A 72,089-nucleotide genomic window follows, 5' to 3' on the forward strand; every position below is an offset into this window, starting at 1 on the left:
ATATTTGGGAGCCTGTGATTAACATTTGGAGGGCGATGATTCATGCTCAACTTTTCATTTGAAGCCCTCTGACTTCTACTTCCATCAGTTGTTTCAAAGTTTAGGTAGGAGCAGCTCCGTAGGCGCTCTGAGAATCAGCTTTCATCTCTATCACGGTGTTGACAGAAGGACCCCTTGGATCTCGGGGAATTGCCTGGCACACCAGGTGGGGTAGCAGAGCACGCTCTGCACAGTGAGCACTGGACCCTCCATTCGCCAGCGCCCGGCAGACGTGGAGGATGCGTTGGCACCCTCTTCTCCCTGGTGTTTGGGTTTCTTCTGCTGCTTGCGTATTTTCCGTGTAGCTCCACTGCCAAGTCTCACACCTACAGGGTCAATCCTTCACTGTATGTAGTTTAAGTAAAATTCCACATCTACTGCCAAACTGATGCCTACACCAAGGGATTTCCAACCATTTGGAAAAGAAGCTTAGGGGAGAGAAGTATCCTTTGGTGCTGTATCACTCACAGATTCCTCATGCAGACTCCTGGAGACTCCTTGGCTTGCTAATGACCAGTGCAGGCCTTCTTAACCGGCTGTCACGAGCTTTTCACTATAGGACCCTCAGTACTGACTGCACTTTTGGTGAAAAGGAAGCAGAAGTCTCCATAACCAGAGCATTTTTTTTCTCTAGCGTTGCTAGATTTTTCTGTAGGGACAATTTCCTGCTGTCAGTGCTGTGCCTTATTAGGAAAATGAGAGCAAATGAAAACAGCCGGGCAGTCACCGTCAATTCACTGCCCTGCCTTCCCCACAGTCCCTGGAAAGGAATTAGGGGGGACCTGTGAATCCAGTACCCAGGCAAAGCTAGGCAAAGCTGCCTCGGAAGGAAAGAGAAGCTTTCCACTCTGTCGCCGTTGGACACTCAGAGCGCTTAGGGAACGATGCCGGTCAGGAAGCTCAGTCTTGGGTTTCTGTCCGCACTTACGCACGTTCAGGGCTGTGTTTGTGGAACTGACCTATTGCTAGTGGTTTTTGTTTTTCAAAGAATTACATACCCTGCTCCATTGAATGACAGAGAATCGTATAGGAATCTTATTTGTAAAAAGTAATAATGATTAGAAAGTCCCCTCAGGGATCCCAGAGCTTCTTCATGATTTGATCGACTTCTAGGAAAAATTGCTGAGATGTATGCAAGCTACTGGATTAAATTAAAAAGAAAAGAAGGAGGGAAGGAAGGAAGGAAGGAAGGAAGGAAGAAAGGAAGAAAGGAAGGAAGGAAGGAAGGAAGGAAGGAAGGGTTGAGGTTGTGGCTCAGTGGTGGAGCGCTTGCCTAGCACATGTGAGGCCCTGGGTTTGATCCTCAGCACCACGTAAAAATAAATAAAATAACGGTATTGTCTCCAACTACAACTTAAAAATAAATATTAAAAAACAGAAAGAAAGAAAAGTGGGAAAGAAAGATGAAAACTGCCTGAGCACCTCCCACCGAGGGCTGTTCTGTGCCCCAGGTACTAGAGATGCGTCAGCTACTCAGAGCTGATACACAGACAGAATGTGAGCAGGCGGGAAATTTGATGGTTAAATTTTGTTTTACTTAGGTATAACAGTCAGAGACCAGCCAGGAAATTTTTGCAAAACTAGAAAAAAAATTTGCAAAACTAGAAGAGCCTAGAATACTACCTTAACTTTTTTTTTTCCATGAAAATAAAAATAGAAGAAAAGAAGCACCCAGTCAAAACTAAAGAAAAATAACCCAACTTGGCTATATGTTTTGAAAATGCTTCACTGATCGACCTCTGGCATCTTGTAGGAGCAAAAGGCTTCTCTGTGCAGTTCTTTCCTCCACTGGACGGTGATGCTGCATGGGAAAGCTTCCTGGCCTAACCTGGTTTCTGTCTGTTTTGAACTAGATGGAAGCACCTGTTTAGCTTAAACATTGGGACTAGTTTTCAAATGCTTATCTGCTTTTGTTTTGTCTTATTTATTTTTAACAGATATATCTTAATATTAGAGGGCTGAATTATTTCGAATATCTAGATCCTGCATTTTGTGTAAATAGTAGAAGCTTGTTGTGAGGACTCTACATCAGTACTCCAGTTACTTTTATCCACAGAATTATGTCTCTTTTGCTGTAAATATTAAATATTTCAGGTGATTTATGATATCATAAGAGCTTTTTAGGTAACTCTCTAAGGATCTGTTTGCTGGTCAAGGAATCTCCCTTGCTAAGGTGATTTTGGAGGACTACCTTCCGCATCAATGAGAGAAAAACAAACAAACAAAATTCTCTAACCAGAGCCATAAAGTCATTCTTTACACTCAGAGGGGATTTCTATCTATAGAATATTTTGTTTGTTTTTGAGACAGCCTCTCTCGCCTCATTGCCCGATTGACCTCAAATGCAAGACCCTCCCAGCTGAACTAATTTGATTTCCAAAGCAGTATCTACAGAAGAAAGAGGAAAAAGAAGAGAACACTTTCCCCAAAAATATTTCTCATTTTCTGTTCAAACAAAAAGCCAAAACTATATTTTTTGACATAAAACTAGATCCAAACTTATCATGTTAGATATCAAATACATTGAGATTTTTGGTTTTGGTTTTGATGAAACACACTTTACATGAATTAATAATGCAGGTACCATTTCAAAAGCAATACTATAAAAATACTAACAGTCAACTTAAAACTAAACTTTCTTAGCAATGTTGAAGATTTCATTGATATTTCTTGATCAAAATTTTTCCTTCTTCCTCCACAAGTTATTATTAACTTGAGAGTTAACTTTTCTCATATTTGATTTTACTTATGTTTTTCCCTGAAAAAGTTAGTGGTTTAATTTTTCCTATTTTCCATTACACATAAGGCCAATATCTTGTTTCTGTTGTGTGGTTTTGTTGTTTTACAGTGTTACTTTTTGAAGATTAATCATTGTGCATGCAGGTGGTTGAGTTGTGTAGAATTTTCTTGGGAGACTTATTTATTCATCATACTCTTGACAGATATTTGGACTGCTAGCCATGTTTTTTCATTTAAAAGATGAAGTTATATATATTTTCTAGGCACTAAGCATCAGCACTTCCAGGATATATGTCTGGGAGTAGAACTCTAGGAAAATACCTGAACTCACCCTACACCCTGTCGGTTACGCCAGAGCGATGGCACTGTGCTCTGCCAGTATAACTCCCACCCAGAAATCAGAGATCACGTCCACCCTTGTGAGATGTCTGGTGGCCTTCACCTCATGGCTCATCTGACCACCTCTCTCATACATGATTGTGGATAATATATTCTGAATATTAATTCCTACTTGATTGCAAGTGTCCTGGCAAAAGTTTGTGGTCTGCTTTAATTCTTCTTAATGGTGTCTTAGGATGCACATTCTTAACTTTAAAGTAGTCAAATTAATTATTTTTAAGGATATGTGCCATCAACTCTATTTAAGATATCGTTTCTACCCCAACAGTCAGTGATTCCAAGGAATGTTGGCAATAAAGTATATAATAGCTATGCTTATTTTTTTGTCTATTTGAACAGGTAGGTTCCTTTTCATTTGCATATGCAATTTTAACCACCCCCCAATAAACAGCCCGCCTCTCCCCTTGAACTTACACCGTTCCTTCTATTGTAAATTGTGGGGAAATGGAAAGGGTATGTTCAAGCTGTCATACACCTGTTCTGAATGCTGTGTTGTGGTGATTAGTATGACTTTAATGTAAGTCCCTTATTATCTGACAGAGTAAGTATTGTGACCATATTTCAGCCTTTTTTCTCTTAGTACATTTTGAATTAGCATGTCAGGTGCCCACCCCCAAATCTTTTGAATTTTGATGTGAGTTGTATTGACTCCATTGATCAATTTGTTCAAAATTAACATCTTCATATTATTTAGTAAAATTTGTAAGTACACATGATAAAACTTTTGGTTTAATTAAAAATTGTAAATTACTGATTGAATTTTTATACTTTTTTTTTTAAATAAAGAAGTCTCAAGAGATCCACGAATTGGGGCAGCCTCCAATTCCACTTCTACAAAGTGGAATGAAAGGGACACTGGGCAAAAGAGAACAGGACTTTGCAGGGTGGGAACAAGCACAGGCATCAACAAAACCCAGCTAGTGAGGATCTTCAGGTTGCTACAGGCTGCTGTGTTTGGTGAAGGCTAGACAGAAAACATCTCCTCTCCTGCTGACTCAGGTACACTGGTATCCTTGCTTTCAGGAAAAACTGGCCTGTCCGAGGCTGAGCTTCACCTCTAGTCCATATTAGTATTACCTGATTTCTGAGAAATTTGATAAAGCATGAACGCTGTTGCTCATCTCTAATTACTCCTTTCCTGGAATCTATTCACCTGTCCACTCAGTTCTAGGAATATTGCTTCCATAATGAAGTATTTCCAAACTCTTCCTAAACTTTCAAAACTTATGTCAAGATAGTAACATATTATTATATTGATAGTAATGTTGTTACTGCCATATTTCTCCAAGTATAAGCGTATCTCCCAGAGCCAGTGAGGAAGTCTAGGTTGATTATCAAACCTGAATCGTTTATCATTTTAAACTTTATCTTAATATTGCTCTCAATTCAACATTGTTTTATTTTTACTGGATAACATTTTTAACAGTGCATGACTTCACTGAATATGCTTTCTGTGCGTTTTTTCCTGTGGGAGGTAATGGGGCTAGTATGAGTGTGCTGGTTACCTCTGCAGATGCACAGGGGTTGGGAAGGAAGGCTTTAGAAGCGTCATCTGTGTCTGACACTGCAGTGTGTTTGTGCTCATCTAAATACAACACCTGCATAAATTGTAATTTTGCCTTTAGGCACTCTTATTTTTTGTTTTCTTAGTGCTAGGAATTAAATCCAGGGCTCTGCTAAGCCTGCACTTTACACTGAGTTACACCCCAGCCTCTTGCGTGCTTATTTTGGGCCTAAAAGCAGCTCACTAAAATGGATATTGTTTGGAAATTTTAGCCTGCTTTCTAGCCACATCAATTTAAAATATGCCCTTTAGTTCTAGGCTTTTATTTCAGATTAAAATACTTAAAATTTGAAAGACTCATTTTTTATTAAACAAGACTTGGGAACATTTCTTTTGAAGCTCTGCATTTTCATTTCTTCATATTGAGCATAAGAAAATTGATGAGAGTTCTCTAATTACCATAGCAACAGTGATTTTTTTTAAATGAATGTTTTAAGGAAAATCTGAACAGGTTTATAACTCCAACACAACTGTTGACAGGTCTTAGTATGACCTTCTAAATTTTTATTTGGAGATGTAACATGCATTTTTAAAGTTGAATATTTTACCTAAGAGAATGTACAAGAATAAATCCATCCCTTCATTGATATGCATGTTCCAGAGCCTGGCAGGGAGGGATCTAAGCACTCTGCACAGAGGACTGGACTGCCCTGAGGGGAGACAGCCAAATGCAGCTGAGGATCTTTGGGCTGTTCTCCAGACAGTTATTACAAAACCAAAGGGGGTAACAATCCTCCAAAGATCACACACTAGCTGTACCTTAAAATTGTGATCTTTAACTGTGTGGTGCTGAAACTATGTCAAATAGCCGATAGCAAGATATGTACCGTGTGCTGCACAGGATGCAAAATAAATTCTCACTGTGTTTTGAGAACAAACTCATTAGCCGGGAAAGGACTGTATCCACACACCCCAAGGACATCTGAGTCCTCACACAGGTTCTGAATGTTGATGTGGAGTGTCATTCACAGGTGGTGGTAGCGGTACATTTTTTCATTAACATAACTATTGAATTTCTATTAGGTGGACTAAGTGCTTTATGAGATCTCTTGGTTTAGGGAAAGCACCTGGGTAAAACTGATTTCAATTATGGCCATAATTGTACTTTTGAATGACATTTTCCCCTTCACAAATATTTTCACTTCTCATTTGAGAAGCATACCCTGGAAAATAAGTAATGATATTATTAGCCCAACTTCACAGGTGGGGAAATTAAAAGGCTCACAGTTTCAATTCCCCAGGACTCTGGACAAGATCTGTGTGATTATTAAGACATGTGCATGCCTGGGATCGATACCTGTGGAAAGAAGGAGAAAGAAAGAAAGCTCTCCAGAGGGAAAGGGTGAGATTCAGGGCAGCCCAAGGAAGCTAAGGTTTGAGGCCCTGGATCTGGCACCACCATCGGGGGTCAGATCAGAAGGGCACGGGCCTACTTCTCCCCATTGTGATTGACACTCTGATCCCATAGGAGGCATGGAGCTGGCATAGCAGTTTTCTGCAGCTGTGGTGATCTCTAAAGAGGGTGACAGTGCAGAACAGTTGTATGATGGCATGTCTAGCCAATTTATTGTTGATGCACTATCTGGAGAGCCTGGTACCACATCTGCCTGCACTCACATAGGTCAACTCTGCAAGTGCCAAGGCAAACCGAATTTCACAACTCTCAAGGCGATTTCTGTGGGACTGCACCTTTATAACTCCATGTTATCATCCCGTGGATTGTTCTATCCTTTCTACCGACTTGCATGACTTCACTTTTTATCCAAAAATTCATCTAGAACTAAGCTTTGAAAGAACAATCATCTATCAAAGGAGCTTATGTCTATGACAAAAGTGGAGAAATATTAGCAAGAGTTATTATTTTTCAGAAGATTCATTTGTTGAGCTAAAGATATGTAAAATAATGTGCAATGTGCATCTCTATTTGGTTAAGAGCACAGGTTAACTTAAGATCATGATATTTTGGGTTTGAAGCATCAACAGGTGTTCAGAGATTAATGAAAAGGGATGTTAAGTTGCCAAAGAACAAACCTGTTAAATATCCCAAACTTCTTTTTCTCCATTTAGTAGGAATTAAATCATGAGTCATACACTTATTCCTGGACCCAGAGTAATAGCACAATATAGAAAGTAACCATTCAAGAGAAATAGAAACACATTTTCTTAGAGTAAATATTAAGCCTCTGATTTCTGCCTCAAGCTCTCAGTTCCTATAGGAAAATAAAATTGGCTATGTTTGTTTAAAAATGCTTCACTCCTTATGATCGCTCTAAAATCAGTTAATTATTAGAATAAAATAAATTATTCAGAGGTACAAAATATGAATTTAAAATGTCTAAAGAAAATTTGTCCTAGAAAGTTGCTTTTCTAGTGAGGAGGTCTGGCTACTCCTCTAAATGAACCTCGCTGTTTTAGTGGCTCACTCAGGTCTACTCAGGTGACACTCACCTGGCCTCTCAGCATCTGCATCTTTGCTGTGACAGTGGCTGTTGGTTACTACCAGAAGGCACCAGTTGCCAAGAACACTGCAGACTGAAGAGCTGGTCAGATCTCAGGGAAGTTCCTAAGATGGGCAGCCACACTCTCTGGACAGGAGTTTTCCAGAGGGGGGCGATGATGTGTTAGCAGACAGCAGTCTCCGTGGAGGAGAACGTTTTTCTCTCCTGACGCTGAGCACACTAGCGGTTGTTGAACAATCAGCCCTGGGTCCTCAGCTCCTCCACAGTGGCCCTGTGCTTTGGCTTTGTACCTTGATGTCCCCTAAATTCAGTTTTCTCCTGTACACTTACCCTGCATCAAAAGTCCATTATGAAGATTAAATATACAATGTCACAAAGACAACGTGAATTGTGCTGTGTGCACAGTAGCCAGGCTGTTCCTAATTCCCACTCTCTTTGTGACCCTTTTCCACCATACATGAGATTCCACACTTACCTGCCTCTTGGAGACAGGCTGGGGGTAAGGAAGATCAAAAGGTGCATTGTGTTTGGAGGTGTAGCACATCCAAGCTTCCTGCCACTGACCACTTATGGTGCTTGTGCATGTGTGTGCGTATTTTGTACCTCAGAAAAGTCATTTCTCATGACTTGCCGTCAAAGGCTAAAAGTAAGATGGCACATACATAGAGTGTCAGAAAGGATGAAGCAGTGTGCCTCGGTTTCCACTTCACAGGATGTCAAGAACTATTCAGGGCACACATTTTCATGCTACATCAACTCATGGTTCTTGACAGTTTCTCAATTTTCATATAAGAAAGAGGGAAATGAAATGTCACTTTGATTAGCAGAATAACAGAGCGTCAAGTTACAGTAGGAACAGAGTCCAGGAGTCCAGATTGTTTGTTCCTTTACTCTTCCAACAAATGTTTTCTGAGCAGTCAGTGTTTACATGCTCGGGACAAAATGTGAAATGAGAGCAGACAAGGCCTCTGCCCTGATGCAACTGAGCTCTGCTGGAAGAGGGGGATGGAGACCAAATCATTAAACAAATGAATCACTTTGTGCTGTAAAGCACAGGGCGATCCTTGGGCTCCTGGAGGAAGGGTCGTTTGGCTAAGGTGCAGAGGAGGAGAAGGTGTCTGCCAGGTCACGAGGTTGAGGTCCAAGCACAGGCATGCTGTGCCCCTGTGCACATGGGAAGAACAGACTACATCCCCTGTTCTGAAGAGAGCCCCCCCCCCGTGGTGGGACAGCGGAGGCTGGGGAGCGAGGAACCCCGCAGCCTCCACACTGCAGATGTGGAGCCCACCCAGACCCTGGACGCAAGCTGAGCGTTTGGTGTTATTCTGTTGTCAAGCAGGGCTGGGGACAGGGGTGGGGAAGGAGCAGCTGGCCAGCCAGGCTCTGGGTAAGGTTCACCATGTACCCAGAAAGGCCTCCTTTGGGGAAAGTAATTAGAAGAAATCACAAACTTATTAGAAGTAAGTCCCGCTGCTGCTGTAAGCCCCTCTGACACACCAGTAGTGCCTTATGGAGTCCTGCACAGGTCTGCAGTCACCACTATTTACGCTGTGGAGATGGCATTTTAGAGCAGATGATCAACGCGAAAGTACCACACCAGGATTATTTTAAAAAGAAGACAGCAAGAATGAGGGAGGGAGAAGAAAGACAGGAAGGCAGGAAAGAAAAAGGAAAAGGAAAAAAAATGGAGTTCCCTCTTCAGAGGAAAACAAAACTTCACACCGGTACCCATTTACAGAAAAGCCATGCGGAGTAACAGAACTTGAATTTAATCCACTTTGACCATCTCAAATAAAAATCCGCCGAGAGGGAGATGGTGCGGTGTGCGTGGTGCTCCTTCTCCCTGGAGGTGAGTGCCTCTGGTCATCTGGGCTCAGAGGTGGCTCTCAGCCTCTAAACAAGGCCCTGTCACAAGTTATAGAGCAGAACTTGGATTCCATTCTCCTTAAACTTGAAGTTTGCTAAAGGAAAGGCCCTCAGGTCAGGGGCCCTGGGCTAACTTTTCAAATCTCCGAAAGAGAGCCAGGAAGTCCTAAGTACACCTAATAGACTGGAAAACTAAGTTCAGAGGTTTGTGTGATGCTGACTAAGTAACCATCCCCTGTAATAGCAGGCTTCGACTTTCTGAATATGGCCTAGTGGAAGACGCATCTTTATCTTGAATCTCAGAAGCAACACTTGGTCAGATTCTGGCCTTTCCCCTAACAGAGCTTCTCCTCCCTCTGGCCCAGACTTCTCTCCTCTGAGTTCTGTGTCTTCCTGTGGAGTGACCCCTGTGGGGACATCCTTACCTCCACCACACAGGTCTCACAGCCAGCAGCTCCAGATGTAAGAATCCGAGGTGAATTTTTGTGAGTTGAATACAGAGGGGGGGAAATTACGAGATGTTAAAGCATGCAGAAAGGTGAAGACGCGCTCATTGGTTCCTGGGTGAACTTCCGGCTGAGTTTGCGGGAAGCGAGACATGGTTTGTATTTCCTTTTGCTGTATTCCAACTCCTTGCATTTTGTCCCCCTTCCTTCTTTCTGTCCCACTCAAGTGTTAGGGTCAGGATGGCGCCTGGCATTTTTCAGGGGGAGTGGTTTGTGAAATAAGGGCAGCGAGCTATTAAGTGTGGAGATTCCTTATTGGTTGACTGCTGTATCTAGTTTATGTTAATTAGATAAGCTGTGTGGAATGTATATATACCCCTCCTGTCCTACAATAAACGGCTCCCACTCCTGCTGTATCAATGTCCACAAGTTGCTCGTCACCCCCCATCCCCACCCCCCCACTCCCCCCACCCCAGTTACTGATTAGTAAAAATGAGCATAATAATCACAGTACTCAGTACAGGGGGATTTTGTGAGGATTCAATAAGATAGTTCATAAGTGAGCATAGCAGTGGGTCTGTATGGAAATAATAAATCTTCTATATTGTTATTTTGAAGTAAGATATCTTATTCTATGCCTCCAACTTAGCAAGGAGTTAAAATGATTTCCTTGCTTAGAATATTATTTTACATGGGGTTTTAACACAACTTCAAGGGAGAAAAACATTGAGCCGGAATTCAAGCAGTTCTCTGGTTTTCTTCAGGCAGATAAAGCATCTCAAGGAAAAAGCCAGATAAATCAGAACAGAAATGACACACTCCAGACCACCTTAAGTAATGTGCGACACCAGTCACACCTGGTAAGACAGCTGACATCAGGCAAGATTCTGTGAAAAATGTGATGTTTATTCATTAATTACCATTGTAATCAGCTGAGTTTGGAGACTTTGATCACATTTTTTTAATCCTTCCCCTGCAAAGAATTAAGGTAGATACATAAATTTATAATTATTGGATAATTTCTGAACCAATGAAGCAATTTATTAACTGCTACTAAAATGCAACCCTGCATACACACACCCAGCTGTGCCCTGGGATACTGCAATAGGCCATTTCCCTGTGAACTCCTACCCTTTGTCATTAGGGAGTAGATTTTTACCTGGGATCCATTAAGTAAGTCTCTCTCCCCGTCTCTACCTAGGAACAGCTTCTCTCACCTTTCCTCTTCTGAAACATGTCAACATCACATCAGGATCCTTGTTGGATTCCTTATTTCTCTATTTCAAGGCTAACCACGCAGTATTTTAAGTGATTTTCGTATAATATTCTAACCTGGAAGGATAGGTCTAATATTTCTTTTATACTGTTGAAGGAACTGAGCTATGGACAGATTGAATGATGACCTGAGGGTCCCAGGTCAAGAGAGGTCAGAGTTAATGGACTTCCACTTGACCATCTTCTCTTCAGCTGGACTGCTCCAAGGTCACCTCCTGCCCGAGGGACGGCTGGCCTCTCTTCCCTCTTTCCTGTGGACTCATCCACACATTCAGACGTGAGTACGGAGCACCTGGTTGGTACCAGGCATGCTTCTCATTTCTGGGACATCATAGTGGGAAACATAAAGAGGATCCATGTTCTTCTGAACTTTGAGACTCTTCCATGGAGACAAAATAGGAAAGTAGATCAAAGAGTCAACAGCATCACTGGAGATGTTTCCAAGTGAAATAACCACAGGTGATGGAGAAGAACCTGGCTGGGGAAGGGAAACATTTTTTTTTTAACTGTACATGAATATTAAGCATATAATTTCTCTTCTGGTGGTTAAGTATTTAGAAGAAAGCAACTGATCCTCTGAGTTAGGAGGCCTGAAGGATGTTCAGGGCAGAGGAAAGAGCAAGCTTGTCAAGTTCAAGTAATGACACAAGGTCACTCCACTCATAGGGTGAAGGAGAGGGAGAGGCGGGAACTGAGTCCGGAGAGACAGTGCGTCCAGTCAGTCGGCCTTTAACACAGAGTGCAGAGGGGGCCTCCTGTTCTACATGGAATTGGAAGCTGTCAGGAAGCTTTAAGAAGAAGACTTGCACGGTTCTTTTCTGTTCCAGTAACTCGGTAGGAACGTGGAAACTACGGAAGAAACAGGATGGCATTAGCGGTTTCTGCAAACACTCTGGGAACTAGCAGCAGCATGAAGAAGAGCAACGTTGGGCGTCTCCGATATCTGATTCGCTTGCAAGGGCAGAGTTAGGGTTTTTTATGTGGGTGGTAAGGAAAGGAGATCTTGTAAATAACTGTTTTTGATAAAGAGGGAACACACACAGGCATACACAAATACCACACCCTTACAAACACACACAAAACTTATGGGCTGAATATTGCTTTTCAGGTCCTTCTTTGGTGAAAAAATAAAAATCTGATTACTCTGGGAAAGTACTGCCAAAGGGAGCCGTGTAGGAGGAGGCGGCCTCCAAGGGAGTCCTCTGAGACTGGCGACGCACCACAACTAATAAATCGATGATCAAATCACTTTGAGAATAATTGTGTTTAAGATTTTTCCAGCTTTATTGCAAGATTTTAATAGCATTTAATATGCTTATTTGCAGTTTTTACCAGCTAACTCTGAAATAAGCACACACATGGGAACAGCAGCTTCAACATATATGTGACAAAGGAATCCTCACAAAATCCCCCTGTACGGTGGTAAGACACATCTTTTTGGAAAGCTTGAAGATCTGGACATAGATACAATTGTGCACTGCAATAATGATTTGATTTTTGAGAGCAAATGCTAAAGGCCTTTTTGTTCTGTCTTAGTAACCAACAAAATACACGAGGTATTTAATGCAGTTGACTTTCTAGAACATTTACTTACATGAATTCTGTCAAAATAAACATCATTTAATCTTGGATTTTTGAGAAATAGTTAAAACAAAGAACATGGAATAATTACCACTCCTTAACGATTTCAATGATATTGTTCAGTATTTGTCCCCTTTTGAATTGATGGAAAGAGCTCATAAGACATTGGTAGAGTGATTTTACAACATGTGACCAAAACAACTGGTCTCCTCTGTATTGCTTAAACCCAATGCCATTCCTTGTACTCAATTTGTGTGGGGGGGGAGGGGCGGGGGTGCATACTAATAATTTTATCTGAAATTTGTTTTTAAGTATAACTCTTGTGACATTGCTCAGACTTATTTGCCAACTACAAAAATGTAAGCATATTACCTCTGAATGTAAATTCACAGCAAGGATGAGACACTGGAAAATGAGATCCATAGAGACACTGAGGAATCAACAGCAGGTAGAGTGCAGGTGGAATTATTTACTTAAACTTAGGAGCCCCCACAACTGAGAGGTGATAATTCAGGAAAGAAGCAAGAGATTATTCTGGGAAGCAGGAAGCTCCCAGTCTACTTTGGAGGGGCTGGTTCTCTACTGCCTGTATGCAGAGGGGTAAAGAAGTGCGTCATCTGTCAACAGCGCGTCATCATTGTGGGGTTCATTTGAGGAACAAGACCACTCTGCCGTGAGAAGACTGTGGACACGGTTATAAGCACCATCTAGAGTCATTCTAAGGCACATCTTAGGAACACTTTTGACCTCAGACTGCATCAATGCGTGTATTGGTAGCAATCTTGAAGGAAATGTGATACTGGACAAAGTCATGTCGTTTGGATGTCTGTGTTAAAATGTAATTTATCTTGGCTATGAAATAAAATAATGGAAACATGAATTATATAATTGACAAATGGAGCATCTTGTTTTCAGAGGTTGCAGGTTCTCAGGCAGTTGTGAGAATGACAGAACATCACAGGTGCTTTCCACTTGGCTTCCTACAAGGCTGACCCCTTGCAAATCTTCTGTTCAATATCACAGCCAGAGGGTGGAGGTTGGTGCTGCTGCAGACAACTTCTCCATCACCAAAAGGATCTCTTACACCTAAAACTGCCTCCTCCTCCTCCTCTCTTCAATTTCCTAGCCATGCACAACCACTCATCTGTTACTTATTATTATTTTTTGTCATATTAAGAATATTATATTATTGGAATCATGCAGCATTCAAACTTCTGGGGTTGGAATTTCTATTTAGAAATTAATTCACTTTCCTTTTTATTGCTGAGTAGTATTCCATGGACTGGATGTAATGCAGTTTGTCAACCATTTTCCTTTTGAGGACAATAGGATTATTTCTAGTTTGAAGCTACCATGAATAAAACTGCTTAATCATTAATGTGTACTGTTTTCTGTGGAACATGCTTCATTTTTCTTGGGAAAAAAAGGTGAAGAGTATGTTTCAGTTGCATGGTAGTTCCTGTTGAACTTATTAGAAATTGTCACCCAGCTTTCCAGAGAGGCCATACCATTTTACATTTCCATCAGCACTGTAGGAATGACCAAGTTTTTCTGTGTCATTGCCAGATTTTGATATTAGCACCGTTTAATTTTTTTTTTAGATGTAGATAGACACAATAGTTTATTTTGTTTATTTACTTTTATGTGGTGCTGAGGATTGAACCCAGGGCCTTATGCATGCCAGCCAAGCGCTCCACGGCTGAGCCCCAGCCAGCCCCAGCACTACTTTTTATTTGAGTTATTGTGGTGTGTAGTTGCATTTCACTGTGGCTATTTTGCATTCCGTGACGGCTGATGATGTTAAGCATCTTATCCTGTGCTGTTTGCTATCTGTGTGTGTTAGGGTTCGCCAGAGAAGCAGAACCAACAGGGTGTCCCTGGATATGGAGCCTGAGCAGTCTCGGGACATGCAGTGGACAACCAGGAAACCCTGTGGCCTCATACAGCCTGGGTCTGAGGGCCTGGGAACCTGCTGATCTGTCCCTCGCCCTCACCCACATGCAGAGTCAGCCTTTCTCTGGCCACTGGACGTCCTGAGCCCAGTCACAGGAACTGGTGGAATCAGGCCCCAGCCTCTGTCTGTTGGGCCTGGTGCGGTTGATGTCTGTTGGGCCTGGTGCGGTTGATGTCTGTTGGTGCTCTTTCCCGTTCTCTCACTGGGTCATATTTTTTACTGTTGCATGTTTGCTTTCCTTTGTTTACATTCTAAACACTATCTCTAGTCCAACAGGGAGTTTGAGGATGATTTCCCCAGCTCAGCTTCTCTTTTCATCCTCTCCATATGGGATCCACAGAGCAAGAGTTTCCATTTTAATGCAGCTCCACTTTATCGATTTTAATTTGTGCAGGATGATTGGGGGGGTGGGGGGTAAAGTTTAAGAACCTGTGGCCTAGCTCTGGATTCTGAAAAGTTTCTTTTGTGTGTTTTTATGAAAATTTTGCAGCTTTAAGTTTATAGTTAACTCTGGGATACAAATTTATGGATTCATCTATTTTCCTTTTTGCCTTGGACATCCCCTTTCCCAGTGCCATTATAAAAAAAAGTCTCGGTCATTCACTCCTCAGTTGCTTTGCACTTTTGTCAAACATCAGTGGGGAACATTTGTACAGATCTTAATGTGGCTTCTCTTTTCTGTTCAAGACAATCTTCCTTTTTAATCCGTTTTCCAATACCACACAGTCTTTATTATCATAACTACAGATTAGGAATTAGGATGAGGTGGAGTAACTCCCTCACTTTATTCTTTTTTTTTGCAGAATTCCTCTGAGCTATTCTGGGACTGTGGATTTTCACATAAATGCTGAAACTCGCTTGTGTGGGAAGAGTATATTCTAAATATTTAATGGGACAGTTAAGAGGTGGCAAGAGGAGAAGAAAAAGGTGTTATTTTTTTTAAAGAGTCTTTGAATTTTTACCCAAAGCAGATTCTACCAAAAAAGATCTTACAGGTAACTTGATAAGATAAACCAAGGTACATCTTGCATAACCTTAGGATTGCATGGATGTTTACAATAAGCAAATTTGATGAGCCCTGTACTAGAAAGTAATAAAGAACCTAATTCATCACAAAGATGTAATAATGGAAGGAATGAAAATACTCTAGGTAAGTATCATTAGCCCTAGATTTGAGGAGATGTTATGTTTTCTGGTAGAGTTACAAAGAAAGAAGATTTTGAGGACCTCGATCATATATGCTATGGACCCCAGCTTGGTTAAACATAGGAGTTAGCCTACAACTTTTCAGATCAATTAAAACAGAGGAGATGAAACCAAACAACTTGTCTCTTGCCAATATTGACCATCAGCCATGGTGTAGGCTTGATTGTGAAACACAGTTGTTAGTCAGCTTTGCCTTACTGTAATAAAAACCTGAGAGAACCAACTTATGAAGAGAAAAGGGTTATTTTGGCTCATGTTTTGGAGTTTTCTGCTATGATTGGTTTGCACATTGGCTTTGGGCCCAGGCTCAGGTAGCACATCACCTTGGAGAAAGTGTGTTGGAGCAAGGATTTGTTCACCTCTTGGCTAGAACATAAAGAGGAGCAGAACAGGAGGTCTGGGATCCCAGTGTCACCTTAGAGGGCATGTCCCCAATGATAGGAGGACCTTCCACTCAGCCCTACATATTAATTTCCACCACCTCCCAATAGGGCCCTGGTGGGGTCCGCGCCTTCAGTAGACACTCTAGATCCAACTGCAGAGCACTCCCCTCTGCCACTGTCAGGGAGGGGGATGCACCTGTTCAGAGAAGGGGCTCTGAAGGTGTCTGAGGTGAACCCAGGAAAGATCACATTACAGCAAAATAAGAGGAAGAAATTGGAATCAGACAGCTGAAATAGAGAGTCAATACTGCAGTCTGGGATGACAGGCCATGGTCCAGCATGCTGTCTGTACCCGAGGCTGGTCCACGGTACAGGAGTAATTGCTGCATAAAGCAATGAGCATGAGAGTAGGAAGAGAGCAGAGCTAAGGAGCGCTCAGGCCCAGGAGGCTGGGAGGAGGACTGCAGTGCCTCTGCGGAGCAGGACCTGGCAAGAGAAGCTGGGTTCACAGCACAGGGAGGTGCTGCCCCTTGAGATGATGTGGTGCTGCCACTCAGAGACTGGCAGACAGGACTGGAAGCTAATTTAGATCCTTGCTTCAAAGTGTAGCTCACAGACCATGGCATTAGAGACCTATTAACATTGAGAAATGCAGAAACTTTGCTTCCTGTCCCCCCGCCCCGACCACTACCAAACCAGGATCTGTTTCTCAATGAGACCTTCAGATGGCACTTCACACATTAAAGATTAAGAAATATGACAAATAACTGAGATAAAAAACCATGTGGGCCAGCAGCTCTGGAGGCTGAGGCAGGAGGATTGCAAGTTCAAAGACAGCCTGAAAACTTATTGAGGCCCCAAGCAATTGAATGAGATCCTGTCTCAAAATTTAAAAAATAATTTAAAAAGGGCTGGGGATGTGGCTCAGTGGTTAAGTCTCTCTGAGTCCAATTTCTGGTATAATAATAATAATAATAAGGAGGAGGAGGAGAAGGAGGAAGAGGAAGAGGGAGAGGAGGAGGATAGTATCAAATTTAAAATTAAAAATCATTTGCAGTAGGGAAACATTCATTATAAATTACCCAGTGATGTGTTCGGGAGCAATGATGCTCACATTTTAACAAAAACTTTAATAAAAAAGTAAAAAATAAAGATTTGTGGAATGAATGAAGGAACATACACAAAGAAGCCTAGTTGTAGACAAGGAGAGAGAACTTAGAGTAGGGGAGCCACAGCTTCCCTTCTGCCCAACATTTCCCGCCCCCAACCCTGACCTCTGTAGTGGGTCTCTGGACAAACCCTCTGCTCCATTTCTCTGGTAGCACACACTGCCAAGTCCCTCTCCTCCCCTGGAGCCCTGATGCCCTGGCAGGGGATGAGCCATTTAGGATCTGTTGCAGGAGGTGTGCCAGGCGTGCTTCCTTGTTCCCTGGCCATTGCTGATTGGAGTGCAGCTCTGCGCGTCTTGAGAGTGACTTCACGGAACAGGTCGCCGCTCTAGACACAGGGACCTGGAGGATGAGCTGCTCTGGGTGATTTCTTCCCCATGATTATGCAGCACGGGTCCACATTAGTTTCCTGTCACCTTGCAAGTTGTTACCTGCTGAAGGAGGAGGAGGGACAGACAGCCCTGGGTAGGGCACACTCGTTTTGTCACAGATGATTTCAGAGATGCCAGCTCATCCGTGCAAGTTATATAACTTCTGACACAAGGGAAAATGGAGCAATATCCTTAAGAGCAGGTGTCAGAGGGAATGTGAGAAAGTGCCAAGAGCCCCTCAGGGCTGCGGACTGTGGCATGGAAGGCTGCTTCTGTGCTGAGGAATGGAGCACGGGAGGTCAGCAGGCCACTTGAGACTGCAATGACAAGCTCTCTGGGCAGGTGGGTGCTGAACGCCGTGGTATGGCAAAGGAGAAGGCTGTGGCCCCACAGGTCCCTTGGTCACCCTAAGTTGCACATCCCCAGCAAGTAAGGACCTCACCACCATCCTGAAGTAGCCCAGTGTGTCTCAACAGCATCCAAATCCCTTAGTATGACACCTTTGAATATGCCAATTTTATCTCTTTAATAGAAGTTGACACGCTACTCCTATTGTCTATGGTGCCACATAGACTCTACACCAAATGAAGGCAGCGAAACCCCTTCACAGACTTCCAGGGGTCTGACATAGTAAAATGAAAATTGTCTTATGAAAAATAAGAGAGCTAATGTACTTTTATAAAATGTTCACATGAGGATCTGGTGTTGTGGCTTAAGGATAGAGCACTTGCTTTGCATGTGTGAGGTAGGGTTTGATTCCCAGCACTGTATATAAGTAAATGAATAAAATAAAGGTCCCTCAACAACTAAATATAATTTGCAAAATGTAAAATTATTTTTGAGCCCTTTTCTACAGTCTGGATTTGGGGATTGCTGTCATAGGGAAATATTTTTAAAAACAAGTTCAATGTTCATATATAAATAGCCGTTCTATTTTTTTTTCCTTTTTTTGTTTTGCTTTTCTAATTTTAATGCATCAAAGTAAAATATTTTGGATCAGCAAAGCCAATGATTACTATAAGCACTTTTATAATACTTATATAACCCAAATCTGCTGAACATTTATTTTTAAATGTATAAATAGGCACAATATCTCACAATATGTATTTTAGAAAAAATACATATTATATTTAAATACATATAATTAAACCTGTGTTAAAAATTCAACCATTTTCAATGACATTCCAGGTTCTAACTGCATCTCGAAACTGAACTGGAAAGGTCAGTAGGTGGCTGTAATTGCATGTCCACGAAGTCCAGGCTCAGGCCCTTCTCTTCCATGAACTCCCCCCTACCCAGTGTCCTCGAACTGATGCTTTCCTATGCTCATCACACAGAGCCTGACCTTCTGCGCACAGTTATCCAGGCTCTAGCACCCTAAGACTATGGAGCGTTTATAACTCATACAAAGAACACCTTGTTACACAGGTTGCTTCCCTAATATGCAACAAGCACTTAAGACAGCAAGTGGTACTCATGCCACTGTATTTGGTGTCATTATCAATGACCATGTAAGAAGTAGCTCCATAACAGAAAAGCCTGTCAGTTTCCCTGAAAGAAATGACACATTCTTCACCTGCATAGGATCAGTTTGACTGGAATCCAGATATGTCCTGAGAGGTCTGGGGCGCAGCTCTGGGGTGCAGCACATGCCTGGTATATGTGAGTTTCAGGGTCCCATTCCCAGCACTGGAAAAAAATTGTTCCTGGAGGTTGAAGATGAATCTTTTTAAATGTTAAAAGCAAAATAACAACAATAAACACTTCTTATAAGTGTCCTAAAACGATCAACACAGGTCACTAAAAGTCTGACAAACTTCACAACATTCCTTTGTGGGGGTGGGGGGAGTTGCCAAGGGTCCAAGTAGATCCACAAATGGAAAAGACTGGACACGGGAGCTGAGTCAGCAAACACTCAGGCTGGAAACTGTCCCCACCTGCTGTTCAGTGGCCATCCTCAAAGACCTGGTGCTTGGGCTCATTCTTCCACATGCACTGAAGCCTCAAAGTCTAAAATGTGAGAAAACGGAATCCCCCTAAAAATGGGAAACAGTTTGAGGCAAGAGCTTCTTTCCATAAATACGTATTTAATACACATGCAAAAATATGTATATTATTCTGTATAAGAAAATGCCCTTCAGTGTAGTTCAAGAGGCCTTTATTGAAGAACAAGTTGATTCTTCTGCAAACACTGGAGTTCACCTCATCTGTATAAGAAACAAATGCAGAATTATCCATGTAGTGTAAAACTTTTTAGCAAAAACAGTTATCTATACTAGATGGAAGGATGTTTTTCCTAGTCAGAGACATCATTAGAGGATATTTTACAGAGCAAAGGAAAATACACAAGTGGGTTTTATATTCATAAGCAAAAAGCTATTCAGCATGGCAAATGTGGATGGAGTTGAAATTCCAGAGTCGAGAAAAATATCAACTCTTTATCAAGTTCCTGGGATGCTATGTAATTACAGCATCAATTTTAGAAAACATAGACTCAGCATGAGGAACGCTTGATGGCATCTCTTAACACACCAACGCATACATTTGTCATTTTTCCTGTTTTGCTCCACTTGGAGTTTTCTTTAACTGAAGGAGGGCCTCTCCTGTTCCGAGGCCTGCAGAGCCAGAACTGGACACGTGATTTGTCCAAGCCCCGGGGACTGTGAGGTCAGAGCTGCTGAAGTTAGGCACAGATGTCGTGGAGCTGCCAAAGCTTGCACCAGGCCTCCTGAAGGTTTATTTATTTTTCCAAATGGAGCCTTGGTGGTGCTATTTCTCAAACAAGAGCGGGTTCCAACACTTGCAGTTTGAAAATCCTAAGCCATTTGATCGCAAATCAGTGCCAATACCTGTGTTGAATACCTACTAAACTAAGCCTCAGAAATGGCCAAGGCCCGGGTACCAGGGCTGAATGCCAAGTGGCGGGGAGGTGGCAGCGGCTGCTGCTTTGGCACGTTGCTGAGAAGGAAGGGTCTGAGCCATGCCCGTGTGCTCTGCCACTCCTTGGCTTCCTACCTCGCTTCACGCAACGCTGTGATGTCTCGCTACATTTTTCTGAAGTCATGGCTCCTGGAGTCCCTGACACTTTAAATAATCGATTGATGTTATCTAGCCAAAGCTACACACGCTGATGTTTCCTTCATGGCCCTGACGAATCTGGAGCGAGTCTATGTGAATTGTGGGCTTGAGGGGTCAGACGGCTGGTTTCCCAGTTTCTCCACCTGCTCACTGAGATCTTGAAGCTAAACCTGAAACTGCTCAGGCTCCATGGTGATATTGGCGCCAGAAGCTCTATGTTCATATTTTGAAGTTCTAGTGTCCATTTCTGGGTTCTGAAAACTACATCTTGCTTTACTTAATACCCAAGCAATTCCTACTTTCAAAACTGTTGATCTGGAGAGTATTTTAGCTCAATCAGTGGCAGCCTGGGACCCAGACTGGGTTGAAGATTTACTGTCCCCTTCCTTTAGACGTTGCTTTGGATTTTTCTTTTGTATCTATTTCTCTACAAATCCCTTAAGATTTTCTATACCAAGTGACCTGAGGAAAGTCTTTGTCATTCAGTGCTTTAATAACTTCTTATCATATTCCTGTTTTATCAGTCTTTTTATAGTTTGAGAGACTGAAATCTATACCAATAAGGCCTCCGTTGGCCAGAGTACAGTAGTTTGCAAAATCATACCCATGGAAGTCCTGTTCAAGTATCTTCATTGTCAAAGCAAACTGCCCAGACCAGCTAAGCCTCCTCTTAAAGAACGGAGGTTGATGAGGTTGTCATTGTAAATCATTCAGAGTAGACGCCATGAAAGCCACTGGATTGGATGACAGAAGGGAGCTGGCTAGTTGGTGGATAGTGGTAGGGTGATGGCGCTGCATTTGCTATTGACCATTGCTGTGTTTCATCCTTCGGATGAATCCACTGGCTGACTTACTCGTGTCCAAAAAGTCAACTTCTGTTCTCTCAAAGAAGCCCATGTTGACGCGAGAGTTCCAGATGTTAAATTCCAACAGAGCCTACTCAGAGCCTGGTGTGGGGGCATCCATTCAGCACAAAGTCCAAATGGGGCTGTGGCGTGGAGAAGAGGCAGTGATGACCACCTGTGCTGGCTGTGCCCATCTCGCGGTGGCTGTGGTGGTGGACCCTAGTCTCTGGGTTCTGACCGAGGAACCTGGAGACACGGCTCGGTTCTGGGTCTGACACTGCCAGCCAGCTGCAAGGGTACTGAGACCATCCTACACCTCGCCCATGTCCAGACCCCGTCCAGCAGAATCTTCAGCCTCAGCACACAAAGCCACAGCCTGGGGGCCTCCTGGTCGTCCTTTGCATCAAAAACTTGAACAGCCCTATCGCCTCACCTTTAGAACTCCTGCCTCCACAATAGTGAGTTTCCATCAGACATAAGTAATACCTTTGTTCTTATTATTGGATGCATATATTGTTTTCCTTCCTGGTGCATAATACATTTCCTATTATCACACAATGTTTTGAGAGAAGTTTTATTGTAATTTCCTGTATATTTATGGTGTGAGACATTTTCTTTGATGTTTCAGTCTTTACAGAAGTGTTTCCAGGCATGAAGCTCATGTCATAGTCACTGTTAACTGTAATTATCACACTGTTCCTTGTGTCTTTACATTCCTCTCCCTGTCCCTTACTATGATTTATTTTAACAAGTGGCTGTAGCACTTCTAATGTAGCTTTATTAGCAAGTAGCATTCACTTTTAATAGTCTCTTTGTCGATACAATTGTTTCCATTTTTAAATAATTACATTATTCATCTGCAAAACAACAGTGAGCTAGGTTTTTTTTGATAATTAAAATTTTACTGGATGGATTGAAAAACACAATAAGCATTTTAATATCTTTTCAGCCCTATTTTTCCAAACAAGGAATTTTCAGACAATACATAAATAATGTTTGCATATATTCCAAAAGCTTCACAAATTTACTGAAAAAAAGTTTTTAATTAATTTGGATACTTGAAGCTGTAGCTTTTGGTGGCCAGTAGCAGTTATGGGCTCTTAGGATTTTTTGTCTGTTTGTTTCTGAACCTCAGGTTTTCTTGTCAGCAAAATAACTACAGTATTCACCAGGAAAAGGTTTTGAAAACATAAAATTAGGTGACATGTAAGTAGTTAGGTAATATGTCAAGTATCTAGCATTTTAGTTCTATAACTAGGAAGCTCCAACTTTTCCTGGAAACTGAGTCCCTATTAAATCCCACCCATGTTCCTCTGTAAGGAAATGTAAAACTACACTATACCATTCATAGAGGAGCACAGTGGAATTTCTTCTTTTGTAAAAATCTTCAACCCTTCTAAATGAGATGCATTTTACTTGGGCTGTTTTACCTTTCCCAATACAAATGGTTTCCATGAACTGCTATTTTCATTTTTCTGGGTCGGCTAATATCTAATCCTTTTAATGGAGAACATTACATATGAAGAGTTCACCTTCATGCAACATCACATAATTTACAATGTCTTTGATGGGTAGGATATATTGTCATCTACAATTACTCTTTAATAATAATAATCACCTGTAATCGTAAGCAACCTACCCTTTACTAAATTTTAGTAAAGGCTAATTAGGTTAGAATTTATCTGATTAAATTGCTCTTAGTAGTTGCAAAATAACAAAAGAAGTAAGAACAACTCAAAATAGCCTAAAGAATAGTTTAACAGCATTAATGAGCACCTACTGCTTGTCCTGCTCCAGGCTATAGAGAGATTAACATGGAAAACAAAATCTCCCTTTTCTTATGAAACTTACATGTTAGTGGTGGGGGTAGAAAATCAGAAATCAGAACTAAACAGTCTCAAGCAATAATAAAGGATTGGAAGGAAAATAAAGCTGGAAAATGGAAGAAAAAAAGAACTGTACTTGGTACCAGTAGGAAGAGGTTGCTGGTTTTCTCTGGAAGCTGAATCCCCCGTCAGGAGAATGGATGGAAGTGAAGGAATAGCAGTGTCTTATACAGCTGTGTTCCAAACAATGAGGGACAAGTGGGAAAAGCTGGAAGACAAACTGTATCACCTGTGCCTGAGAAACAGGGAATGGGGGGAATGGGGAACGGCAGGGGGTTGCAGAATTGGCAGGGCCCCAGGCCATGCAGGGCCCCAGGTCATGCAGAGCCCCAGGTCATGCAGGGCCTGCTCATCCTCAGCGGGGCTTTGGCATTTACCCCAAGTGGTTGGAGGAGCTTTTGAAGGGGGCTGAGCAGAGGAATAGTTAGATGTCACTTTCGTCATCGGCCTGGATGTGCAGGGCAGGGGTGGAGAAAGGGGACTAGTTCAGATCTCATTCCATTATTTCAGAGGAAGATGGTGAGAAACAGGTTCTGAAGGTGTGGAGGGAGGTAGAGCTCGAGCGATCTCCTAACGTGGGGCTGTGCGTGGGAAGACGCTCGGAGGACTCTGAAGAAGCTGCACAGGAGGTCCCCATGCTCCATCAGCATCTCTAGCCAGGTGTCCGCCAGGATTCAAATGTGCTTCCTCAGCTTCCTGGCTCTTTCCTGTTCTCCTCTGTCACTTCCTTCCTCTGTCACACACCTTATCCTTCAGTCCCGAGGTGCCTGGAGAAGCAGCATGTGCCCCATCTGTACATCCTCTGTGCCTGAAGGAGAATCTTCTTCCAACCATCAGCAAATTGAAATTATAAACTTCCCTCTGTTAGATAGAAATGGATTAGACGTGTACTTCTGAGCAGGTGACCAGGGATGCGGCAATGCCATGTGCTAAGAGGTTTTTTGAGCACTCAGCTTTGCTCTAACAGTGGTGTCGATACTCCAAATTTGTCACAAACATTATTTTTTCACATCAACTATCTGTTCGGAAACTTAGGTCCCCTGGATGGCCATAGGTGAACCACTGATCTACTCCATAGCTCTATTTTGAAACTACTCAAGCTGTTGCTTCTGTTGAAAGTACCCCCGGGACTGCCTCCCTCTTGGCGGATTGGCTGGGCTCTTGAGGTGTTCAGCTTCACCCAGAGCCTTTGCTGTGGCTCACCTTTCATTCTCAGCATCCCTCTCTCTTTAGCCTGGACTATCCACATAGAGCCATCCTTTGCGACAAGCACAAGCCCTGACACCCTCATAAATCCTTCTAGGAAGACTTCATCATCTATTCCCCCTGCGTCTTCAACTGCTGGGTCCTGCATGTATCCACATGGCCTCCTTATATCTGTCTGTGCTCTGAATCTCCTAGTTCTCTTCATCTTGGGTTACATCTTAAGCCTTTTCTTCAATTTGATTCCAAGAGCTTATTATGGTTTAGATATGTGCTGTTCCCCAACAGCTCACGTGTGAGAAGAAGCAGGGTAATGATTAGATTATGAGAGGCACAGCCTAATTGGTGAATTAATCCACTGATATAAGTTACAGAGTAGGAACTACAGGCAGGAGGGGTGTGGCTGGAGGAGGTGGGACACTGGGGGGTGTTTTTTGGTTTATATTTTGTCCCTGGCCAGTGGAGCACTCTGCTTCCTGACCATGTCTTTCCCCCACCATGCTCTTCTGCCATGAAGTCTACCTTGCCTACAGCCAGGGCTATGGAGTCAGCCGAGCGTAGACTGAACCTCTGGAACTATGGGCCAAGATAAACCTTTTCTCCTTCACGTTATTTCTGTCAGGTCTCTTGGTCACAGCGATGCAAAGCTAAGGAAAACAGAGCCAAAGCTCCTTTGCACTCATGTACAAAGAGTTCTTTCTGACAACAGGCTTGCTTTCGCTCAGTATTTAACAACTGTCAGGATAACAAGGGATGGTTCCGTTAATAATTCATCTACAGTATTTGATAAATATTAGTCTTAACTTACTGATGAACTACCATTCCAGTCCACTGATTCCTTCTGAAGAAATGTTGCTACTAACAAGCTGAAATGGGAATTTAGATGCTCTGCTGATCACAGAAGAATGCTTCTAACTCTATGCTGAGGTAAAGACATCCTTAGATGTATTGGAGCAAAGGAACTTCAGCTCCGCCCTGTGAAGATCTGATAATCCAGCCTGCTGAAATAGCCTGACCACAGACAGATCAATGGGAAATGGAATGCACTTTACCTACAAGCGTGCACATGGGAACTTCAAGAAGCATCCCTGGGTTATGTGGGGACCAAATCAGCATGGAAGCTCATTGGATAGGAAAATCTGGTTTTGGGGAACTTCCAGTGGCAATCCTGCTGGTAAAATCACCCAGATACATGTGAGTCCTATTCATCTCTGCCAGGTCCCATGCAGCTCTGGAGATGGGGTTACCTGCTGCAGCTAGGCAGCCTCTCAGAGATGGGCGTAGCCTGTCAAGATGCCAATCAACCTGGGGACTGCAAGACATCATGAAGAATGACTCCACCCCTGAAACCTTATCACTGCTTTTGATGTACCCCCTTAAATAAAACCACCAGAGAGATTTTCTACTTGTTCTGTTCTAGCTCCTACCAGGACTGGAAGATCCTATCAGGCACTCCATGCTTCTTAAAACTGGAATTCTGACTTTGTCTTATTTCTTCACTAACTATTTCAGACTTTATTTTCTCAGGTGGCTTATCCCTTCCTGTGCAGGAGAAATTACCCTGGCAAGGCCCTGGCAGCCTGGCGATAGGAGCCACATGAATGAGACTAAAAATAAAGAGCTTGTGGTTAAGCTGAAATAGCATTCTGGACTGCAGAAAGGAACAGTGGCTGGGGATCGGGCAGGGAGGTGGCCACAGGGCACAGCAGGATGAGGAGGGAACACCTGGGGAATCCAGGCTGTCCTGCCCTGAAAATATACTCTCTCAGGCAATAGCCATCTTTGGCAGAATTGATGGTCGCTTGGGCCAAAGCCTGTTTGGTCATGGTATCAGACTCTAGGATTCGGACAGGAAACACGCAAGATATGCCTGGAACATCTTACAGAGCCAGAGAGTAAGAAAGCACCCACACCCATGTTCAGTTCACACATGCCCACATGTGTCCACACACACACACATAGACACCACAGTCAGCCAAAGGGATATAAGAGCCAAGTAAATAGTTCCCAGTGGCCAAGAAACCAAGTGATATTAAATTGTAACCCAGTGCCTAAAACGAACATCAGTGAGTCCTTGTGATACAAATGGCTGGACAGATAGATGAATTCATGAATGAGAAGAGGCGAATATGCTCAGAAGAACTCCAGATAAGTCCTGCAAACATCCTGCCCTCCAGGAATGGAGCAAAGCAACCCAGTCCTCATGGGTGGACTTTCAGAGGGGTCAGGAAGGAACGGAGGTCAGAAAGAGTGTAATTTCAATGGAAACCCTTGAAAATCTTCCTTGGCCATCCCAATTAGGATACGTACCTTTGATAGAATCTGAAGAAAAATAGTACTGTCTCCCCGATCTTCCTCCCCAGAACCCATAAGTACAGTCCAGTCATGAGGGGAAAAACCAGACAAACTCCCACTGTGTGACTTTATTCAATCAGCACTCCTCAAATCTATCAAAAAATCACCCCAAACTAAGACTTTCTGAGAAGTGGTCCTAGCCTTGAGGAATGTAAGGAAGCAGAAAAACCAAATGGATCGCGGTACTCTGGATGGGACCCCAGGGTGTGAGAAGGACATTAGGTCAAAACTAAGGAAGTCTGAATAATCTGTGGAAGTTAATTAATAATCATGTATCAGTATTGTTTCATCAGCTTTAAAAAGTGTCCCATACAAAGATGTTAACAATGAGGGAAGCTGGCCACAGCGTATCAGGAAATTCTCTTTACTCTCTTTGCGAATGCTTTTCATAAATCTAAGACCTGTCTTAAAACAAAAAGCTCATTAAAAATAAGTTAAATCCCTATTTCTCAATAAGACAAAGTAAAACAAAACAAAACACTGTTGTCCCTTAGAATGTGGGGCAGGGACTCTGAGTCCCCTCTCTGTACTGGCAGGACCTGCAGTACATGCCATGGCTGCTGGGGTAGGGGGACTAGCTCATCCCTCCAACCACACTCCTCCTTTAAGAATCCAGAGCAGGACGTCTGGACTGCAATAGGGAGACTGCTTTGGAACACAAGAACATCTGGATGGCCATTTTCTATCCTTTTATATTCTGCCTCTAAAAATGCCTGTCTTTGAAGATTTCAAGCAAAATAACATTGAAATGTTCTGAATAAACACATAGTGTGTTGAACTGAAGGCATACAGTTCTGATGCAGAAAAGCATTTGACAAAAGCATAGCAATCGAGTTATTTATTATTGAGGACTAATCTTTCAGGTTGAAATGCACCTTTACACTTCAGGCCTGTAGATATATCTTTCCTTAGTGAAAGCCTTTGAATGCCCTAAATAATTCAATGTTCAGAAGTCAGCAGCTCAGATTTGAGCTGAAAGTGTTGTTTGTACAGGTGGTTTGCCCACTGGGAGTCTAGATCCTTGCTGCTGTTGTCTTTATCAATTATTCCAAAACTTTGTCTGTTTAGTGTCTGCCAGCTTTTGTAACAACAGAAGTCTCTTTTAAAAATTGCTGACATGACATTTATCAAATTATTCTAAGTTAAATTCTGTTTCCAAATGAAAGAATCAGGAAGGGAGGAAAAATGCTTCAAAGATTAAATGTTGAGTCAGTTATAAGAACTGTCCAGATTTAAACATTTAAAATGTGCCAACTTCATTTATTAGTAACATGCTATTTGCAAATGTCCTCTCTGAAACACTTTGGAACAACATTTTAAAACACTCATCTCCAGGCTTGGAGAATTCTTTTATTTTTTTTTCCCTTGGACTAGAAAATTTTGTTTCTTTTGAATCCTGAATTCAAACCAGCAAAAATCCTTATTTTTTGAAATGTACATTAGTTAATTTTTAAGTATTATTGGAAAATTAAGCCACAAACACACAGAAGAATAGATTGAAGACTAATAATTATGGGAAAATTATTGAATTTTGACTATTTCTTAAGTATAGACTCATAAACTTTGGCTTTATAAATCAAATAGACAAAGAACAAACAAACAAAAATACCCACACAAAGACAGTAGCCAATGCCGAAGATCTTCACTCGCTGGCCTGAGTGCTGGCCTTGGGGGTCTAACTAGCTGAGTGCCTACGTAAGCATGCTTCCTGACATCTCTGCCTTTGTTCATTATCCATGATAATCACCATTATTACCATCTTCAAATACTTTTAAAGTTTTCAGTATTTCATTGTGTTATTTGGATTTCTTCATAATAACAAGTGTAATTTTTTGATGATTAAAAGTATTCTTGGTGTAGAAAAGTAAAAATCTCATTATGTGTCCTGTAGGTTGAAATCCAATGTGTCATTTCATGTAGAAATGCATAGATTTTTTTTTTACAAAACAAAACAAAAATAATGTCATGTTTTATGGTGATTGTGATGCTGTGAATTTTGTTCAACAAATTAAGATAGAAAAATAATAATTGATGCAGCTATTAATTGAGTATTTGGTAGAAAATTAGGAAGAATATTTTGATCCTTTAGGTGCACTATTTTTGTTTTAATATTAAACATGTAATAGAACTAAATATATTTTATCATATTTTATCTTTTGAAATAATTTGTTGATTCACACTATAGTTGGAAAAATAACTTTAAAATTTTGTTTTTAATGTTGTAGTTTGATATTTTTATGTTTTAATTGTTTCAAAAACAAATCCTATTTAAGAAATATTTAGATATTATGAGGATAATGTTAAAACAAAATACCAATCTTAATGCCTAAAAAATTTATAGAAGAAAAATCTCAAATCACAAAAAATAAACACTGATTATTTTTTAATATTAACTATTTTCATTTGGCCAAAACTGTGGTTTTGAAGTGCTTTGAAAATAGTGTCAGGTGAGTATTATAGGTATTCTGCATTTATTATTCCATCTCCATTTCATAAATAGCCTTAGTGAAGGTCATAGAGGGTATGAGATTTACCCAGAAGAGTGTCAAAGTATTGTGAATTTTTATGTTCTGTTATGTTCTATATAGGTTCCCAAGAATAGGGGATTGACACATAATGAATTAATCCAGACAATTAGAACAATCTTTTTAACAAAGGGAAAGAAATCTTCTCTAAGTACACTAGAGTTCCTTAATTGAAAACATCATCGTTTTAAAAGAAGTTGCTGCTGAGCTGATTAGAGGTGAAGAGTCTGGTAAAGACGGCTCCCCAGGAAAGCATACATCCAGGAGAGGTAGAAACAGAGCAGGGGGCATGACCCAGCCTGTACTGGGCATGAGAAGAGCCACAACCCTGTACTGATTAGTCTCTGACACGTATTTAACTCTGGGCACAAGGGTCAGCATTCATCTTCAAGGATAGAAACTTTTCTCAGTTGCTCATGAATCTTTGCCACAAGAACCTGGAAGAGAAGTTGAACAAAGAAAGAAAGAAAAGGTAAGAAAAGAAAAACCCAATAACCTTCGGGGCCTCGAGTGGGATACTTCCTCTGCTAATGGGCCCAAAGACACCTGCCACAGGAGTAGCACACAGGGGAGCCGCACAGGACTTGAATATGGCTGTTTTATGGAAGAGCGTGAAATGTTGTGTGAGTCTCCCACTCACTGACCTCATGATGACACGTCAGAGGATTTTACCAGGTGAAAATGCCCACGTAGTTCCCCTCCTGGAACCTCGGGCCTTTGGATTGACCACTGGTTAGACTGGCAGCTGAGATGGCCTGAAGAGAAGAGTCAAGGAACAGGGTTGCATCTGGATGCAGAAGTAGGGAACCTAGATCGCACCACAGAGGAGGAACTTCCCGGCACCTATCTTTCCTTTTTCCTAAACCATCCTCACCCACAAGCTAAAACAGTGTGGCTTCCCCCCAGGAGTCAGCAGAGAATGTTCTGGCCAGGAGTCTCAAGTGCCTGGTGCCCTCATGGTAAACTAATAAATCAGGACTCTGAGTTTTATAATCAGTCCCTGGAGATTATTAAACAGCTCTAGGCCCCTTAGAAATAGACAACTATCTCTGAGAGTCTGGAAGGGCTGAACACCAGCCCTGGAGCCAGATGACCCAGCAAGACCCTGAGCCTCAGAGAGTCCTTTGCAAGGTAGCCTCGGCAGCCACAGCACACTCCCCCTTTGCCATGGATGCAGCCCAGCCTGATGATTTTTCCAAGGTGAACTCTGCAATGGGTGCTTTGCAGTGATGGCAAATTAAAATAATCCCCTTCATTCTTGCAACCTACTAGAGCTTAAGACATGTCTTCATACACTGAGTTTGTCACGTGGAATGGAGTGATTTTTCAGCATATTCCTTGTTCCATTAACTTGTAGATGAAGAACATAAAGCTCAGAGGGGCGTCACGGGCCCCACATTTCCCCACATGTTTTAGTTTTTACCAACCCCTGGAAGGAAGCTTGGGCAGGACGTGCTTCTGAGTTTGGCACGGCTCTGTTTACTGATGGGGACGCTGCTTACACAGGTGTGTCCAGCTTGTGAAAATTAACCAAGCTGCTCACTGAGGAAATGTGCCTGCTTATGCCTGCTTATGTCGACTTATTATACTTCAAAATAAAGACAGTCTGTAATGCAGATTTGAAAAAGAAAAGTAATGCTTCTGTTATTTTATTTTAAAATAAATAACCATTAATAAGCTCTCCAGTATATTTTCAGATAGAATTGAATCTAAAACCGGGTAACTCCTTTCTTAGAAGTGAGTCCTTTTCAATTGGTACATTACTATACATAATAGTTTTAAAACTATATAAAATTTTTAAATAACAAAATAACAGAATAACGGGGTCTTGGCTATTTAAAATTCATAACAAAGATTAGAAGGAATAAATGTGGTATTGTACTCTGAAAAATTATATTACATATTTGAAGAATCTGTTATGCCTTATGAATAAACTAAGGTCATAAATTAAGTTAAAATTCTCAGGATTCCATCAGACTGGATAGACCGTACCTAGAGGTGATAGATGAATTATTCACAGGAATATTTTCAAGCGTTAGATGACCTTGTAGATTAAGGCTTGTATGTGGGGATTGGTGGGTGTGGGCTGGGATAATTGAGTACATATGTGACTGAGTTTGACTAGCAGGAAAGTACCTAGGGGTGAGCTGGGAAGAGCAACCCACTCACCCTCTCCCATGCTTGGGGCTTCTCACAGTGGAGAACTGTAAATCCTTATTGTTTCCATTCCATTTGTAAATACTAGTATGGAAATGCCCTACCCATAGAGGGGATTTGGGCTCAGATATTGGAAAGCACAAATGTGTCTGCTGGGTATTTTAAATTATCCAATGAAACCAGGTTGTAGACGGAGGAGAAAGTGGGCTTTCCTCAAGAGTTCAGAACTGTTGCTCATAAACACACAGAGGGTCGCTGTGTTGCTCTCAGATACAGGTTTAGAAATACATTTGTACTCTTCTATGTTTAAGAATTGCTCAGTTTTTTCAATGCAGATACTTTTACTTTTTGATATTTCCAAAATTTGAACTGATCTCAGTGATTTTTTCATGTGTTACAAAAGTGTCCTATAAAGAAGTTCCTCCTAAACTCAGTAGTAGGTGCTCTATGTCTGTTCTTCTATAGGAAGATAAGTGGTGAGGAGGAGTCTGATTCAGTCCTTAGCTAGTGGTGGCCCAGGAGGGAGGCACAGGTCACAACCACAGGGGGTCCTGAAGGCAGGGGCTTAGGTTGCCAACAGCCATCTTGAATTGCTCTACTGGATCCCCCCACCTCCTCCACCAAGACGCCTTAGTCTAATCCACTGGTTCTCAAGAGAGGTGATTTTTGTTCCCATTTTTGGGATGCGTGTTAAGGTCAGGAGTCATTTTTGGTGATCACAATGTTGGGGAGCGGTGCTGCTGGTTTCTTGTCTGTAGAGACCAAGGACACTGCTCAACATCTGCAATGGACAGAGGAAAGAACCTCATTCTAAACAAAAAATCATCTGGCCTAAACTGTTCATGGTACTGAGCATGAAAAACTCTGGTGTGGCTTTAGTACCTCCAACCAGGGACAATGTTCCTGGGGAATTATACAGATTTCTTATTGGAAGAAGGGACATACACTTTTGGTAGAAGTTTTTAAGGTGCTATTTCATAACTTGTATTATTCTGAGAAAATTCTTACAATGGGGAACAAAACAACCACTGTCTTTCCCTCTGATTGAGCCTATGGTCCCACTGGAGGAAAGACGAACAGTCAGGCCCCAGCAGGCACCCCAAACTGTTATGAATGGGATACTCGCCAAGGATTGAGTCTGTGTGGTTCAGAATAAAGCAATCAGAGGGCCTTAACAAATGATGTGTAATATTCGACAGTAGGGAGACCTCCGGAAATAAATGGCTCCCCACACTGGTGAAGAGATTCAAAGGCCATGTCACTGTGATCTTGTCCTAGTCCTCATGGCCACAAGATTCCATCCCAGGTCACATGACCGGCCTGCAGAAAGAGGGCAAGAGAAGGACAAAGGCTGACACTTACCTGAGGCCACCTTTCATTAAGTGAGCTTCACTTCCATCAAGGTGCACGCTCACCTGATTGGACAGAAGTCCCATCCACTCAGCTCTGAGGGGAACAAGAAATTCACCTTACTGTTAAAGCAGGTCACCTTGTCATTCTTGACAAAATGGAGATTTCATAAGAAAATAGGAGAGGAAAGTGAATACTGGGTAAGAAATCAAAAGTCCCTGACACAGAGGCTCCAAGAAACCCCTAGCAGCTGTGAGCTGAGTGAGTAAGGAATGGGAGGATTCTCTAAGGAAGTGAGGTCTTGGCTAATAAGGGAAATGAGCAGGAGTTAACAACTGAGTAAGGCAAAAGGAGCCACGCCTGCAGAGAGGAGGCTGAGCTGCCCCAAAGCTAGCTCCTCTTGTAAAGGGGTCAGCCTGTATTACAGAGAGGGGAGGTTATGGATACGGCTGTCTATAGAACCATCCCTAATAAAATGTCTATTTCTTTGGATATGTTCCTTTCTGTGGCATTCATACAAAAGAAATTTTTAAAACATTTTCCATCTCTGCCTTACTTCAGAAGGAAGGATTATCTCCTAATTACAGCCATGAGAGAAAGCACAGACAAACTCCCCCATTAGAGTTTCTAGGAAAGGAAACGAACATGTCCATGATGGTGATTTTGCCTGGCTTGAAAAACCTACCAGAAAGCTTGCTTGACAAATTCTGGAGCCCTCAAGAAAACCAGCCAGAGAGCTCTCTGAGCCTGCCTTGCCTCTGACCGGAGGACCCTGACTCTGATCTAGTTTTCAAACTACAAGGTGTCCGCACAGTCTCAGAGGAGTCTGGCCTCAGTTTTACAAAGGGGACATGAAAGGCACATCTGTTTCCTTCTTTTCCCATCTAGTACCTCCAAGTGATGAAAATGAGACCACACTCTCCTTTTACATTGTGTTAGTATTAAAAGCAGTAAGAATGCCCAAGAGACTCACAGACCCAAACTGGCACTGGGTAGGTATGTCCCTTGGTTCACACTCTCAGGCCCCGCTCTCAGTAGGTACTGCACAGGTCTTTAAAGACTAATTCCCTTAGGTGAGTGTTTGGTCATAGAGTCGTGAAAATTAACAGGACAGTCAAATTTGCCAAATATTTTTCTTTCAGCAGTGCTTTTGCATTTGGATTAACCAGGTGCTAACTGCAGGCAGGTAGGGGTGGCTGGAGAAAGCAGGCCACTGAGGGCAAGCCTGTGTGATTTACATTTTGTCCTTGGTGAGCTGAGATCTCTCTGCTTCCTGATTTCACGTCCTCAGCTGCTTCCCCCTACCACACCCTTCCACCATGACGATCTACCTATCTCAAGCCCAGAGCTATGGAGGTGGCAGACCATGGACTGAACCTCCAAATCCAAACCAAAATGAACTTTTCCTCCTTTTAAGGTTCTTGTCAATTCTCTTGGTCAGAGCATTGAAAAGCTAACTAAAAGAGCCTGAGTATTTGCGTGTCTTTTTTTCTTACATTTCATAGAACAGGTATAGAAATTGGTACACACCAGATTTGAGAGCAAAGCAGTAAGCAGATATAAGAGCAACAAGATAAGCAAATACCTAGAGAGGCCAGGGAGATGCTGAGCGAGTGCACTTGGGAATACAAGATAATCAGCAAGACGTTACCAGTAGACATGTTCCTAAGAAGCTCTTGGGACTTCGGCAATGTGATTTTTAGACAAAAAGCTGAACATGTCCATTGGTTTCTTTAAATCAATAAGTCCGTGAACTTCATCTGTAGAGTAGTAGTCTATTTCAAATGCTCAATTCTGCTGTTATAAGTGTAAAAATGGGGTCAGTGTGGAAATGGATAAATATTTCAGCAAACTACTTTATGGACACTGAAGTTAAATATAACATAGTTTGTATGTGTCACAGAATATTATCTTTCTTTTGATTTTTTGATAACTATTAAAAAATAAAATACTCTTAGCTCACAGCCCATGCAGTATGCTAGATTTGGCCTGCAGGTCTTATCTTGCCAGCTCTGATGTAGCAAAAGAACTGAATGTTGTCCATTCATGCATCCTTCTTGGCTCAGATGAACTCCTTTAAATTTAATTTGCCAAACATTTTTCTTTTAACAGTGCTTTTGCATATTAATATCTCCATGCTTTGCTTCATTATATTTCTCTTTACCCTAAAGCATAAACCAAAACCAAAAGCACACACATACAGATATGTGTACAGCATAAGAAAGACACAAAAAGCAGCTGTATTTATATTTAATAGTAGGTACATTTGCATTTGACAACCCCCTTCTTCCAGGAGAGTGAACTGACTTTTGGGCCTGCATGTTCATAGAGGTTCTGGATGGAGACGGCTCACACCATTTATACACATGTTATACAAAGCAGTGTTTTGAGGTACTACATATCTTGTACCTGAAATCTATGAAAAGAAAATCAGGACTGATTCATAATCAGGTCAACTAAATGACCCCTAATTGAACTTGAATCCATTCTCTGCCTTATTTTCATGGCTGATGAAAGGGGGGCTGTGGGCTTATGTCCCATTTGGTCATAAAATATCCAGTGCAAGCATATCAGAGCCTATACCTGCCAGTCTTTTAAAACCACTGTCAACACCAGAAGAGAAATAGAACTTAGATATTTGAGTTCCTGTAAAATTTGAACTGTTTCTCTAAAATAACAAGAAATACTGAAAAGGAAAAGGAATTTGTTTTAAATGATCAAATTGGAAAAAATGACCAGAAAACCCCTCTGGTCGTTTTCCTAAAATTCTGTGCTCTCCTAAGCTTCATTTATGGGCTGCTTGAGAAAGGAAAGAAAGGATGTAAAAGGCCCTGGAGATATTGTAGCTACATTAGGGAAGTACCAGAACACATGTAAAAGGCTTGTAAAGCTCTTGGCACATCAGCTCTGACATGTAAACTGGACTACAATTGTCTTCATTTCCTCTTGTTTCTGACTCATTCACAGTTCTGTATTCCAATGATAAAAATGCTGACCTGAAGGAAAATTAGAAAATGTGGAAATTCCTTGTGCTTCAAAATCATGATACTGGGTATCTTCCTTGGCAATGCTAAATGTAAAGATTTGTTATGACTTTTGTTACTTTCATCCTTGATTATGATTTTGTATATTCCTGTAGAATCCTTTCTGCAACATGCAGAATGACATGCAATTAAGGTTCAAAAGTGTATCCAATTTTGTAATGGCTAGCAGAAAATGTATTGCTTGACTAAGTTCCCATGAGGATAGGACTAAAATTTATTTTAGGAATATCAATTGCATTTGTAAAACTAGTCTTTACCACTATTAAATAACTTCATTGGAAAAAAAGAAAAAAATCCATGCAAAGTTTTGAGGAAGAAAAAAGAAAAGAAAAGGTACACTTATCAATTCAATAACTTTATAAAGGGTCAAGTGGATTGTAATAAATTAAGAATAAGTAGAAAAAAAATTATCTATGAGTTTTGCTTTTGTAAAATGGAGATGTGATAAGAAATCAAATCAATGCGAACCAGATTATATCATGGGTAATAACTTTGCTATATCCGTTCTGTCCTGTGTTACTTTTCTCCAATGTCACTTGTCTGTGTATTTGAATGTCACTCAAGTAATTTTTTGTACATCAGTTTCTATATATTTCTATTTATTAAAAAAATAAGTTTCTTGCATGAAAATGAAGAAATACTCATTTCCTTGGATAAGATTTATAACTAATTGAAGTATTATACTATACATAAAGTAATTGTCAAATTTATTTTCTTATATGTCACAAAATAAATCAAAAAGTTGCACTTCTCACATCCTTGTAAATTTTCTGTCTTAGGTCATTACAAATATCTTAAATTCCTGGGTGCTATAGCAATTACATTTCAAGAGAAACTTTGAAGAAAGATACCCCAGCCTAAAGCAGTCTATCCTATTTCTACTTCCTAGATTATTTATATTTACTTACACATCGACATTTATATTAATCTGTGTAATACGACCTATATGATAAATATCCTTAGGTATCTGTAGTACATTTAGATATCTATAGAAATCACTTGAAGCTATCATTAACAGAGGGAAAAATTCCTAATAACAATGTGTGATCACTTTTAAGCATTAGATGTTGCAAACAAGTTCTTAACAGTAGTTCTAAAAATCAAAGCAACAGAAAGTTCATGGAGTTCATACACCTGAATGGTTATTCTGTGGTATGGTTAAACTTCAGAGTTATGTTGAAATTTCAAAGTATCACAAACATATTGTAATGAAATAAAGATAAGCTGTATTAAAGGGGAAAAATGTGTTTTATGTTCCAAAAAGAGGTTCCAGAGATGGCTATAGCTTATGGGAAAGATAGAAGCTAAGATCTGAATAGTTGATCTGGTATTGTAAGAATAGGAAAAAGCAACAGTTTCCAATTTGATGCCTTATTTAAATAGGTTAAAATTCAGAATATTGTCAGAATCATGGATGCATCTAGAAAATGTTTCTCAGGTCTTCAGGGATCAAGGTTGCAGCCTGATCTTGGAACAAATACTATTGTCTAAATGGTTTAGTGATTATGGGCAGATTATTAAAAAGAGAAGGTGGTGGGAAACAAATACAGAGAGTGGAGCTGAAGTGAAAAACGATTTGATATTCTGGGAAGAAGGCAGACATTATGGAAAATGAAACATTTTGTAAAGAAAAGTGAATTCCAGAAATAAAGATCAGGGAAAGTTGGACGTACTTGAGAAGAGTGTAAAAATGATCCGAGGGACAAAAGGTTTGCAAAACTATGATTCAGATTTTTTTTTTAATCACTTGAGTGGAATTTAAGGGCTTGGCATTTGGTGTTGCATGGTCCTTCTAAATACGTGATGCTTATTAATTTTTGGTGGTTATTTCAAAGATGTGAGAAGAGGCACCATCTTCTTTCTTGAAATGTTTACATAAACATTCTGTTCATCTAACAAGTCCTGGGAGACTACAGGACCGAGGTAAAACCCTTCCTTTTACTCAGAGTTTGTGATTTCCAGTAATTAATGTCCACTGGAGAATGAGGTGCCTGGCCGTTCAACCAGGCAAATCACTCATCCTCCTGGCACTGGAAACAAGAAGCAAGGACAACAGCCCTGCCTAAGCTGACAAACTAAAAATACTCTTTAATTAGATAATTAGTATAAATACTAGCTAGAGTCTTAAATAAGTTTTAAGATAATATAGTAAGATAAATTTTTAAAAATTTAACCACTGGCATAAATTTCATTTTCATTTAATTCTTTCTTTTAAAAGTACAGGTTTTGGCTTCAGCTTTTGCTTTTGCAATATTAGTCTTTTTTTTTTTTTTTGGCCAAATGCTGAAGTCTTAGAAGGCAGACACTGTGTGTAAATATCTGTAATCCCAGAAACTAATGCAACTAAACTAAGATCACATCTGGTAAGCCTTGGCCACCCTGAAGATGAGCATGGTTGCCATGCCTTTTGCAACTCTTGCAAGTCTGACACCATCTTGGAAGATTTTACCTTGGACAGTCAAAGCCATCCCTTCACCTGCATGCGGGGGCTCACTTGCACTCCCTCTCAGGATGGCTGTCTTTCTCCTCACTGTTTATTCTGGAGAAAGGCTCTCATGAGCTCCAAACAGAGAGTTGGCAGTATTTTTGCCTCTTGGATGCTCTCAGGAACCACCTCCCAGAGTGATTCTGATCTACCTCCATAGGTCTCCAGAACCTGTCTTCAGCCAGGGACTGAACCAGAATGAACATCTGGGACATTCAGTTGTGATACACTGGGTCCTGCTGCTGGGAGAACTATTGGAGAACACAGTGCCGGGAATTTGTTTCACTAAAACAATTTAAAATGATGGATGTTGAAAAGCGCACTTAGGAAACAGCACTGTGGTCTAAAGGAGTGTGAGGTCGTGCTGGGAAGAGTCCTGACTCCTGATGCCCATTATCCTCAGACGACTGACAGATGAGGGGTACCATGTCTATTTATTGGAAAGCTCAATTTTAATTCCTGAAAAATATTTTCTCTCTTAGGATTATTACTATTTCAGGACAAAAATGATAATATCAGGGAGAATGAGAAAAAAACTGCTCACTGTGTTTAATAAGAACTCCATACAAATAAGAATCTGCCTCAAATCCCAATATTTATTCAACTCAAAAACACTTTAGTTAAAGTCAAAATGAAAGCATTAAAGCATTCTAGAGCATTTGGAAATGTGCTCCAGGGCAGGCATATGAGGGCCTTTTAGAATTCTGAGAACAGAACCCAGAAGTTGAGTTTGCTGCTGATATTTCCAGTGATGAAAGGGGATGTTCAAAACAAGTCTTCACATTTTGTCCTCACAAAGTATGTTTTAAAAAGACTTTTTTTTTATGAGTGACTGAGCTTAATTTTGAGAGTTCCAACTGATTAGAATGAATTTGCAGTGACTCTTTCAGGCAATCTCAACTGGTTGAGACATTTTTACAATTCTTTAAAATGCTCCAAATATATTTATTTTAATATTTTGTGCTCCTGTGTTGGTATGAGTTTAAAAGGCGTCTTGAGACAATGTGCTTCAGTAGCTATTTGTTTAACATCCGGAACATCCTCGCCTTCCCACTCTCCGCCTTTGGGCCTGCCTGCCTTCCCTCCTGTGCTAACTGACATCCCTCAATAATCTGACACCCTCTACCGCAGCAACGGCATCCCACCTGCAAACACATGCACCCAGGCACGTGGCCCTGATGTTCCTTTCTCTCACCTTATAAAACTATCCATCAAAAAGAAATCGCAGGACACACCAAAGCCTAAATTCTTCCCCTCAGGAGTTTCTTCAATTTAATATAGGTCAAAGGAATAATTGCAAAAACTTAAAGTCTACAGTTTTACTGCCCCCAACTTCCTCCTGTGGATAGTGCAAATTGGGGAGGTAAAAGGATACACTCTAGGACATCATTCATCTTTTTTCCCCTGTCTTTAAGAATGGCCTGAATTCATGAATTTCAACTTTTAAAGAATACCCATTTTATTTACATCTTACTGTGAATTTTTTTAAAAGCTGAATCTCCAGGCAGCATCCCATTTGGGTCTAAATTCCAAATGAGTCTGTTAGGCATTTAAGGACCGAGGGTCTCATGTGTTCCTGCAGTAACCACAGACTGAGCTTTGCAGCCATTGCCCAGACTTGCTCCCGTTGCAACTGCCAAAATGAACTTTGTCCTAGGAGTCCCACTTCACCACCAGGAACTGACCCATGCAAGATAGCCAGGTCCAATTTAAATATCAGCCAATCAGGACGGAGCATGCTTGCACCCCTCATCTGCATAGCAGAAAGGCTTGGCAAGCAGGGCAGACACTTGGTGTAATACATCCTTCCTTCCCAGAACACTTTTGTACAAAAGGCCAAATCTCCTTTTTTGTTTTTTAAATCCTTTCTTTTAATCTTAAATTATTTTATATTGAATCTTTATGAAGATTGAAATAGTCTTTTTATTAAGATTAAAATAATTTAATTTTAAATTCTTTTGTAGTGAATTTTTACTAAGATTATACTGAATGGGATAAACATTGACATGAATCTAAGTCAAATAACTAAGACTGGCGACAGATTACATCATAAATATATATAGGGCAAAGAGAAATTATTAAAATAATCTCACATGGCATTAAAAAAATTCCACCATATATGCAAAAAGTGCTACCAATTTGGTAGGATTTGGAAATTCCTATTTTTTTTTAACTTTGAAATGTCATAAGAAATTCATTCTACAGTGAATCCCTTACAGTTTTATAAGATTTTCAGGAGAAAGATCAGTCTAAACTAGGTAGGGAGAAATACAACTGGGAAAGTTGTATTTTGCCTTTCACATTCGATCTGCATGTTAGTTTCACAACTTGGCTGTTGCATTTAACTTTCTAGTGGTTTCTGGATGGTTAAGTTGTACCTTGGTTATTGGCTGAGTGGTGTTCTCTAAAATTCATAGGGTAAGGTCTTCAAACCCCGTATCTCAGAATGTGACTGTATTTGGGGATAGGGACTTTAAAGAGGCAGTTAAATTAAAATGAGCCCAGTTAAGTGGGCCCTGATCCACTATGGTCTCCTTATAAGCAAAGGTTAGAATACAGAAAGCGTGCACAGAGGGAAGGGCACAGCTGGACAGTCAGGGAGAAGATTGCCCTTGGCAAGCCACAAGGGGAGGCCTCCAAGAAACCTAAGCCACCTGTGCGTGGATCTCAGCACTCTGTCCTCCAGAACAGTTGGAACATAGATTTCTGTTATTTTAGTCACCCAGACTGTTGTAATTTGTTATGGCAGCCATAGCAAACTCATACTAAGTTTAAAACTTAAAATTTATGCTCTTAATGTTTGTGGCTCTCATTTAAAAGTACAAATCTTTAAATCTTTAATTTCTAGAGACCTAAATAATATCCAATCAATTACTAAGACCAGCTTTAGATGAAAAGATCCTCTAAGGAAAGAATGCAAACCACCTAACCTATAAAGAGTAAAAGATTGAATTACTTAAAACCATGAGCAAAGATCCAGCTTGTGGATGTTTAAGACCATCCGACTTCTCATGTCCCCTTTTCATGAAAAGCCACTGAACATCTGTGCGTAGTGGCATTTGTGTGGTAGCAGTGGGAAGGGATCTGAACAGCCCCTTCATGATGTGGGGGGCTGTGCCTGCCACCATTTCCCAGATCTGGGAAGTCCAGAGAGAGCAGCATTGAGAGAAGAGAGGGCAGGAAGATGGCCTGAGAAAAGGCCGACCACCCAGGGAAGGAGACATGTCTGTTCACAGGGGACTGCCTTGTCTGCTCCTGTCAAACCTGCTGAAGGAGTGTCAGTCGGCTCGGTTGTCTCTTTGACTAGTTTTCCCTAATGCCTTACATGTAGGGGCTTCATAAATAGTTTAGTATAAACAAGTGAGTAACCAACTTGATGGCCACAGTCCACTCTTCTTGAAAGAGTGGATCTGTAAGGAGTAAGAAAAGGAGAAATTTTATGTGAGAAAATATGGCGTTTGGTGAAGCCATATTAATAGTACAGATGCTATATGCCTTTCTCAGTCTCTGGAAATCTGATCTGAAATACTTATTTACATAAACAAAGAGAACTTAATGAGCAAGAGTTTTCCCTAATCTATGATTCTTTATATATTTCCTTTTAAATGCTTTCTGTTACACATTCTTTTCTGATGTTTAATCTGCCCGATTTATTTTCAAATGGTTTATCATTGTTACAAAATATGAACTAAAATCTGAGAAAAATTAGAATAACAGTCAATTCTCTATTTTAAAAAAGAAAGCACTGCTTTCTTACTAGATCAAGAACTTTTCTCTAGAGACCACAAAGCAGGAGACAGTGTTGACTTTAGAATGGTTCCACAGAGATCCGCTTCTTTCCCTTTCACCTTTCCTGTTCTGTGTACATATCATGTATTTTGCTTAAAGCCCTGATCAACGGGGATCACAGTGTGTGTGTGTGTATGTGTGTGTGTGTGTGTGTGTGTGTGTGTGTGAGGAAGCACAACACTGGCTCTCTCTCCTGAGTCTTGGGCTTGCTGGACACCCTTCAGACTTTGCTGTTGCCAGCCTCAAAGCCCATACTGCTCAGGCCACCCCAGAAGTGTTGGTCTAGTGCAGCCTCTGTTCCTAAGTGGAAGTGGCTCTTCTCTCTATTTCCCTGCAAGGAGAAAAGGCTTTCATTTTACTTTTTTCATCATGGCTGAAAAAGAGAACTTTAACACCTTCTCACATCAGGATTGCCTGAGGTCATCTCATCTGATGGACCAACTTAAATCTCATGTATCTTTTCCCATATGACAGTTCAGTCAGGGCAAAGAGCTTTGCCAGGACCATCCATTGCCGTTTCTCTGGGAATGAACAACATAAAACACATTCTTGATACCTGGATAAAAGAATAAATCTTTTAAATAATTTAACCAGAAGAAAGCTAGCAATAAAATGAGTTTCCAGACCTCAATATGGTTTCAGCCTGCAGAATTACGTGCTGAATTCCTATTAGCCTAATGCTTTGAGAGCTTTCTCAGAGTGACAGCTGCCATTTGTGACATGGGATATGGAGACCAGTCACAGAATATTGGCACCTCCACTGCACCCACAGTCATCTTGGGTGAACAACTTCGATTTCGTAATCTTCACTACACTTCAGATATTATATTTGGAGTCTAAAGTACTCAAGGCTCATGATAAGTAGACCGTATTTAAACAAATGTATTTCAGACCATGTGTGTTTAGAATAGCATGATCACTCACATATAATAGTTATTAAAGATTTGCTGATTGAATTAATAGCCTCCAATCTGAGGCTAGGTAATAAATTTATTTGAGAAATTCAATTTGTGAATTTTAAATTAAAATTTTATTTTTTAATTTTATTCTTTCACAGGCCATTATCTGTGTAAAATCATTAAGTTCCCCAGATCCAGGCATTTTCAGTGTTATACATTGTAACTATATTTCAAGTGTCCTCTGAGAGAATTCAGTATTTATTGTCTTCCCTCTTTTTCTTTCATGGATATCATCATGAGTTGCTTTGTCTATTTGGAGTAAGGACATTTCAGACAGCTTCTTTGCTTCTTCTCTCCTTCACTCATTTGATGATGCTTTATTGATCCAATGTAAATTGGATTTATATATCCTCAAGGATACAAGTATCCTTGTGTATGTATGGATGTTTATGTGTTCTATGTGTGTGTGCAAGTACACATGTATGTATATATAATGCTTGTTTGACTGGAAATTTAAACGTAACTAGGGTTAAGTTTTGAGTCAGAGTACTCCATTTGCTGTTCTAAAGTCTAACTTTATGTATTGATTGACCAGGCCCCTAACTCGATACATGGTAAAGTCTGCGAGGGTGCCTTCAGATGAGATCAACATATAAATTGATGGGTTTGAGTAAAGCCCATTGCTCTGTGTGATGTAGTTGCACAATATCCGATCTATTTCTCTCTATTAAGGTCCTAATTCAACATAAGACTGAGCATTCTTGAAGTCAGAGAATTCTCCAGAAGACAGTCTTCAGAAGGGAACTCTAGCTCTGGCCTTTTTTGAGTCCCAGCCTCCACCCTTTAGATTTAGATTCTGCACTTGCCACTGTGTTCCTATTTGTTAGTCCCGCTCAGTCTCCCCCACCTCCAGCCTCACTATATATATATATAATTACAGCTATGTGTGTGTGGTGTGTGCCCATGTGCTCTTGGTTCTGTTTCATTGGAGAACCTTGACTAATACAGTTGGGGTTTGTAAACTAAGTAAAAATGTATGCTGTCTTTCGCTAAAATGATAAATAGATTAAATTCATGTGAAACGATAGTACCTAAGGATGCCATGGCAGCAGGCACCAGAGCCCATCCCAGATGTGCAGATCTCTTTCCCTTCTACATTTAAAAGAGAACCTGATCATTGGCTGAGACTAGTATCACCAAGTACAGAGTCACTCTGTTCTGTCTTCTGCTCCAGATAAGTACATGGGGATGTGATTGAATGCAGGTGTCCTCTGCTATTTCTTTGTCCCTTCCTATGATGTGACACCTGGATGTGACATCTAGAGATGGCATTTGTAGGACTACCTAGAGCTACAGCTGACCTTGGAGATGAAAGAAAGGAAACCTGTCATGGTGGAACAGGAAGGTAGAAGGGGCGTGTGTTTCTGAGGACCTTGTGCATCACGGAGCTGCATCCTTTGCCATTTAACTTGTTACATATGGGAAAACACTCTTCAAATGTCTTTACTCTAGTGCTCTTTTGTATCTATTTGACTCATAGCTGAATCAAACACTGATAAAAATTCATAATCAAAATAATTTAAAATGGTTGATAATTTTAACGAAGAGTCTGGAGGCTACATGTAACACAACAGAGTTTAGAGTTTACTATGACACTAACGAGGAATCTACTCTTTGGACTTCCTCATCCGTGACTCTCCCATTGGGAACAGCACTCTGTTCTCCCCTTAGATGGTAACAAATCTTGCTGTGATGCTATTAAAGATGCCCTGTACCTTCCTGGCTATCACACAGGTATGTGATATCTTTTAGTTCTTTGTGGAAATTGAACTCCTGAATAATGTAAGAAAAAAATGTAGTTTTGATGCAACATGATATGAGCACCTTAAAGAGATTCCCCATTAGGTCTGACTCTTCCGAGCTCTGCTTTCAGGAATTTCTGAGACTACTTTAACTTTATCTTAAATTCTACTGATCTTTCTGGGGCTAGACTGTTTTTCTTTTTCTTAACATTCTTTAAAAAAAATTTTAGTCAGAGTTGGTGTTTACTGAAGATAAAATAAAGGAAGAAAGAAAAGGAGAAAAGAAAACTAATCCCAAACTAGACTAGATACTGTTATAGAATGAGTATTCATTTTCTCAAACCTTAAAAATTTACATGTGAGAGCCTAACACTCAAGGTGACCTTCCTCAGTGATACGGGGGCTGTGAGGTGATTAGGTCATGAGAATGAAGCCTCATGAACATGATGGGATGCTGCCGTGAGAGAAGCCCAAGAGAGCTCCCTTGTCCCCTCCACTGTGAGAACCTGCAAGAAAATGGCCTTGAACCAGGAAGTGGTCCTCACCAGACAGGGACGGCCAGCACCTGGATCTGGGACTTCCCAGCCTCCTAGGAGAGAAAGAAGTCTCCACTGTTCACAAGTCATCCAGCGTAGATGGGTGACTTACAGCATCCTCAGTAGACTAAGATGGAAACTCTGACCTTCAACTATGATCTCACCCGTTACTTTTTAATTTATTATTCTTTCACTCTTACATTTGATGAAAAAAAATCTAATTTTCCTTATAGTTTTCTTAGATTCCAGAATTAGTCTAAGGCTCAAGAGACAATAGCCTCTTTCTTCAATATTCAAAGTCCTTTTATACAATTTCTCAGTTAGGTTACTTAGAAGATTGGAAGAAATATGTAAAACACTGCCTAAGATGCAAAATGTTCCCAAATAAATGCTGGTGACATGCGTCTTCCTACAATGAGAGACTCTCTACTCCCAAGGTACTATTTTCTTCCTGATGCATGAGGAGGTACCCAAACTGACCTCTGGAAATATATTGGGGGTTTTCTTTTAGCACTTCTATGTGCACTACTGGGATCTTGGTAAGAAAAATATAAAATTGTGCTTATTAGTTTGTCATAATTTTTTTTAAAATAAAAAGAATTCATTGACTTTTTAAAATCTTTTTCTATCTTGACAAATAGGGTTGGTATATGAAACAGTGTCCTTGTCAAGAGAGACTTCAAAGTTCTAGAAATACGTTTAAAGTTATCAGTTATTTATTTCCTTCAAATATGATGCTTATTACATATTGCTCTGGAGGAAGGATATAAGAAAAATGTTTGCCCTTGATCTCCCATGAGGAATTTCAATCTCAGAAAAAGGGAAGATACATTTTTTTTAGAAAAGAAAATATTTAATATGAGGTACACATTTATTTATTTATTTATTTATTAGTTGTAGTTGGACACAATACCTTCATTTATTTATTTATTTTTACGTGATACTGAGAATCAAACCCAGGGCCTTGCACGTGCTAGCGCTCTACTGCTGAGCCACAACCCCAGCCTGGGGGTAATATTTTTTAATCTGACTCATTTCTTTATTGAGACTCAATCAGTTGAAAATATTTCTTATTAACTGAGATCCTCCTGAATGTGAAAAAAAAAAGACACGTAAACTTCTCTATCCTCACATCCCACCAAGGTAACCAGTCACGAGGGAAAAGGGTTCTGAATAGAGGCCTCCCCTGGAGCTGAGACACAGACTGGGCAGCAATGGCTGCACACATACCTGTGGTTCAGTGCAGCGGGGGAGTGAAGCTGCCAACCACCTGACCATGTAGGGCTCTGCGCTCAAACGCCTGGGTGGAAAAGTTGTCAAGTCAGAGCTAAGCCCACACAGATAAAAGACATGCATGAAGAGTTCTAGCTAGGTCAAAGACCTCTTCCCACCACTACCATCTGGATTCTGTAGAATTAGGGAGGAGCATTATAATTTCAGGGCATCTTGATAGAATTGTGGCCAAATGCTTGCACAGGGAAAAAAATGCTTAAAATAAAAATTGATGAAAAAATTGAAATACATATATAAATGGAGAGATATCCCACCTTCATGCAATGGGGAAAGAGGCATGTCACTGTACTCAATGTGATCTACAGGTTCCATGCCATTCTTATCACAATTCCAATATCTTCTTCACCTAAATATAAGGACCACCCTAACATTAATATAAAATCACATAAGATCTCAAGAGCCAAAGCCATCTTGGGCAAAAACAACAAAGTTGGAGACATTATGCTGACTGATTTTAAAATATATTACAATGGTATAGTAATCAAAACAGTGTGCTACTGGCATAAAAACAGATATGTTGACCAATGGAACAGGATACAGTACGCAGAATGAAAGCAGCACATCTGTGGCCAATTGATGTTTTATAAAGGTGCCACGAATACAGAATAGTGGAAGGGTCGTCTCAACAGTGGTGTGAGGAAAACTGGCTATCAACCCACAGAATAATGAAAATGTAACCTCGTAGGAGAATCAATTCAAAAAATACTAAAGATTTGAATTTAAGACTTCAAAATATAAATTTACTGAAAGAAGATATGTGGGAGAACCTCTTTGACATTGCTCCAGAAAGTGACTTCAGAGGTAATATAAAACTAAAAAGCTCCTGCATGATAAACAATAAAAGAGCTAAGAGACAACCCAGAGACAGGTGGGGAATATTGGCAAAGTATATATAGAATGAGAGGCTAATATGCAACTTACAGAAGGAACTCAAACTGCCCAATAACAAAAAAACAGTCCCATTTAAAAATGAGCAAAGGCTCTAAATAGAGACTTCTTGAAAGAAAAAATATAACATATGGGCCCCAAAAGATTTGTGGAAAAAAAAAGTTTACCATTTTAGTCAAATTACCTTCTATTAATGTAATCATTAGAGAAAAGCAATCTAAACATGTTGAATCATCACATTATTCCTCTTAGAACACCATCAAACAGCAAGGTAACCAGTGTTGGTGAGAATGTGGAGAAAAGGGCACATGTACAGTGTGGGTAGGAATGTAACTCAGCACAGCCATTTTGGAAAAGAGTATAGAGATTTCTCACAAATCTGAAAATAGAGGTGCTCTATGACCTACCCGGCAATCCCACTTCTGGGCGTGTATCCAGAGGAATTAAATCCAATATGTCAAAAGTCGTCTCCACCTCCAGGTTCATTACAGCATTGTTCACAATAGCCAAGATAAGAGATCAACCTATGTGTCCATTCATGGATAAATGGATTTAAAATATGTGTGCACAGGTACTCTGAAATACTCCTGGCCAAGAAATTCTGTCATTTATCACAACTGGGATGAATCTAGAGGACATTATGCTAAGCAATGTAAGCCAGCAATAGAGTATGTCATGTGACACAGGACAAATATCACATGTGGAATCCAAAACAGTGCAGCAGAATGTAAAATGTCAACCCACAGAAGCAGAGAGTGGAATGGTGGTCACCAGAAGTGGGGTGGGGTTGAGGGGTGATGGGAAGGGGAGGTGCTGGTGAAAGGTTGTGAAGTTCCAGTCAGAATGAACAAGCCAAGGTGACCCACCCCACAGACGGTGCTTCCGGCTCCTGATCCTTGGCCATCTTTGTTCCTGGCAACTCAACTGGGGCCTCGGCCTCTGTTCTCACATGACTTCCCCCGTCTTTCCTTCCTAAAGGTCTGTCTCCTTGTCAGGACACCAGAGTTGAACTTAGGACCCACACTAACCCATCATAAATCAATTACAGTACAGAGTCCTCATTTCCAAAAGGGTCACATTCACCCCCCACTTAGAACAGTCATAATTACAAATGACATGTATCCAGTGCTTCCTGTGGGCGATGTACTACTTTAAGCACTTAACTTATATTGATTCATTTAATCATCAGAATGATTCTAGAAATAAGTAGTAACATTGTCTCCATATCACAGAATAGGAAACTGAGGCAGAGAAAGATTATGAACTTTCAGGGTCACTTACTATGGGTTCAAATCCTAGGAAATAGGCCAAGAAGTTGATGTGTTTAATTACTAAGGTCTACAGCCTCTCAGATAAAATTGGACTCATCCCAAGAGCCAAACTCTAGAGTGTCTCTTTTGCAATGGAACCTGCACTTGATGATAAGGTGAAATAGACAGTGACTAACATCGACTGTCTCAAGATATGTGTATATTTATTTTAGAAAGAGTTTGGGGAGATGGATTGGGTCTGGTGACCGACTGCTTGTGATCTCTGTGTGACCTCAAACAAATTATTTAACTTTTGCTTCAGACTTGCTAATTATTGATGATTAAACAAGTTTATTATTTATAAATTGTTTAAAGTAGTAGCCAACATATATATTAATAGTATGCCATTTATTATCCCTGTTGGCACTGACGATGAATACTGATTTATCTCGTTGACATAGGTGAGCTATTTCAGGATACAGTAAACCTATAAGTAAAAACTAATGTTATTTGAACACATCTTTCACTTCCTGCACTTATACTTGATGATAATTGCTTATTGGCTTCAAAATAGCTGTAAGCACCTTGAATTGAAAGGAAACTCCTTCCTCTTCTGCCCCTGGTGCAGGAGTCCCCATTCCAAATCTGGGAGAGGTAACCCCGGGAGAGTGGGCAGGTGTTGTAGGTGGTGATGAGTGCCCTGGGAATGGGGCTGTGACTGCCACCTCTCCCACCTTCCCGAGCCTCCCTTGTGAGTGTGGGAAGTGCAAATCCACAGCCTGAGTAAGTGAGAAGGCAGCTTTGAAACTGTGAGCACAAGCTGCCTTGACCTGACTCACCCAGAGGTGAGCCCAGCCCCAGCTGCGCACCCACTCATCTCCCTGCCTAAGCTTAGACGTCATGATACCTCTATGCTCTCAGAATCTTCTGGTCTCTTCAGGAAGCAAACTTCTTCCACAGATTTGTCTGTGAAATTGACAAGCAACTCTTGAATTTCATCTAAAATAATTTTTTTTCTGTTCATTTCACCCTTTCCTTTCTAAGTAAAAACAAATAAGAGTAGTATCTTTTATTTATATATGAACAAAAATGTGTTATTTGCCTTTACCATGGTGGTGGCTTTCAGCTACTGGAACTCTTGGCCGTGAGATGGATTTAGGAAAGAGAAGTGAAGTGTGATTAAAACAAAATCTTGCTTAAAAAAGCTTCATTCTTCACATGGCTGTCAATGTGAAAACAAAGATGAATAATTAACCAAGAATAAATAAAAGTAAACCACTGTATGTTACCAGGTGCCCATTAAAGTATAGTCATAAAGTGAAGTTCATTTTCTTCCAGGAATAACATAATGAGAGTATGTGAAAGAAGGTTTATATCAACCATTTTAAAGTCGTATGCGGGCTTTGTGTCTTGTGGTGAACAGAAGTTTGTACAAAAGCAAGTACTCACTTCCATATACCCACGATGGTGAACGTGCGTGAATGGCAGAAATCCCTGGCTTGCTTTCTTTTTCTACTTCAGGCCTTGCTCAGGTCTAAAGTACAGCAGTTTGGGGAGCAAAGTGAGAGAATAAAACCTCTGTTGCTGCCTTAAGTAAGAAAACAGGCCTCCTCCAGTAACTTCTAGTAATGTTATAGTCTTTGCTCAAATATATTATCCTTTGCCTTTGCTTTCAGTTCAAAAACGGTAGCTTGGGGAAAAGAGCAAATTTAGAGTCGAGAAGGAAAAAACTCCCCCGTCTTAATAAATATACCAGGGGCTAGAGGGAGTGAGCCCAGTAAGGGCGGAGTGCCATGGATTCATGGTAAAGGGATTCCCAAGGATACCACAAAGAATTCCATAAGTACATGATTCTTAAGGAAGATGACTCCGCTGCATATTGAAGCATTTAATGCAATTTAATGAAAATAAGCAGATACTACATACTGAAATGCACATATGTGTTACAGATTGGGGCTTTTCATCAGTAACAAAATAACTCCCTTTAGGTTTCCTAGTGCTCGCCCAAACAGGAAGACAGACACATGTGATACTGGTGGAAAAAGATGGCTTTGCTTTTGTGAGATATGTGGTTGGATTAAGCTGATCAAAACAGAGGTTGTCCATTTTGTTTCTACTGGGGCCTTTTTGGTCTCCTGGCAAATTTCATTTACTTTTTACTTTTTTTTTCTTTAATAGAAGAGTATCTTAAGTATATAAACAGCATAATGTATGATGAGCCCATTAGAAAAATTGGACACGTTCTCCATGTAAATGGAATTTATTTGGTTATATAACAAATCAATTATATATTGTTTGACTATTCACCCCACAAAAATAGGTATGTGAGTTGTTTTGCACACATTTTCTAAAACATTCAACTGTCTCTGATGAATAGGTATTTTTAACCCCAGTGGACTGTGATGGGGAAACCAGAGGCAGAAACCTCTTTAGCAGACACTCCAGTACACTTCCAATATGGGTGCCCTGATGACTATTGGTAGGGGGCACTCCACAGGGGCAGCAACACTGGCTAGAAACCATTCCTCCATCTCCAAGCACCTTTTATGCAATGGGCCAGATAACAAAAGTTCCAGGATTTGCAGGATGTGTGTGGGGGTTCACAACCCTCTGTGTCTCCACCACAAAAAGCAGAAAGCAGCCACAGACAGAATGTAGTTGAGTGGACATAACTCAGTTCCAATAAAACTTTACTGAAACTTGATCTGGAGCCCCTGGTCTAGCCATTACTATGTTTTCAAATAAATTAAATAATTTGGTGTGATTTTTTTTCCACAAACCTTAGTGTCCTTTTGGTTTCATATTTATTTCTGATTACATTTCTTTACATTTTAAAAGTTGATGTAATTACTTTTAAGTGCTCTATGTCTTGGACTTTCCCTCAGGTGCTCCTTTGTTGAATGCCCTTAATAAATGCAATTTAGCTGGGCATGGTAGTACACGCCTGTGATCCCAGCAGAGAGGGAGACTGAGGCAGGAGGATCGCAGGTTCAAAGCCAGCCTCAGCAAAAGCAAGGTACTAGGTAATTCAGTGAGACCCTGTCTCCAAATAAAATACAAAATAGGGCTGGGAACGTGGATCAGTGGTCAAGTGCCCTCAGTTCAATCCCTGGTAACTTCACCCCCAAAAGTGAGATTTACCTATCCTATTACACTCAAGAACATTCTAATTGCAGTTAACAAAGATATTTGCAGGACAAAACAAATTTAAAATAGGAGAGAAAATGCAAGATGCAATGGGGAGAGGTAGAGAGAGCACAGGTCTTGGAATCCCTGCCTGTGTTGAGAAGTGGAACGAGGTCTAGAGCAGAGCCTTCCACACTCAGACTTCGTCAGAGCACTCAAGAGATGAAAGCTCACTTGTGTCGCTGTTAAAGCACGGCGAACGTGGTCCCCATCGCAAAAAGAATACTGATGTACCTGTAACTTATTACGCTTTCCAAATGATACCTCCATTGAACACATTGGTTTCTTCTTGCACTTTAATCAAAACTTTTGGCAAAAACAATACACACACACAGTGTGTGTGGGGGTTGTGTGTGTGTGTGTGTGTGTGTGTGTGTGTGTGTGTGTGAGAGAGAGAGAGAGAGAGAGAGAGAGAGAGAGAGAGAGAGAGACCTGATTGCTTAAACATGAGTTACTTTGAGGAGGGCCATCAGGTTGACAGAAGGCACCCCTCTGGGCAGCAGGAAAGCGTTCAGGCGCCAGCTGAGGCCCATCTTGTGTCCTGAGCACTGGGCTCAGAAACCACAGGAGATCAGCGTCTTTGGAAAAGGCCTTGGGAGAAGCCCACGAGAAAATGAATTCATCATTCTGCATGGCATGGAGAGGCTTCGCCAGACAGGGGCCACCCTGCTCACAGCCCACCTGGGAGGCCCCAGACGGCCCCAGGGAGTCGGGCTGGGCCAGAGTGTGACTGACACCAGGCTTTGAGCTCGAAATCCCCAGCCAGGAGCAGGGCAGCCCCAACCCATAATTCAGCGCGACCCTGGGAAACTGGGGGCTGTGGGGGTGGGGTGGGGGATGTGCCAGTCAGTGGGGCCAGTCCTCGCGTGGGCCACAGAAAAGGTAGAGCAGCAGCTGTGGTCGCCAATTCCTTGGAGATTAGAGAAGTCTGGATTGGTAGAGGAAACCCTACAACATTTCCGGGACTGCCTCTGCAGACTGGCCCTCGGAAGGTGTGGTCAGCTGGGCGGGATGGCGGGATCCACCCGGAGGACAAAGGGAAGCAGGTGGGCGCCTCCAGGGAGCTCACCTTGGCACACAGCCAGGCGGCCAGGGGCAGGGCTGCTGCAGGGCACCACGGGAGGGTCCGCCAGCCCCAGCGCATCTGTGCCCAGCCTGGGTGAGGGTGTCCCGTTACTTTTGGGGGGGGCAAGGTTGCATTTATTTGGGGAGGGCCCTTGTTTTATGATGACAATTTCATCAAAACCGCGGTAAAATGCCGACTGAGTCCGAGGTCCAGCCCACACACTGGGCAGCACGCGTCTCCCGTCAGCCTGCCATCGCACTGCCCACCTGGACTTCCCTGGTACCCGCGCCCTGTCCATGGCTCCCCTCCAGCCTCCACCCAGCAGGTTCTGGATCGGAAATAAAACTGCTCTGAGTCCTGGCTCAGACTTAGACTCTCTGGGGACTTGAACATGTTTCTTACCTTCTGTGCACTTCCATTCCCACACCTATAAGATCAGGATAAGAGAACCTGCCTCAAAGAATCTAGTGAGGATAAAATGAGATGATAAATGTCGCGCACTTCAACTGGAGCTCTCCAGACTGACAGATCTCACAGCTGCCAATCAATTCCTTGGACTTGTGGAAAGTGGCAGCATCAAATGACAACCACATGTTGCTTGTTGTCATATTGTCACAGTTCCTTCTTCAAAAAGTACATACATACATACAAGAAATCTCTCCAACCACTAAAACAATAAGGTGGAAATTCTGGACACTGGAATTCTTTAGTTATATCTGCTTTGTTTAATTTAACCTAGACAATGAGGAATCAAGTTTATTTTCTTAAGCTATGACTAGTAAAACATTCACATACTTTCAATTTCACTAACAGCTGTATTTCTTTCAGTATAACATAATACTTCATCATGGTCCTTCTTTTACAAATCAGTTAGAATCCATATGTGCTCAGTCACCCCTAAGTAGTCTCAGGTCTTACCTCAGCTATACATTGCTGTAACAAATACCTGAGACAGATCAGCCTTAAAAAATGAAAGGTTTATCTTGGCTCACACTTTTGCAGCTTCAGCCTATGCCCAGCTGGCACTGCTGCTTTGGTCTGCGGCAGTACATCGTCTCATGGGAGGAGCAGCTACAGGGGGAGCACTCCCATCTGAGAAAGAGAAGGAGGAAGAGACCTGTGCCTCAAAGTCTTCTCCAGGGCACAGCACTGATGACCTCACACCTCTCACTAGAGGTCACCTCTTGAAGACCCCACCACTTCCCAACGTCACCACTACAGAGAACAAGCCTTTAATACGTGGCACTTTGGAGACATGTCACAGTTTGGGGACATGTAGCACAGCAGATTAATTATAGTTACTATAAAGAATCTATAGAAAACTAAAACCCAACCATGGTAAGTTAGGGTGACAGGCTTTACTAAAAGTCTCAGCCACCTTAAAGTAAGCTCTGATAAAATGTTCTGTAAAATCCTTTCTACTTGACCTCTTCAAACTCTCTCTGCGGTTAGCAGCCCCCTTCCTGTCTCCCTGTGTGGCCACTCAAGTCCATTCCAATCGCCAGTTTAAGGAATCGTCTCAGAAAAGAAAACCCTAAAATGAGCCTCCTTCTCAAGTACATCCCTTAGAGAACAACCAAGCCAGCAGCACAGGCTGACGGGCTGCCTGTCCTGCCCAGAGAGGCCTCTCCTCTGGGAAACCGCCTTTGTCAGAAATGGTTTGAATGTCTGTGGGGTGCACTTGACCCCTAGGCCATTTCCCTCCACTTGAGAATTCCTCCCAGGTGAGCCGGCAGCAGGGGGGCTGGCAACCCCAAGGCTCTGTGCCCCTGCCCCTGCCTGCCAGTCTCTGCTAGCACAGAGGCAACAGGACGGAAACAGGAAGAATGATGCTCATAGCGTATTCCTGTCTGAGGTGTCTTTCTCAGTGAAGTTGCTTTGCTGTTTATGTCATCAGAAAATAAATAGTACTGCCATTTATACTTGTTTCTCTTAAAAAGTGCAGGGCTGATTTAGTGTATAGTCATATTTAATGCTGATATGTTATTTTTTGGTATATGTGTGTGTGAGTGTGTGTGTGTGTGTGTGTGTGTGTGTGTGTGTGTGCGTGTGTGTGTTTCTTCCCTTTCTACTTTCTGGAATATGTAGAAGTTGCTTTTTGATGTAGATACAGGGAGAAGATGTTATGATCTTAGGTTTCTTAAGGCTTCGATGCTGTTTTGACACTTTTTTCTACCTAGAAAATATCTACTCTTTTCCAAAAAGGTATTTAATCACCTTTGTGATTCCCTCTATTCCCTGGCAGAGGAATCAATCAATACCTCTTCTGCATTGCTTCTATTCCTCGCATATTTTTCTAACACAAATTTACTTACTCAACCTTAATTCTGTAGTTCCTCTTGCCTAGAAATCTCTCTACCACCTAGAATGGTTTACATTAATGGACTGTGTTAATGCCAACGAGACAGATTACTGATTTGATCTTTCAGAGGTTGATTCTGGTGAGCACTTGCAGTAGGTTTATCACCAGAAGAACATAAATGTGTTTAATACAAATGGGCACAGGTGAGCAACACTCAGGATTGGACTTGCAGAAAACAGAACAAAAACAATACCAGAAACTTCCATGAGCAATTTTTCAAATTAAAGACAAATCAAAGAGATTTGCTATCATGCTGCTAAAAATGACATCTCTCTTTCTTTCCCTATTGGAGTGGAACTGAGTTGTTTACACTGGGCAGCGTAGATGGATTATCATAAAAAATATTGCCTGACTTTTCTCAAAACTGGCTTTGTGTGCCCATGTGCGTGTGTGTGTGCATGAGTGAGTATACAGAACAGAATTAATTCTTGCTCCAGTGACTGCTTTATGGAGAGTGCCCTGAACACAGCTGCCAGCGATTGTGTGTGGGCATGAAAACAGAGCCGTGGCATCTCTCGCGGTAGGTCAGTGTCGCTCCTTCTCTCTGATTGGTGGAATTCAAGCCTTAAATGTACACCTTAATCATTAATTGCTGTTTCTCAGATTTAGTCATATTGGCTGGGTAGGGACAGTTTTTATTAAAACCTCTAAAAGGCCACAAAAATAATTTAAAAATATGGCAATTAACTTTTACCCCAAATAATTTCTGCCCTCTCAGAAATGTAATTCATTTTTCTTGCAAACATTTCAAGAGGAGACTTTTGTCTTCATAACAAATCCCTCAAAAAAAAAAAAAAAACCCTCTAACCTTGTCAAAAACGAAAGGAAAGCTTTCTCAGCTATCAGTATTTCCTTAACGTTCAAAAGATTTTGACATATTTACTTTATTTCCTGAAGTATTAGATGGGAGTTAAAATTTCTCCCAACTAAGAATAGGGATACTATAATTCAGTTATTTTGCTGCTGTCAGATAGTGATTTGGCATTAATATTCACAGCCATGGACTTAAGTTTCTTTTATAATGTTAGTGTCTTGCATTATAGGAGCTAATGAGAATGTGATCCCTTGCTATTTTGCAGTATCTCCTTCAAAATAATAGCACTGAGATAGAGTTAATAACAGCAGAGGAGCAGAGTGTAAAAATTCCCCAACACCTCGTTATACCTGGGAGACAGCAAAGAAGTATTCTGGGAGGTGATAAAACCCCATTTTGATGCAGCAGAGCCTGGGGGTGTGTCCTGACAGGAACAGCACTTAGGAGTCACTCTTCTGGTTTATTGATCTTTATCTCTTGAAGACTCCAATGGTGCTGATTCTGTAGCTTGGTTTGGTTTTGGTGTTGACCAGTGCTTCTTTAACTCACGTGTCTGCACTGAGTATCCTCCCTCCTGAGTGGCCTTCAGTGTCCAGCCCTGATCGTGACTATAGGGTTAAGAAAAAGAAGAGAGAACTTCCATTTTTTTACAGTGCTTTCTTTTATATATACCATATCTCCCAGACAGCGTTTTGTTTACTGAAAACTAGTGGTTTTAGGATAAAATGTAGAAACTTACTGCACCAAAGATTAAATTATATGAGAATGTTAAGTCTGTTCTAAATTCCGGCTTTAAAATCAAGCTGGAGGTGAAAATGCTCCTTCTGGGCATCAAATGTTTGGCAGAGCTTCAGGTGGAACTGGGGGCTGCGGTACTGGAAAGCTACCGAACGCGGAATAACATCACTGAGGATTTGTAGCCCGGTGCCAGTGTGTGCCAAACTTGTCTTTATAAATATTTATGAGTGATCTCTGCCATCTCATTAGAATTTAATTCAAAGACAACAGGTGCAAGCAGCGATGGCCTGGGCTGGGCCAGCTAACTTTGTGATTGTGTTCCAAGTTCTAAGTTTAGAAAGATCTCTAGAGGGCAGTCTCTGAGACCCGTCTGATTTGCTCACATGAGTTTTGAAAATGCTGGCTGGGCACTTGTGTCAGCTTCTGGGGAGTTGTAGTAAACTTTGAAGGAAAGTTTATGCCAATAACCATTCACTTATCCCTGTGAAGCGTAGGGGAGCAGAGGGTCTGTAGGAACATGCGTCAGGGAGAGCTGGCCCAGGAAGACTGTTCAACAGGCATGATGGGCCTTGCAGGGCGGGTAGGAGTTCACCAGCACAGGTGGCGCTGGGGAGGGATGGGAGGGGACAGTCCCGAGAGCTGGACTGGAGGCAGGATGGCACCTTGTTCTTTCTGAAAAAGGAGAGCATTTAAGAATAGAGGGCCATGAGTCAGGCAGGAAGCAGTACAGAATGAGACTAGCAAAATAATCAGAAATAAGCAGTTCCTACCCCATTCTAAGGGATTCTCCTTTCATCAATGAATTGAACAAACATCAGTTGATAGCTTAGTCATACCAGACCTTGCTGTATTTGCTGGGAATGTGGCAGCAATTGAAAGAGGGGGAAAAGCATTCATCTCACACATCTTAGATGCTAGCAGGAGACAGTATAGACACAGAAAGTCAGTAAGTGGTGCAGAGAAAAAAGAGCAGAGGACATACAATAATGAACGAAGGGCTGCTCTGTTACTAAGTACTCAGGGCAAAGGATTTTGGAAGGGGACCTTGACAGGATTAAAGAGTGGAACAAGAGTAGTGCAGATATCTGGGAAAGAGCATTTTGTAAAGAAGGGGGTTTTGGTCTGGGCTCCTCCCTATAATTCAGGGGGCTCATGAACTTAAACTTGAAATAAAATTCAAACATTTCCTTCAATAATTCCTAACCACAATTTAGTATTTCCTTCAATTTTGAATTATCTTTGTAATGGGCAGGAGTCCTACCAGTATCTGTAATTTTGTCATCTAAAGAATTTAGAGATATTTTAATTTTATATAATACTTTGTATTTTATATAATACTGTTTAGACATCTTAAAATGTAGTTATATTCATTACTACTTTGACATTATAGGCATTACTAGATATGCTGCTTGTTATTTTAATGAATTGATAAAGAAGTTACTGTAAAGCAAGTTTTGTCTAAAATATTTATGATACTTTAATATTATTGGCTACATTTGTAGTTCTGTAAGTTTTCTTTTATGCATCTTAGAAACATCATTTTGAGAAGCGGCCACCTATTTTACACAAGTGCAAGATTTCAGGGCAGTCAATGGGGCAGGGCCTACTAGCAGCCTCTAGGTGGAAGGATAGAATGGATGCCCTGGTCAGGGAGTGTATTGAATGTTCTAGAGCCAACTTAGAGGTCAGTGAGGACAAGAGGAAGCCTTGGCTGGGGCAGGGCAGGTAGGAAAAGTGATCTGGGGGTGGTGTTTTAACCATGCGCAATGAGAAGTTATCAAAGGGCTTAAGTTAAGAAGACATATTGAGAACATTCAGGAAGTTTAATGATAAAAATAATTAAGTGCTAATTAATACTCTGAAATTTTTACTGAACGGAGCTAATGGTCTCGCTCCCTGTGAGAGCTTTTAAATACCCTGCTTTCCTCCAAAGCTCTTTGCTTGTTAAACCGAACGTTTCAGGGTCAGAGCCATGCTGTATTTTATCAGTTGGAAATTAAACCATGTGAATTAGAATGCTATCTAGAAACCATCTCCTTCTCTGCTTCCAATTATCCACATGCTGAGCTCTCTAAATAGGCATGGTTTCCCCCAATACATTTTCCTCACTCCTCTTACCTTAATTTCTTTTCCATCTACAATATCGAAGTTTCAGGGATAAGTTCTGAAGTTAAATAGCAGCATTTATTGTCTTGTGTAGGAGGAAAGGAGGAAATGCATCTTCGTCCATCAGAGCTGCAGTGTGCACCCCAGTCTTCCTGGCCCGACGTGGACAGTGGTGTTGGTTAACCCCTCCTCCAGCACCACCACCACCAGCTACTAGCCACCCACGTGTGCCTTCTCATGGATGGTTCTCTGTTGTGACATGAGGAACATGAACACTGATCATTTTCATCTCTATGTACACAAATAGTCCTAGTTCAGCCCTTTGGATTTACTTACCAATTAATTTTTCTCTCTCCAGTCAGAAATATGCTGAGTTGTTTTTTTTCTGTTTTCTTTATCTCATTTTTTAAAAAAATTACTAAATTCTAATGTTCTTTTTGAACCGTGCAATAAAATATTTATTCATTTAGATGTTCCTTAGATTTAAAACTCAAAGGAATTTCTGAATGTCATAGTTTAGATTATTTTCATTCCATACTTTTTTCCTTCTCAATTTACTTGTTTGCTTTATTAGTTTCTTTTTTAGATGTTTTATATTAGACCTGTTTATTGAAAGGTGCTTTAATTTTAAGATGAAGAAATCACTTTAAATACAGAACTTAAAGGAAGTGACTGAGGAAAGGTTTGTTGTTGGCAACTCAGGTCTTTGGATGGGACATCTAGATTCTGTGCATCCTGGGGACACTAACTTGGCCGTAATGGTGACCATGTTTGTTCATTTGCTTGTTGTATAATAAAGAGTCTTAACTATCAGACATTTTGACATATATTTTTGGACACAGAGGTGACCTTGCTTGGCATAATTCTTTGCTTCATGGAATTTACAGTTGAGTGGAAAAAGTAGAACTGAGCACAATTTTGAATGATATGTCCAATCCCAGCTATTTTAAAAACTACAAATCCCAAGAGTATGGAGCAGAAGCATGGAATCTGCATGACAGCTGTAAGAGGATGATGCTTCTCTTGACCCCAAAGAGTGTACTCTGCTAGTCCAGGTGATGAACAGGAGCATTTCTGGCAGATGCTTTGGTATGTACAGCATTGAGACCGGGCAGGGGACAATGTGAAGACACTGAACAGAAGAAGTGAGCAAAGCCAGAGTGTGAGGACACTGTGGGGCCTATTAAGACTTTGAACTAGAATTAGAATGCTATCTAGAAAGGATTTTCTTCTCTGGGGCTAATTAAGTGGTCAGGGGGTGGTGTTTTACACATGCGCAGTGAGAAGTTATCAAAGGGTTTTAAGTTAAGAACCATTTTTCCAAGGGAATCGGGGGAAAATAAAGGATTTACAGCATGAAATTAAAGCATATGACTTGGATTTTATAGAACAAATGATTCAATAGTGTTATGCAAATGAATTTGATACAGAAGAGCAAATGTTGGGTTTGAAATGATTTCAGTGAAACCTAGCAATGAACAAAGGAAGACTTGGACTTACTTGGCCAATAAAAAGGAAGCACAAGCAATGAGCTTTGTGAATGGAGCATGCGTGGGACAAGGAAGAGAAAGGGGTTCAAGGTGAACCTCTGCAATATGGCCGATTTGAGGAAGGCTTCTGCAAATTGCCAAAGTCTCTAATCTAGAGCAAAGAAAGTGTGGTGAGGAGAATAGAATTACAGTAAACTTCCTGCCTTCTCTGTGTGTCACACTGCCTTCTCTTCTCTGCCTCACTTTCAGTCAGAGAAGGACAGAGGGACAAGAATCAAGCAAGGTACAACCAGAGTGTATACAGAAATAAGTAAAATATGCCAAGCATAATTTCCAGATCTCTCTTTTCCCTAGACTTATAAACCCAGACTGAAGGCTTAAAATTCATTAGGAATATGATTTTGAAAAAAAAATGCCCCTCTGATACTTATTTATCATTTCTACATCTCTTTCTTTTATTTTTTAAGATACTCTAAAAGCATTACAGGTTGGCTGAAGAGAGCTGTATGAGACCAGTTCTAAATGCCAATCGACTTGGAATTCACTAGCATTGATGACTGACTGCTCACAGAATAATTTAAAAATACTGCCACAAATGGACATAAAAATCTGGGATAGACACTGGAGGCATTGGTTCACACAGACAAAATATAAATATTAGTAAAATTTGTGGGGTTCAATATGCAGATGCAGATGGTAGCACCATCTCCTCACGTGGCTTAATGTTAAATTACCAGGGAAAATGGTAATGCAGTCTGCTAAATGGTAGATGAGAGGAATAATAATAATAATAATAAATTAATTTCATCACAGCTCCTTTTTCTGCATTTAATATTTGGTTGCTTCCATGGGTATCTGCCCACATAAGCATATCCTCCTACGATTTTTGTGGATCTATAATATCCGGGTGATAACTTACATATAAATTAAAACATACTGCTTTGGTTTCAATTAATTCAAACCGGTAGGTGCCTAAGAAGAACAGCTGGAATCAAGCGCACACCATGGAAGTTTAATAAAGAATGCCTAGAGAGGGAGAAGATGGTGGGTTAGAGGAACGGCATCTTTCCCAGAAGGTTGGAAAGAGGAAGACTGCTCTTCAGCAAGGTGAGCCACTGAGGGACTCCTGCAGCTTCATTCCTGGACAGTAAAAGGAACCACAGCACCAAGAAAATGGGAAACCTTGAACGTGATATGAGAGATAATCCATGAGGGATGCACCAGCTGGACTGCTGAGGGGAGGGACACAGGCAGAGGGCACAGCGAGGTGTGACCTGGGGGAACCTGGGGAATGGAGACAGAGCTGAGCTTAATGACCAGAGGTGGGGTGGGGAAGTTAAAGAGTGAAAAGCAACCCAAATTGCTCAGCCTCTGGGCAGATAAGCCAGAGGGACCTGGGACTCTGGTGGGGAACAATTTATAAGTGCCACAAGGTAGAGAGCAAAGCAGGAGACCAGGAACTCATAAAGGAATTTGCCACTGGGCTTAGTAAGTTATCTATTGTGGGGTCCAGAGTGTGCCTGGACCAGGGCTGAAGCGGGTGCAGAAAGGACTGTGCCCTCAGCATCCAGGCTTGGGATATGAGGAAAGAATTCCCTTTGCTGATGGCACCACAGAAGAGCTACTGAGAAGACACCAATAACCAGTGAGACAGGAGCATCTGCACTCCATGGTGATCTAGGCTGAATCCCATCCACAGGAGTGAAGGTGAGACCTGTGGAAGGCTAGACTCTGAATCCTCAAGGTGGGATTTATGGAGGGACCTAAGACCCAGATGTCCAGCAGAGATCAGCATCTCCCCAGCAGCAGGGGTGTGGATCCAACCTCAGAACCCACTAGTGGAGGTCCGAGGTGACCAAGATGAAAACTCAACTATTGGAACCTCCAATTCAGAACTATGCACCAGCCCTGCTTTGAAGTACATCATTCACAAGTCTATCCCACCCTGTACTGGGAGATGGGAAGCTAAGACTACTGCAATCAGCTTTGGACCCTGGCAACTTGGTGGGAAACACAAACACATTGGACCCAACAGCCCCAGCCCATGACCCCAGGGTTACCGAGACTTCATAAAATAAACACAAAAACTGGCTCAATAGCATAAGCAATGAAAATCCCTCTTGCCAACAGTTTTGATCCCCACAGAGGAAGCAAGCACTTTCTCTTTCATAGTTTTTACTTTCATTCCTTTTTATCTTGTCCCCAATTTAGAAAAAAATCTACTATATTTAAAAGTTAAGTTTAATTTTTGAAATTTATTTCATATTTTGCTTTTTCCCATTCTCTCTCTGGGTGTATAAATATATACAATATATATGATACATAAAATATAATACATAAGTATATATGAATATCATATACATATATATGTATATTTTCAGTTATGGTTTCATTTTAATTGCTTTCTTCACCCATTTATTATTTAGTTTTGTTTTTGACTTTGGTGGAGTAAAATTATGTGAGTTTGAGTTGCTTTGATCTTATATTTGTTTGTTCATATTTGGTTTTTGACTTTATTATTTTTCTTTCTTCACTTTCTTTCACCACTACTTGACAAATTTTCTTGTTCCCATTTCCACTTTTTTATTATTCTATTACTTCTAATTATTTTCTTCTACCCCTTTGTAGTCATCATCTCCTACCTATTTCCTGCTTCTCTTCTGTACGCTTTTTAACTATTTCAAACATTTTCTTGCCTTCCTATTTTCTCTTCACTTAAGAAACTGTAATTCCACTATCTTGTGGGATTATATAGTTTATTTTTGACCTATCCCATTCATGTTGTGATTATTAATTCAGTGGATGATATAGTAGACACTTCCTGGTTTAATGTCTGATCTAATTTACAGGAGTCTATTGTTGGTGCTCCTGTTAAGCACTAACCCTGTCTTTCCTATGTAGGTGGTAATTAGTATTATAGAGGTCAAAGTAAACACTGGACTTTTATTTTAAGGCTGTACATAATTTACTAACAATATTGCTATTTGCTATTTCTGGACCCCCACTCTTCTCTAAGAGGGACTGGAAATAAATGGGACACTTCAAGTTTGTAAAGTAGAGATCCTGCTTCTGAGGAACACTCCCAATTGAGCCAAGTAACAGTGAATCTCACTTCACATATGAACTAGCCCTACCTGAGACTCAATAATACTTCAACACATAGAATAGGAGAGAAAAAACCTCAAACCAAAACCAGAGCCCAAGAAGAAACAACTAGAGAGACCTCAGGACTCACTCCTAGAAATCTACTCATATCGAAAAAGCAGAAAGCGGTTCCTAAAAGAAAAAATAAAAAAGATTGATTTCACTTAAAAGGACATGCATATAAAAGAGGAAAAGGATTATGAATCAACTGATGGATAAATTCAAGACCTGAGAAAACAGACACACAAATCTCCCCCTAAAATTCCCAATCCCCCAACAAATGAATCAACAGACATAGAAATGAATGAAATTCCAAAGAAAGACCATTAATGAGATTATTGATGGACAAATAAAAATTCATCAGAATAAACTAAAATAATTCATGATCACTAAGCCTCTTGAAAGAGAACTTAAAAATATATTGCACAAAGAAAAACTCAAAAATAAACCCCAAAGCTGTCAAATAGATGAAGTATATGAAAAGAGAAACTACCTGAATGAAAATCAAGCCTGAATTAATTATAGCAAACAAACCAAAAATGGCAGGAATTAACAAGCATCTATCTGTAATAACACTAAATGTAAATAGTCTCAATTCCCCAATAAAACACATAGATTGGCAGAATGGATTACAAAACAAGGTTCAACTATAGGTTGTGTGAAAGATATCCACAGGCTAAAAATAAAAGGATAAAAAATTCTATGTAAATTAAGCTTGAAAACAAGCAGGAGTAGCTACCTTCATATCTAACAAAGAAGATTTCAGACAAAAATTAATCAGAAGCGACAAAGAAGGCCACCATGTACTGATATAGGGAACAATCCAACAAGAAGATATAATAATAGTGAGTTTATATACCCTGAATATCACATATGCAATTAAATTAAAAATACTTGATATCAAATGAAAGATAGATCCCAGTACTATAATAGTGGATGATCACCAATAAGGTCCTTCAAACAAAATAAATGACGATAGATATTTCTGACCTACATAATACTATAAATCAAAATGGATTTAATAGACATATACAGAATATTTCCCTGCCAAACACCCGAATTTACTTTCTTCTCAGCAAGCCAGGAATATTTTCCAAAATAGAATGTATTCTAGGTGACAGTCTTAGTATTAGCAGATAAAAACAAACTTAATATAATCTGATGCATGCTGTCACATCATAATGGATAGAAATTAGAAATCAACTGCAAGAAACAGTAATAGAAACCACATAAACACATGGAGACTGAACAAAACACTTTTAAATAAGGAATGGGTCATACAAGACATGAGTGAAGAAGTTAAGAAATTCTTAGAAACAAATGAGAACAGAGATACAACACTTCAAAATCTCTGGGATAGTATGAATTTAGTTCTAAGAAGAAAACATATACCATTGAGTGTCCACATCAAAAACAAAATAGATAACAGATGAATCATCTAATGCTCCACCTCAAACCTTAAAACACTCATTCCAAATTTAGTAGAAGACAAGAAATTAATAAAGATCAGAGTCAAAATTAATGAAATTTAGAATAAAAAATAAATACACAGGATCAATACAACAAAGAGGGTTTTTTGTCTGTAAATAAGATTAATAAAACCTTAATTAAACTAACCAAAAGAAAGAGATAGAAGCCCAAACAAACAAAATTAGATATGGAAAAGGAAATATCACCACAAACACTTCTGAAATACAGAGGAACATCAAAAAATATTTTGAAAACTTAAACTCAAATAACTGGAAAATCTTGGTGACAGTGACAAATTTCTAAACACATATGACCTGCCCAGACTGAACCACCCAAACACAGAAAACCTAAGTAATGAGGTTGAAATAGTAATCAAAAGCCTTCCAACAAAGAAAAGCCCAAGACCAGATGAATTCTCATCTGAATTCTACCAGACCTTTAAAGAGATACTAACATCAGTTTTCCTCTGAGTACTCCATGGCATTGAGAGGGAGGAGACTCCTAAATACATTCTATGGAGCCGGTATACCCTGTGTTTTGGTCAGCCTTTTTGCTGCTATGACCAAAAGATGTGACAATAACAATTAGAGGAGGAAAAGTTCATCCGTGTGCTCATGGATTCAGAGGTCTCAGTTCTTAAATGGCCCACTTCATTCCTTGTTGCTTGAGGTGAGGCTGGACATCAGGGTGGAGGATTGTGATGGAGGGAAGCAGCTCAAGATGTGATAATCAGATGATTAGAAAGTAGAGAGAGACTCCACTTACCAGATAGAAAATATTATACCATGTTAGGGTCTGTAAACAAGTCAGGATGGCACCTGGCATTTTGCCAGAGGGAGTGGTTTGTGAAGTAACAAAAGTGAGCCATTAAGTGTGGAGATTCCTTATTGGTTGACTGCTGTATCTAGTTTATGTTAATTAAGATAAGCTGTGTGGAATGTATATATACCCCTCCTGTCCTACAATAAACGGCTCCCACTCCTGCTGTATCCATGTACACAAGTTGCTCATCACCCCCCGGTTATTTTGCTGCAGCAGGACTGCGGCAATACCAAAGGCCTTTCTTCAGGCACCAACCTCCTCCAGCCACAGCCTACTTGCCTTTGGTTACCTTTTAAGTAATCTCTATCAAGTGATAATGCCCTGAGTGGATTAGAGCTTTGATAACCCAATCATTTCACCTCTAAACCTTTTTGTGTTTTCTCACACCTGAGCTTTTGTGGGACACCTAATACCTAAACAGTAACACCCTGATATTAAAACCAGACAAAGACACATGAAAGGAAAGAAAGACTACAGAACAATAACTTTGATGAATATACATGCCGAAGTTCTTAATAAGCAAACTGCATTTAAAAACTCATAAAGAAGATAATACACCATAATCAAGTGGGTTTCGTCCCAGGTATACCAATATTGAAACAACACATGCAAATTAATATATGTAATTTACCACTTCAATGGAAATAAGGGAGAGAATCATGATCATCTCAATAGGTACAGAAAAGCCTTGATAAAATCCAGCATCCATTCATGTTAAAAATGCTGGAGAAGCTAGGGAGAGAAGGAAGTTACCCAAACATTATGAAGGCTATATATCACACACTCAAAGCTATCATCAGGCTAAGCAGAGAAAAACTGAAAATATTTCCTCTAAAATCAGGAACAAGACAAGGATGTCCACTCTCACCTATTCAATATAATTCTTGAAACTCTAGCCAGAGCAATCAAGAAACAAAAGGAAAATAAAGGGATACAAAAAGGAAAAGAAGTCAAATTGTCTGTTTACTGAAGACATGATCCTGTGTCTAGACCACCAAAAAACCCCATAAGAGACTTATAGAGTTGATAAGTAGCTTATCTGAATTCAGCAGAGTAGCAGGATCTAAGGTCAACATTTATAAATCAATTGCTTTCCTACTCTCCAACAGTGATCCTACTGAGAATCAAACTAGGAAAATGGCCCCATTTACAATAATCTCAAAAAATGAAGTATTTGGGGATTAATCTAACCAAGGAGATGAAAGATCTCTACACTAAAAATTATAGATCACTGAAAGAAAAATGAAGATCACCTTAAAAGATTTAAAGACCTCACATGCATAGGAAGAGTTAATAGTCAGAATGGGCATAATATCAAAAGCTCTATACAGATTCAATGTAATCCCTATTAAAATACCAATAAAACTAGAAAAAGGAGTACTATTTGAAAGAATGAAACTTGAATCACTGAAGCAATCCTAAAGAAGAAGAGCAATACTGGAGGCATTACAATATTTGGTCTCAAGCTTCAGAGCTATAGTAACAAAAACAGCATGGCATTGGCATACATAAGACATGAAGGTCAGTGGATCAGGATAGAAGACACAGAGACAAACCCACATACTTAGAGTCATGTCATATTTGACAAAAGTGCCAAAAATATATATTGGAGAACAGATAGCCTCTTAAACAAGTGGTGGAGGGGAAACTGGCTAGCCGTATGTAGAGAATGAAACTAGACCCTATCTCTCACCCTGAACAAAAGTCGAGTCAAAGTGAATCAAAGGCTTAGGAATTAGACCGTAAGATTTCCAACTGTTAGAAGAAAACAGGGTCAACACTCCAACATATTGGTGCAGGCACCAACTTCTTTATCAAGAGCCCCCAAAACTCAAGAAATAAAACCTAGAATAAACAGAAAGCTTCTGCACAGCAAAGAAAATGACCAAGCATGTGAAGAAAGATCCTGCAGAGTGGGAGAAAGTCTTTGTCAGCTATCTTCTGACAGGGGATTCATACGCAGAATACATAAAGGACTAGAAAAGCTTAACACCAAAATATCAAACAAGCCAACTAGTAAAGGGTGAAAGAACTACACAGACATTCCTTAAAATAAGAAACACACATGGCCAATTAATATATGAAAAAATCTCCAACATTTCTAGCAACTAGGGAAATGCAAATCAGGATCACACACTAAGATTTATCTTACTCCAATCAGAATGGCAATGATCAAGAATACAAACAGTGATAAATGCTGGTGAAGATGTGGAAGGAAAGGTACACTCACAAGTTGTTGGTGGGACTGCAGAGTTGTACAACCATCCAGGAAAGCAGTATGGAGGTTCCTCCAAAAACAAGGAATGAACCATCACATAACCCAGCTATCCCACTGCATGGTATTTATCAAAAGAATTAAAATCAGCATCATATAGAAATACAGCTACATCAATATTTATAGCAGCACAACAGTAATCAAGTTATGAAAACAGCCCAGGCACCTGTCAAAAGATGAATTGATAAAACACATGTGTATATATACACTATGGAGTTTTACTTAGCCATAAAGAAGAACAAACTTTCCAACATTTGTTGGTAAATGGATGGAACTGGAAAACATTGTGAAGTAAAGTAAATCAGCTCAGAAAATCAAGGGTTGACTGTTTTCTCATATACGTGGAAACTAGAGCACAATAAGGGGGAAAATGCTAGGGAGGGGTCAGATGTCATAATGATAAAGGGAAAATCAGTGGAGTACAAGGGGGAGAGCAAGAGAGCAAGGGGGACAGGAAAGGGGAGGAAATGTGACAGGGATTTGACAAAATTATGCTACGTGTGCTTGTAAATATGCCAAAAGGAATTCCCCCTTCACGTATGTCTGTGAAGGTCCAATCAAAAATGAACTAAAACCGGAGTGAAAGAAAGACCAGTAAAGGAAGGAGAATAGAGGAGGAGGAGGGGAGGGAAATGGCAGGGCACTGGGGGCTGAAATGGACCAAATTAAGTTTCTGGCCTGTAAGAGTGTGTCAAAATGAGCCCAGCTGTTCTGTGTAACTGTGATGCATTAATGAAAGCATTACAAAGGAGTCTCTAGAAATTAACTGCCGTAGCCATTCTACCTTCCCTTATTGGGAGTCTCACCTGCCACAGCCCCTCTCTGTCCTAGTGGTCAGGGTGTCACAGGGAGCATCTCTGCTCACATTCCTGCTCACACATCACCAGGAGAAATTTTTTAATAAAGAAGTGAATGTATAGATGTTCCGTGATGTTAAGGCCTATGAAAATAGGAGGCGGGGAAGACAGTGGAGCCCACCAGGGTGGAGCCTGCTCTTTTGGAATCATGCAGAGGTTGCATTTGAAGGAGACCTGATGCAGGGATTAGGAGAGCATCCACGGAGAAATGAGGCAGGAGCAAGGGCTCCAACAGGAGCAGGCTTTGTCTCGAACATCAAGGACAAGCACCTTTCCCACTCAACACACCCCTGATCAGATTTTTCCTCTTAAAACATATCTGTTTCTTTATAGCAAACTCTCCTAGGAGACAAAACATGAAACTTAAGTCAGAAAATAGGTTCCTCTTCTTATATGTGGATGTGGTAGGTTGCATCTAAAATACTGCTTCCTACAAAGACTGAAAGAAAGTGTTTCTTCTACAAAGTACACAATCCATTTACAGAGATTGATAAAATAGTTCCCTGAATATTAGCTCAACATTCAGTTATGCACATGAGATAAAAGGTGTCTGTTTCTGTGGTTGTATGTAACACTTTCAAGTGATTTCAAGCTCTGCAAAATGAAGCTCGTTCTTTAATCCGGGTGAGCACAGGACAATGAAGGTCTCTGCACCTTGAGTCCAGCAGGTGTCTTGGACTCTCCTCTGTACAAACCCGCAAGAGGTACTGGGCCATGGAGGGTAGAACGTGCCATTGATCCAGAACTGTGTTTGGCCCTGGAGCGCACCCTCAGAGCGGCAGCTTGCTACCTGGTAAGTGGCTTGAAGATGTCATGGACCCCAATTCCGAAAACACAGACTTCTTTCCCTGCTGCCATCCCTGACCAGCCTGTGTCACATGAAAAGAAGTAACAACTTTCTTTTCCTGTTAGCCTAGCTTCTTAAAAATAACACATTCCAGCAAGGAGGGAGGGAGATTGCAAGCCACAGGACACATGAGACTTGCCAAGGGGCCAGCATTTCTTGGCTCACAATTGCAGGAAAGGCTCTGCTCCATTATCAATGGGACCTGGATGCTTTGATAGGCAATTGTTTTAAAAACTAAACAACATTTACCGTTGAAATATTGTGTGTGTTGTTCAAGGCTTGTGGGGAGGAAATACACCACCAGATGGGTCAGACAATAGTCTTGTCTGGTGTTTTGTTCTTTTTACTGGTAATAAAATAAAAAACTCAAAAAAATGGCCACATACAAGCTTGCTTTTAATAAAGCCTCTGTTGTTTGAGAAAAGAATAGTGAGTGGAGCTGATGGAACAATACAGATTTCCTTCTCCATAACTGCTGATTTTAAAATGTGCTGAGTTAAAATAGATGTGGACCAGAAACAATGAGATGGCCAATTGCTTTGCTTAAAGACAGTCCTTCAAGGGCATATGAACCCCATCACCTCCAGGGAATTCCAAAAGGACGGACTACTTAGAACTCTGTACCCCCTGGAGTCAGAAGACATCCTTGTGACTTCCAAGGATATTCAGAGGATGTCTTGACTGGGCCTGCTCTGCCCTCTCCTCCAGTCCACATGTAGAATGCAGAGATGTATACATTTAGCAACATGTATGTAACACTTACGTAGATTTGCTATACTTATATGATAAATAAATTTCAAAACTATGTCTATAATATTTAACCACTTATATTTACAGATTACACTATTTAAGTATATTAACTATTGCATATATTTAAGAATATATAGATTTAAATATTACATATATTTAGGTGTATTATAAATTCTATATATTTAAGTATATTTTTCCATATATTTAAGTTTATATTTTATATGCTTAAGTACATGTATATTAAATATTCCACATAGTAAAGTATATATGTTATTCTTCCTTTCTCAGGAAATCCACTGATGGTATTGATCTTTCTGAAGTGTAGATCAGGAAAATGATGAGCATGGCAAATAGTGGGTGCTAAATAACTGTCTGCACCATCCCCATCCTCTTCATTGTTGTTGAACATACTCAGAATTCTAATAATGAAAATGTTTCATGAATCAGTTTGTATAACTTGCATTAGAAAAAAGTGAAATTATTATACCCTAAATATGATGAATTATTGTGTGTTGGCTGATGTTTGCGAAAATCTGCTATTTATGGTTTTGAAATTTGATCTAGTACGATGATAAATCTGTTTTGCCTGAATCTTTCATACCATCCAGTTCTGTGGTTTCTACTGAAAAAGCAAAACTCCACATGGAAGTGAAGTTTCACAGACACTGAGGTCAATTACAAAAGCCCTCTGTGATTCCACTGTATCGCTTGTTCTAGATAATGTCATGTGGGTGGAGTAGTGGGGACAGTTCAAGAAATCTTATTTCCAGGGATGAACACATTATTTGACAATCAAAATGAGAAGGAAAAATATTTTACAATCAAGTTGAAGAAGTTAAAATTAAAAAGATAATCAAGAAATGTATTTTTTAAAATTAGCAACAATATTTATAAAATAGAATTAGGTTCAGACTTAATATTTACTTTCACTTTAATGCTGGCTCCTAATGGAACTTCAAAACAGCTGGCTTTGTTGATCTAATGCTTCCATGTACCACTGGAGAGGCAGAGTCAGATCATTAAAGTTCCCTTCTGATCAGATTTATGCCTGAGAAAACCAAGTATGCTCTTGTAGTAATTTATCACAGACATTTCTTTGTTTGTCTTAGATATGTTATTGAACGACAGAGTGGATGAGATGAAATAGTACAGCAATTACATAGTTTAAAACTTCTCGATAATAGAGGAGCATTTAGCTGCATCTTCCATTACCACCATCTGTGTTGTGTATATCATTTTAAGATTAATAAGCAGCGGGGTTTTGCTTGGTTCTTTGTTTATGGGGAATTCAGACCCACATGGGTTTTTCCCATTCCTGAAGAATAC

This window comes from Ictidomys tridecemlineatus, unplaced genomic scaffold (genome assembly GCF_052094955.1).
Source record: "Ictidomys tridecemlineatus isolate mIctTri1 unplaced genomic scaffold, mIctTri1.hap1 Scaffold_52, whole genome shotgun sequence".
Taxonomy (NCBI): domain Eukaryota; kingdom Metazoa; phylum Chordata; class Mammalia; order Rodentia; family Sciuridae; genus Ictidomys; species Ictidomys tridecemlineatus.